This window comes from Chiloscyllium plagiosum, unplaced genomic scaffold (assembly GCF_037043375.1).
Source record: "Chiloscyllium plagiosum isolate Xiang-an unplaced genomic scaffold, Cpla_swu_hap1 HiC_scaffold_18, whole genome shotgun sequence".
NCBI classification, from domain to species: Eukaryota; Metazoa; Chordata; class Chondrichthyes; order Orectolobiformes; family Hemiscylliidae; genus Chiloscyllium; species Chiloscyllium plagiosum.
Window position 1 is genome coordinate 73774049 of NW_028270156.1, and position 72089 is coordinate 73846137.

General features: G+C 41.3%; 1 long non-coding RNA gene across 1 annotated transcript; it reads left to right on the top strand.

Annotated features, from left to right (window-relative positions):
- The first annotated feature begins 22846 nt into the window (after positions 1–22846).
- On the top strand, positions 22847–43550 carry LOC122558114 (uncharacterized). Its single transcript, XR_015760035.1, has 3 exons — positions 22847–22962; positions 33829–33950; positions 43346–43550. It is a non-coding gene; the product is annotated as an uncharacterized LOC122558114 (long non-coding RNA).
- The last annotated feature ends 28539 nt before the right edge of the window (positions 43551–72089 follow it).

The following is a 72089-nucleotide window of genomic DNA, read 5'->3' on the forward strand; positions in this document are numbered from 1 at the left end:
CAAGGATGCCCTGAGGCATGGTATATTGGTGAGATGCTGCAGGCAAGGATGCCCTGAGGCATGGTATATTGGTGAGACGCTGCAGGCAAGGATACTCTAAGGCATGGTATATTGGTGAGACGCTGCAGGCAAGGATACCCTGAGGCATGGTATATTGGTGAGACGCTGCAGGCAAGGATACTCTGAGGCATTGTATATTGGTGAGACACTGCAGGCAAGGATACTCTGAGGCATTGTATATTGGTGAGACACTGCAGGCAAGGATACTCTGAGGCATTGTATATTGGTGAGACGCTGCAGGCAAGGATACCCTGAGGCATGGTATATTGGTGAGACCAAACAGACGCTATGACAACAGATGAATGGGCACTACGCAACAATCACCAGACAGGGATGTTTTCTCCCAGTCAGAGAACACTTCAGTGGCGTTGGGGAAACATGAAACCTATAATTCTTAATCAATACTGATTTTCAGGTTTTTTCAGAACAAGATTCAGAGAGAACAGTGACGTGGATATATTTTCCAGGATTACAGAAATTAACCATTGGATTGGTAAGCATTAAAGGAGTACTTTGTTTTAAATTATGTGTGTAACTGACATGTAGCAACAAAAAAGAAATAAAAATTATAACATTAAGAAGTGTAAAATATTCTCCAAATTGGAAATGTGTATTAAAAAGTGAACTCTTTATTTGGATCCTTACTTTGTGCAGAATAAGCAGAATTTAGTTAATACGATGATGGCAGAGCAAAATAAACCACTCCACCAATAGATCAGCAGAGAAGTTGAATTGACTGTGCTTGAAAGTTATAAAAAAGAACGTGTATATGTTGGCCTAGATCTTCTTGTCACCAGTCCGAGGCACTTGCTATTGACCATAACTTAAACTCCATTTCACGTTTTTACACTAGAACTTTAGGAATTTCCTGTCCTGATTGCAGGATGCAGCAATCAGCGAAGGAAGTTACTGGCGAGATGCGGAAATGCTGATGCCACGTTCCTTTTGATCTTAGCACATAGAAGCGATTCATTCTTCTATGCAGCAGCCTTACAGGAGTTGCAGTAATTGGTTTTTTGGTTCTTAAGCTATTTTTCAACTATTTTTAATCTTCCAAAAACTACAACAAAGAAAAAGGCCCTTTGGCCCATTAAGTCTGCACCAATCAAAATCAATCACTGAAATATTCTATCCCAGGTCTATAGTCATTGTGTGCCTTGGCATCACGTGTACACCTAATTGCTGAGTAATTGTTATGAGGGTTTCTGCCTCTACCACCATTAAAGGCAGTAAGTGTCAGATTTTCACCACCCACTGAGTGATAAAACATTTTCTCACGTCTCCTTTAAATCTTCTGCCCCTTACCTTAAATCTATGCCCGCATCAAAGTCTGTGGAAACTTTAAGTTAATGAGGAAAAGTTCTGCAATGAATTTAAAAAGTACTTAAAATTAATTAAGTGGTAAATTACAACTTTATAATATTGTAATTGTAGCCAAGTAAGTAAAATAACTGTTTTTAAAACACTTCTAATATTTTTATATTATTACTTTAAACAGCTGGTGAGTATAGCAACTCTGAAGTCAAGTTGTTTATTTGGGGTGGGTGAAGGTTGGTGAGTGAGATGATAATTGTTTAGCATGTTTCCTTGCAAGTACATTTTGAGGCTTTTCCAATATAGCTTCTATGGTTAATTATTGACAATATTTCTAATTTTTCTGCCCTTGTCTTCTTTCCTCAAGACTTTACTTTCAGGGATACATTTCCATATTAGCTGTGCAGAGCCTTATCCAAGTAGCCATTGTTTGTGCACGTCTTGAAAGTTAATGTTGACAGGTAGAACTTCCCTATGTTTGCTAAAATTTGAAATAGCGTGGTATAAAGACACATTCAGAAATATATAGTTTTACATCCACAATTGCTTAGAGTCAAAATCCATCTTTCATTTTCTGGCCCTGGACATTTCTGTAACTGTGGAGTTTTTGACCAAGTTAAAATTTAAACACAATGTACCTGATTTTGGCCATAATCAAAAATACCTCCTAGAGTCATAGAAGAGTACAGCATGGAAACAAACCCTTTGGTCCAACTCGTCCATGCCGACCAGATATCCTAACCTAATCTCATCCCATTTGCCAGCGCTTGGCCTATCTCCCTCTAAACCCTTCCTATTCATATAGCCAGATGTCTTTGAAATGCTGTAATTGTACCAGCCTCCACCACTTCCTCTGGCAGCTCATTCTATACATACACCACCCTCTGTGTGAAAAAGTTGCCCCTTTTATATCTTTCCCCTCACATTCTTAACCTATGCCCTCTTGTTCTGGACTCCCCTACTCCAGGGAAAAGACCATGCCCCTATCCATGCCCCTCATGTTTTTATAAACCTCTATAGGGTCGTCCCTCAGCCTCTGACAGAAACACAGCCCCAGCCTATTCAGCCTCTCCCCATAGCTCAATCCTCCACCCCTGGCAACATCCTTGTAGATCTTCTTGGAACCCTTTCAAGTTTCACAACATGCTTCCAATAGGAAGGAGATCGGAATTTCACGCAATATTCCAAAAGTGGCCTAACCAATGTCCTGTATACCCACAATATGACCTCCCAACTCCTGTACTCAATGCTCTGACCAATAAGGGAAAGCATACTAAACATCTTCTTCGCTATCCTATCTACCTGCGACTCTACTTTCAATGATCTATGAACCTACACTCCAAGGTCTCTTTGTTCAGCCACACTCCTCTGCAATAAAATTGACAAAAAAAAGTTGGGTGGCCCCTGTCCAGGCCCTCACACATGACCCTCCAAACTTCCCACCACCCACCAACAACCAACACATCCTAAATCTGATGTTTCTCATTTTCAGTGGAGTTGCATGGTTCTTGGAGGCAGTTGGTCATTCACATGATTAATCTCCACTGAGATCCTCTGCTATCTGGAAGAGTGTGGAGATTAGATCATGAAAGAGCAAGTCTGTTGTCAGTGCATTTATTTTAGGTAGGCAGAATACTTTGTAGAACCCAGCTACACCTGCATATGATCTCAGGGCAGCTTGGGAGTGTAGTTAGGTGCACTTTGATGGTGAGGGAGGGGAGATTGTTCTGGTGTCCTTTTGGACTGTTAAATGTGGAGAAGATTATGTGTGACATGTGCAAATGCCCCATGAAACTGTCAAACCTCCCAAGATTTGTAACAAGCATCAATCAGTTATGAAGTGTCAAGAATGTCAACAGGAGACAAGGTCTATCAACAAGTGTAGAACTGTCAAAATACACCTTTATGTATGAGAGTGCTATTCTCAACAGCGAGTAGTCTGTGGATACTCATTGAGCAAATAAATATAAAATACTGCTCTGCTATCACAGAAGACGAACATTTACCAATAATAGATATTAAGTTAACTGGCTGAGGGTTGCCTTTTATTTCTCCTTCCCTTTTTAAGAAAAGGTGTTGCATTAACTATTTGTCTATCCTCTGGGACTTAGAAGACAACTAGCAGTCATCCATTATCTCTGTAGCTATATTTTTAATATCCTAGAATGCAATCTGTCAGGTTGAGAGGAATTGTTGGTATTAGTTTGCTAAGCATTATTTCTCCAGTCATAGTTATTATGTTTGTTTTCTCCACTTTTATGCTTTGATTATTTGGTATTTTTGGAATGCTGTTAGTGTCTTCTACTGTAAAGACTGTGCAAAATATTTGTACATCCCTCCTAAATGTGTCATAACAATATGCCATTGAACATTTATAAGGAACAAATCCCAGTAATAGCACAGCACTGAAGTTGCTAATGTATTATGGAGAAACCTTAGGCTGGGAGAAATGTCACTATGGAATCACCTAAGAATTACCTCTTAGAACTTGTGAACAAATGCAAGTTGCTTTTTCTTCTGTATATTTTCAGTTTCAAAGGAGATTTTGCAATATTTTCCTTCAATAAATTTAATGCTATTGAATCTCAATTTTGCATTTAAAAAAAAGACCAGAATGTTATTATTTGACCTTTGCCAAACTTACATGAAATGGGATGTGTTATGGTGCTTAGAGACATTAACCAAAATGTGATTATCTTTGCTTTGGATGGTGGATAAACTTAAATATATCATGTAATCTCAAGAAAATCCTATGGCTGCTTTAACATCTACTTGAATCTACATATTGCATATTTATATTTTACATTTTTAGCAGTTGGAACTTCTTTCTCACCTTAGGGGAAGACAACAAGAAGAATATTATATTTGGAGATATTGCAGCTGGAAGTTCCAAAAATGCCAAGAAATGTTTATTTGGTCCCAGGTCATGCCTGTGGCCTCGTTCAAGAGATGGGATTGTTTATATACCATATACAATTGACCAACGTTACAGTAAGCTAAACTACATTTTTTAATACTTGCTCCAGATTATAGATAAATATGTAATCATGTAATAATTATGAAGGTATGATACCCATACCTTCGATGTTGTGCTGACCTTTTATCCTATTCGAAGATCAGACTAACCTACTTACCCTTCATTTTAATATCATCCAAGTGTCGCTTAAGTAGCCCTAATTTATCTGAGTCTACCACTGTTGGCAGTGTATTTCACACACCCACCACTCTCTGCGTAAAGAACCTACCTCTGACATCTCCCCTAAACCTTCCTGCAATCACCTTAAAATTATGCCCCCTTGTGATAGCCATTTCGGCTCAGGGAAAAAGTCTCTGGCTATCCACTCTATCTATGTCAGTCATCATGTTGTACACCTCATAGAGTCATAGAGATGTACAGCATGGAAACAGACCCTTCGGTCCAACCTGTCCATGCCGACCAGATATCCCAACCCAATCTAGTCCCACCTGCCAGCACTCAGCCCATATCCGTACAAACCCTTCCTATTCATATCCCCATCCAGATGCCTTTTAAATATTGTAATTGTACCAGCCTCCACCACTTCCTTTGTCAGTTCATTCCATACACGCACCGCTCTGCGTGAAAATGTTACCCTTTAGATCTCTTTTATATCTTTCCCCTCTCACCCTAAACCTATGCCCTCTAGTTCTGGACTCCCTCACCCCAGGGAAAAGGCCATCTATTTACCCTATCCATGCCCTTCATGATTTTGTAAACCACTAGCTCAAATCCTCCAAACCGGGCACCATCTTTGTAAATCTTTTCTGAACCTTTTTAAGTTTCACAACATCTTTCCAATAGGAAGGAGACCAGAATTGCACGCAATATTCCAAAAGCGTCCTCACCACTGTAATTCCCAAGGTGGTCCCCATTCCCTTTCTTGAACTAGGGAATAACATTTGCCAGGCTCCAATCATCTGGTATTACTCCAGTGGACAGGGAGAATGGGAAGATCATCGCCAAAGGTGCAGCAATATCTTCCCTTGCTTCCCATTTAAACCTTGGGTATTTCCCATCTGGCTCTGGGGACTTCTCTATTCTCATGTTTTTCAATATTTTCAGCACATCCTCCTTCTTAACATTTGAGTGTATCAACCTGTTTCACACAGTCCTCATAAATGACAAGATCCCTCTCACTAGTGAATATTGAAGCAAAGTATTCATTAAGGACCTCCCTACCTCCTCTGACTCCAGGCGCAACTTCCCTCCATTATCTCTGATCGGCCCTACCCTCACTCTGGCTATCCTCTTGTTCCTCATGAAAGTGTAGAACGCCTTGGGGTTTTCCTTAACTCTGCTCATCAAGACTTTTTCATGCCCCCTCTAGCTCTTCTAAGTCCTCAGTTCCGTCCTGGCTACTTTGTAACCCTCTAGAGCCCTGTCTGATCATTGTTTGCTCAACCTTAAGTAAGCTTCCTTCTTCCTCTTGACTACATGTTCAACATCTCTTCTGGAAGGTTCTTTCACCCTACCGTTCCGTTTCCCCCCACCCCGCCCTGCCCGCCCGGCCTTGCGTCAGTTAGACAAACCTATTCAGCACTCGCAGCAAGTGCTCTCTAAACAACCTCCACATTTCTGCCGTGCATTTTCCTGAGGATATTGATCCCAATTTATGCTCCACACTTCCTGCCTAATACCATTGTAATTTTCCCTCCCCAATTAAAAAGTTTCCCTACCATCTGCTCCTATCCCTCTCCATGACTATAGTAAAGGTCAGGGATTGTGATCCCTATCAGTGAAATGCTCTCCCACTGAGAGATTTGACATCTGACTTGGTTTGTTGTCAAGCACCAAATCCAATATGGCCTCCCCTCTTGTCCGCCTATCTGCATCTTGAGTCAGGAATGCTTCCTGAGGACACCTGACAAAGTCTGCACAATCCAACCTATTTTCCCAAAGGAGTTTCTAATCCATATTAGGGAAGTTGAAGTCACCCATGACAACAACCCTGTTACTTCTTCACCTTTGCAAAATGTGTCTCCCAATCTGCTCCTCCGTGTTTTTGTTGCTATTGAGGAGTCGATAGAAAACTCCTGATAAAGGGACTACTCCTTTCCTGTTTCTGACTTCCGCCCATAATGACTCAGTAGACAAACCCTCCTCGACAAACTCCCTTTCCCCAGCTGTTATACTATTCCTGATTAGCAATGCCACTCCCCAACCTCTTTTACCTCCCCTACCATTCTTTTTGAAACATTTAAATCCCGGAACATCCAACAAACATTCTTGCCGGTGATATCCCAGTCTCTGTAATGGCCACAACATTGTAGCTCCAACTATTGATCCATGCTCTAAGTTCATCACCCTTTTTCCTGATACTTCTTGCGTTAGAATGGACACACTTCAAGCCATTGCACAGACTTCAACTTTGCCCGATCAACTGTCTATCCTCCCTCACAGACTCTCTGCACGCTCTATCTGCCTGTTCACCAGCTACCCCATCCTCTGATCCGTAGCTGTGGTTCCCATCTCCCTGCCAAACTAGTTTAAACCCTCCCAAAGAGCTTTCACAAACCTCCCACCCAGGATATTGTTACCCCTCCAGTTCAGGTGTAATCCATCCTCCATGTACAGGTCCCATCTTCCCCAGAAGGTATCCCAATGATGCACATACCTGAAGCCCTCCATCCTACACCAGCTCTGCAGCCACGTGTTCAGCTGCACTCGCTCTCTGTTCCTGGACTCACTAGCCCGTGGCACCGGTAGCCATCCTGAGGTTACTACTCTGCTCGTCCTGCCTTTTAGCTTCCATCCTAACTCCTGATATTCACTTTTAAGGTCCTCATCCCTTTTCCTAGCAATGTCATTGGTACCAAAGTGTACCATGACTTCTGGCTGCTCACCTTCACCATCCCCCTTGTTTCTTGTTTTTATACTCTGTGCCTTTACTTGTAAACCCATGGACCCTATAAGCATTTTTAACAACTATTTCAACTTGCCTGGCCACTTTCAGAAAAATTATGCATTTGAACCCCAAGGTTGCTGTGCTGCTGAACTCCTCCCAGAGTTGTACCATTGTTTCTCCATTCTTCATCTACCAAAATGCATTAATAGAATATAGAAGACAATAATAGAATTTATTCTATTTCACCTTTTGACCTCATAAAACAAATATTCCACACTGTTTTTCTTCTTTGGAAAGCTTATAGGTGTTACTGTGTTCAGTTCTTCCCAACTGCGGTGTCATGTCTTGCCAATGCCACAGATGTGAAAATACAACCATGAAACTCTATTTTGCCAGCTTTTGAAGTCCCCATCAACTTACAGAACTCTTGTGTTCAAAACCTACTTCCAGAAGGGTGGCTCAGTGATTAGAACTGCTGCCTCACTGCACCAGCGCTCTGTGTTTGATTCCAGCCTCAGGTGACTGTGTGGAGTTTGTGCATGCTCCCCATGTCTACATGGGTTTCCTCCAGGTCCTCTAGTTTCCTCACACAGTCCAGAGATGTGCAGGTTAAGTGGATTGGCCATATTAAGTTGTCCAAAATGCCCAGGGATGTGTAGGTTAGGTGGATTAGTCATGGGAAATGCAGGATTACAGGGAATAAGGCTATGGGGTATGGGTTCGGGTGGGGGCTCTTCGGATGGTCGGTGCAGACTCGATGGGCCAAATGGCCTGCTTCTGCACTGTAGGGATTGTATGATTCTATAAATATTAACAGTCTTTTTCAACAATGGAGGCTATTCTGGCAAATACATGGAATTTGGTGTCTGTAGCTAAACTGACCATTATGACATAATATGCTTTATGAAAAATGTTACTGATGTCTGCCGCTTACTGCAGATGTGCTGACAGTGCAGTGAAAGAAATGCCCCATCCCTTCCATCCCCCCAGAATGAGCAATAAAAGCGGAATGCCACCCAACATTTTTATTCTGGTTTCTTTTGTAAGATTATTGTATTATTGCATTATATTGCTTTATGACCAGTAAGTAATAGCAGTGCAAATTAATGTCATAAACTAATTAGTAAATTACATGTTCCTTATTATGTTTTCATAACTACAGGTAAATATCATCAAGGTATAATACAGCACTCTATGAAAGAGTTTGATTATCTAACATGCATTAAGTTTGTCTATAGACGATATGAAAGAAATTACATTAAAATTATTTCAAAAAATGGGTGAGTTGGAGAATATACCTCACGAGTTTGTGTTGTCATGTATCCATTTTACTTAATTTTTTTCTGAGAATATAGAGTTGGATATTCAGACCAAGTAATTTGGGTCTGAAACTGGTGTCTTAAACAATTATCTGGTAGTATAGAACTTTAGTTTTATCAAATGATTTGGCTTGCATCTATCACAACAATTCAGTAGAATACCAATAAAAAGAATATCAGTATATCTAACGCTGATTGGTTGGCAAGTGGACTCTAATTAGGAGAGATGTTGCCATGGAGAATGTATCAGTTAATGATGATTGGCACTTAACTGTCAGGCTTTGTTTAAAGTATGCAAACTGACTCTAATTGGTGAGAGCATTGCCCTGAGATATGAACCAGCAAACTACTGTCACCTGTTTCATTGAGTTGAAAGAGGTGCAGTGTGCATCTTAAACTTAAAAAGGAAATTATAAAACCAAAAGACACAGTTAGCAATGGTGAACTGAAAATAAACTACTAAAATGTAAGAGACAGGCATTTGAGGAAATTTAAATCTCAACAATTACATATCCTATTAAGATAGAAAGTCTTCCCAAATAAGATGCACCACCTGTGATTAACTGCTACATAAGTAAAGGATGGTTGAAAACAGAAACAAAGGATCAGTCATACAGAACAAGTAAAGAAGCCAGCAAAGAGTAACAAATAAAAAAGGAAGAAATTAAATACAAGAGCAGTCTGGCAGTAAATATAAAAACAGACAATAAGACCAAGTATTTAAAAGCAAAAGAATAGTTAAAGTAAAAATATTAGAGGATGAGTCTTGGAAATTAATAATGGATCAAGAATGGGAGCAATTTTTAACAGATATTTTGTCTCTCACTTCATGGATGAAAGTATCTCAAGCATGAGAAAAAAATGTCAAGAAGAGTAGAAAATCAAGAAAAGCAAAAAGGAAACTTAAAGCACCCATAATCACCTAAAGAATAAGTATTTGGTAACTATTTAGCTCCCACATGGGTGCACAGAGTGGAATAAATTCCAGGTTTCTCACACTCACTGAAGACACAAAAACCAATAACAATGGGCTATTTAATCTTGGTGGGATGAGTGCATAGAAACCAATGCTCCTCTATCCACCTCCTTGCCCCCCATAACGCTCCAAGATAATCTTATGTATTTATAACCACATTCCCAAAGGCACTTACAGCTCCTGTAGCAATTTAGTGCAGATTCATGCCAATCCATGACCCATCATCCTTTGTCCTTACATCCTCAATGCTACCTTTTTTTATTTATTTGTGAGACATGGGCATCACTGGGGCCAGCATTTATTTCCCAACCCTAGCTGTCCTGGAGAAGGTGAGATGCCTTCTTGAACCTCTGCAGTCCATGTAGGTAGACACACAGCGGGGAGTATCAGGATTTTGACCCAGCTGAAGGAATAGTGATATATTTCCATGTAAAAATGATAAGTGGCTTGGAGGGGAATTCGAGGTGGTGGTGTATGTAGAGGCTCATTAGATGACATCCAGGAGCAAGTGCCCACTTTCTTACTTTCCTAGGTATACTGAGGAAATTTTAAATGCCACTATTGTTCCCCAGGCATATTGTAACTAACTCAGCATAAAAAAGAAATTGTGTCTGTGGCCCAGAATGTATCGTTTGCTACCACACCATTTCACAGGTTTATTCATTGACCTATTGGTATATCCTACATAAATTAATTAAATTCCACGTTAATATTGGCAATTCTGGTATAAAAGATACCAACTAATATTAAATCTGATTTCTAGGATAGAAATATTAATTTAAAAGTTTAATTTGTTTCTTTTTAGCTGCTGGGCAAATGTGGGATATAATAAACGCATACAGTTTGTTTCATTGGATAGAAATGGCTGTATTCGACCTGGCATTATACAACATGAGTTACTCCACACAATTGGTTTTAATCATGAACAAAATAGAAGTGACCGTGACGACTATGTAACCATCATTTATAAAAATATTGTTAAAGGTAAGCATACTTAAGGTATTTCTGTCTCTAACTGATGTTAAAGAAAGCAATAACTGGAGATTAAGAAAAAACATTTGTGGACAATAAATGCTAAACGTACTAAATTAACATTTACCTTGGTTTTCACAGAAGATGTTTTGTAGGGTTTGAAAGGTTGATAGAGAAAGTAGTAGAATAATTATTTAGGACTGTATGAAAGTCAAAATGCACATAGTCATTTTAGAGGCTTTTAGTTTGGCCTAAAAATGCTCCCTGAATGAAACCAAGTCACATTTTCTCGTTCTTACGATTTCTGGAGCGGGCACCACCATGTAATCATTTCAATCTCATGAATAGCAATTAATGATGTACCCAGCAGTTACTGATAATTATGGAAGTATTTTCTGGTATATACTGTTGAACTCCACTTAACCTATCCAGGTGTTGAAAGTTCATGTTCACCAGCATAAAAGTTATATGGACTTCATTGAACTACTGCTGTTTGCTGTATCAAAATTTCTGGAGGAATTAGCAGGTGTAGTGTAAAGGGTTAACTATTGAGCATTTATAGGTAGCTAATGAGGATGTCATTGTCTCATATTTATTAGAGACTCTGAGAAGGGCAGCAACTTAAACCACTGAAAACTTAGGATGTATGTTGTCAATAGGATGTAAATAAAGAACTATATTTTAAAAATCTTTATAATCGAGCCAAACGTCTTTCATAGTGAAGTGTCCTGTAACAATGTCCTATAAGACATCACAAGATAATATGAGAAATGGAGTTCACTTTTTAAAATGTGTTGATGGGGTGCAAATTTTGCTGGCTTGACCAACATCTGTGCCCATTCCTCGTGCCCTGGGGAAGATAACAGTTACCAGGATCCAGAGGCCCCACAGGACTGTTGAGAAGAAAGTTTCAGGATTTTCACCAGCAACAGTGAAGGGATGGAGATAAAGTTTAAGTCTGGATGAGGTGTGGCTCAGAGGAAAACCTACATTTAGTGGTGTTCCCATAGTACAGGTACAAGATACTTTATCCGAACATCCAAAAACCGAAAAGCTCCAAAATCCGAAGGTTGTTTTGTGAAGTTTTTCTCTCATCAACAACGTTGTTTGGTGAGCAAACAGTTAACTCAAGTGGACACCCACTCGATATGTGTTCATCAGATGCGACATGGCGGGCGTGGCCAAGCACCGACAGGCCTGAGGTTTCTCTGTGAACGCCCCTAAGTTGACACCCATTTGATGTGTGTCACTCAGATGCGACATGGGTGGGGGGCGTGGCCAAGCATGTTCTTAGTTAGAAGTCTGTTTCTCCGGTAAGATTTTTAAAAATTTCACCATTAAACTGTCACATTCTGAAAACTGAAAAATTTTGAGTTCTGAAAAACAGCTGGTCCCGAGCATTTCGGATAAAGGATCTTGTACCTGTAGTGTGCCTTTGTTATATAACTCATAGTTTTGAAAGGTAATGTCAAAAGAGCCAGTAGTGCATCTCATGGTTGATATACATTCATGCCTTAGTGCATTGCTGGTGAAGGGAATGAATGTTGGATATGATGGTCACTCAAGTGGGCTGCTTTGTTCTTCATCAAACATCTGAAGTATTTTGAAGCTTCACTCATCCAGGCCAGTGGAGAGAAACCCATTATACTGCTGATTTATGCCTTGTAGATGCTGAACACACATCAGGTAAACAGGAGGTGGATTACTCACTGCTGAATTCCTCGCCTCTGACGTGATTTGATTTATTTATTGTCACATGTATTTTGTTAGTGTCACCACTCTCTGGTGCCATCTTAAAACATAGAAAAGTAAACCAAAACATAGAATATAAAGGTAAAAGAATAAATAAATAAAGAAGAAGTGTTCAACTTTACAGTCTTTCTTGTTAAGTGCACTGCCATGGGCCATGGTCCTGGTGGCTAGGCACAAGTCCCTTTGCTGCGCCACTCGAATGAAAGTCACCACTCTTCACGCCATCTCACCTCCACCAATGCAGATGCCCCTGATGCCACCGGGCACTGCAATGGACCAATTTGACTTCAGTGCCACCATGAACCTGCTTCAGGCCCACATCTCCGATGCAGCTGTTGCCAATTCTGCAGGGTGTCGGACTGGGCCCAAACTCAGCTCTGCTGCTACCTCCATGAATCTACCCTGGACGCAGACACCATCGAGAACCCAAACTCTGATCTTTTACCCTGATGCACTTGAATACGATGATCTGCCTGTAAAGCATGTAAGACAACATTTTTCACTGTACCTAGGTACATGTGACAGTAATAAATCAAATCAAATCAAACTCATCTCCACCGCAGCAGCCATGAATCAACGCTAGGACTGCCTTGTCGATGCAGAAGCTGCCAGGAACCCAAACTCTCTCTGACACTGCTGTCACGACTCCACACCAGGCCCACTTGACCATCGCCCATGAGTCTGCATTGGACTCACTCACCAACTGCCCACGAGTCCGCACTGGGCTCACTCACTGACCGCCACAATTCCACACTGGGCTTACTTAGCACCGCCGATGCTGTCGCCGTGACCAAGCTCCTCAACAAGATGCTAGTTAAATGAAAGAGAAAAAAAAGAAGACAAGAAACAAGAGGAAAAAAAATAGGAAAGAAAAGAAAAGTGGATATAGCAGATGAGCCCTGGGCTCAGAAACCCTGCTCTGGACCTGCTCTTGGAGCCACTGCATGTATTTGCCTGGTTCAGTTCAGTTTCTGGTCAATGGTAATCCCTAGAATGTTGATAATGGGGTGTTTCATTGATTGTAATATGTTTGAACATCAAGGCATGGTGGCTTGCTGCTCTTTTATTAGAGATAGTCATTGCTTAGCACTTATATGGCACAAATGTCAGTTGGCATTTATCAACTCAAATCTGGATACAGTTCACGTCTCTATGCAAAAAACACAGATATCTTCAGTGATTGAGGAGTTGCAAATGGTGCTGAACATTATGCAATCATCAGTATACATTCCAAATTCTGACCTTATGATGGAAGGAAATTCATTAATGAAGCAGTCAAAGACTGCCTAGGGCAGTACACTGAGAAGCTAGTAGTCCAAGATTGGGCAGGACACCAAGCAATGGAAAAGATAACTGTCCTCAACAGAGAACAATCTTACTGATCTGGGATTCCGTCTCATATTTATGACTCCTGTTGAAATTATCAGAGGTGTAGTTTGGTTAAAGCAAGAAGCAACTTCATCCCACCAAGTGATCCCTGATCAACAAGAGACCTCTCGAGGTCATTGTAGTGGATTTTTTCGATCCTTGACTCCGGTGATTGAGCAAATTCTCAAACTCACACCTGTCTTCACTAAGTTCAGGTAGGTCATTTCCAGCCCCTGATCAAAAGGCATCAACTATAGCCAGCATCTTAGTACATGATTTGTTGGTATGTTTCAGTAGTCCATGTTGAAATCACAGTAATCGAGGATGCAGCTTTAACAGCAAGATCCTTGAGGAGCTTTGCAAGTTCTGTGATATTGCTAAGAGCTACACCACCTCTTGCCATCCAGAGGGTAATGGACAGTGTGAACAATTAACCCATTTACCACATGAACGTCTGTATACCTTGCCTGCTGAGAGTAAACAAAAACCTTTTGCAGCTGGTTTATGTTGATGATAGAATGCCACACTTGTCCACAGGTTTTCTCCACACTGTTTCTTCTTTGGATGAGATGTAGCCCTTCTTCTGGACTATCTCCTTTGGCTTAATTGTTATACACTACTGGAGAAACCTAAAATTACTCTCTGTAACTAAACGAAAATTCTCTGTGATAACTTGCCTGAAGGTAAATAGAGTAAATAATGTTATGTAATTAATTTAATAAAATGAATATTAAATAGGCCAAAGTAAGAAGTTATTTCAGTTATTTGTGCATATATTATATTGCAGGAGCAGAATACAATTTTGTAAAAATGGATACCAATAACTTGGGGACAATGTACGATTATTCTTCAGTCATGCATTATGGGAGGTAAGTATAAGTTTTGCATTTTTCATTGCAACAATGAAGCTATGTAATGTGAGAAGATCGCATTTTAGACACAAAGTTAAAACTATTTTCTTAATTAAACACACCACTGGTATGTTTAGGTTTTATACTTCATCTTCTTTAATAAGCAGGTTAATGTCTTTCTTCACTTTCCTTCTCAAATACCTGGTTTATGTTATTTGTCGATCAATGTAAGATCCGATTGTCTGAAGAAAATAACAGGAGAAGGAGGAGCGACTTACACGAACCCCAAAAGGTTCCTCTCAGGAAACTCCAGAGATATCCAGTCCCTGAACTCCATCCCTGCCTGTGTGGTCAAAGCCTGCAGGGGTTCCAGCTGAGGAGTATGAGCCTGCAACTGGGCAGGACACTCTCAGCAAGCCTGGATGTACTAGGCCCAAGTACCCCTGTGATGACCAGCCAAGTCTTCTAGAACTACTGGGTCAGCTACAGGGCAACCTTCCTCCATCCCAGCTGCAGGCATTGAGACTGGACTTACATATAGTGGGAGGGAAAAAGAAGGATAAAACTTACTGAGGGTGGATAAGTGACATGGGTGATACTTTGTTGCAAATCATCTTACACTTTTGTAAGTATATATTCACTTACTCTCTTAAAATATCTGTTCTGGCGTCTTTGTCATTGTCAGACCCAATGAAGTCATGTGCGTTTGAAATATGAGCAATCTTTTCGACATCCAAAATGAAATAAGTTGTAATGTCCAAGCATTTGTCATCTTTCACAAGCAACTAACTCCTTGACTATAAATATCATCAAACATTAGGGATCCTTCAATTACTGTAATGTGGACAATTACTGTACTGAGACTACAAGCATTTTGCAGGGATAGTAGTATGGTTTGCCCATCTTGTGAGTGAGAACATAAAATCAGCAATAATTCCACACATCTCTGCAGGCAACATTTCACTCTGTCTTTCAGCCATCCAAGACTGAGAGGCATATATTCAGCACATCACATCTCCAGTTTACCCCACAGCTGAGTGACCCAGTGAGAAAAGTTGCTGCATTTTTCAGGTTAAACACTGTCCTACGTAATGCTAAAGCTCTTCAGAACAATTTAATATTCCATGTTGACTCTAAAATATTGAAGGCTAACCAATGATGGAATGATGAAAGGAGGTGCCTTAGGATTTTACCATCCTGCTGCCATCCATGAGGGACTGCACTGCTCAATACTCGGATTCCATATACCGGCTGAACCCTTAATAGTTTTACAACTCCTTTCACCCTTAACATGTTTAAAGGACTGCTCGTATTTTGAATGGGTGCAACTTCATCAGCCTTATAGTTACCTAACCTCAGCATCATGCCATTGTCCTATCTCAGTGCTTTCTTTGAAATGGTGATGAAGACCAGTAAAGTGCAGATACCTTAAGGTGAGATCAACCCAAGGTACCATGCATACAATAATATAGATCAAAAAAACATTTACACATCAACAGAAAAGTCATGGAGTGCATATATAAGCAAATCTATATGTACTATTGACTGACCAAGGGGTGCTTGCCATATAACAACGGAAAATAACAAAATGAAAGAAATCCAAACCCAACTCAATTCTGGCCTCTTATGCTCAATGGTACATAATTCTACAATGGTTTATTGGATGTTCTTCCTTGTCAATGTCCTGATCCTTATTCCCATCCTCAGAGGATTGCTGTCAATCCCCCATTTTGCCTGCACTCAAACATCCCTTGCTTAGTTGGCTCAAGCTGTGAAAACACAACATGCCACAATGACATGGAACACTCTTTCTGGGCTATTCTGCAAAGCCCCACCAGATTGGTCCAGGCCTCAAAAGATACCTGATTCACTTTGGCCCTGGTAGAGGTATGATCAGTGTTATAGTTCCATTCTGTGTCCGTCTGAGAGTTTTGCAAAGTTGTCATCAGCTACCCATGCAGGGATTATCCTTGTCTCCTGTTAGTTATGTCAATATGGAAAGATGCATGAACCTGTGAGCTCTTTAGTGTGAATGTTTCATGCCAGATCTCAGGATATCTGGCATTGCTGGTCACAGATGGATTGGGAATCTCTTCTGTTGACAAACCCTGTAGATTGGTGATAGCATGCTGTCAAAGCAATGTGGATATAATTGTATCCTGCCAACAATGCTGGAGAATCCCACTGTCAAGGCTGTTTGACCCTCCTCATGACAGACAGAATATATAAACTGGTGTAATCAGGAGAAAATGGCACCAGTGACAGTGGTGGGCTAAGGATTGGGAGATGCACACAGATACTCAGTTGCTCTTTGGAACAAGACTTTGGCATTAAAACGCAGGACAGATGTAATCTTTATGGACAGTGGGATGAGTTGGCCATCCAGTCCTTCCAAGCACATGCTAACTCCAGGAGGTTACACAGTTCCGAGCTGATGGCCCTGAACATTTTTAGTTTGTACCTGTAGATAATAACCGTGTGGCTCGTAGATTCAGGGTCTGGTCATTTTCATTCTTAATAAGCTCAAAATATAAATTTTATTATAAACGAAACCCATTCTTTAAACATTTTACAAAACTGGTTAACAACTTGGCTATAACCTGAAAATAACCAAATCCCTTTAATGCCAAACAGACACCTTCATGAGCCAAATAAGACATTAAACCTCTGAAGAGATTATGAGCAAACTAGTATAGGGGTCTGAGCAACATGGGCGAGGATGAGATTTGTGGCAGAAATAGATGAGAAAGTGTCTGTCAACATCAGAAGATCTCAGTCCATCTTTTAGATATTTTTGTTCAAACTGTTCGGACATGACACACTGCTGGAACAGATGAGCCTTCTGGCCAAGAGTTAGAGACAATACCACTGCACTACAAGAGACCCAACTACTCTGTCTTTTATACTTTTGACGAGTGATGAGATGAAGGGGATTATTGATTGTCATCATTTTGTTAATGACCAATTCACCTCATTAACATTCAACTTCTCATCTTATCAGACATGTTAAACAAGCTAGGTGTCCATGATATATGGACACTAGCCGCACACACATCTCATCCATGGATACCAGTCACACCCACACCTTATCATGGATATTTGCGTCTGGCTTCTATGAACCACTTTTGACCATCCTGGCCTCTTTCAGATACATTACAGGCAGCTCACAAAGCAGAGGACTGCATTACTGGATGCTTTGATAATTAGCATAGGAAGGCTGCAGCGGAGCTACTTTGTTTGCAAGGATAGGCACCCAGCTTACAGATTGAACCAGGCTTGCTTGCTCTCTTATCGCTGTCTCATTTAGCCGCTGTCTGCATTCTCGCATCATCCATTGCCCTGCCTTGCCTTGCCAATTAGTGCAGTCAAGCAACCAGGCAGCTTGCATTGGTATACACCAATGCGCCACATTGGTATCTTGGTATACACCAATGCGCCACATCAATCTCACACCTATACCATGTGTCATCAGTTAATGCAACAAACAGACTGTATATGCAGCAAGCAAGCACTGTATGTGAAACTCTTAGGCAAGTAGCCCTCAACAAAGTGCATGGAAGCACCCATCAGTCAGCAGCCCATTCCAGTCCAGATGATTGGCCACAGTCAGGCCTCCAGTTGGGGTCTTCTCGGTCAGGGGATTCGTGCCTTTGCAGTCCGGGGTGTGGATTATAGTCAGTCCTGTGGCAGCTTTGCAGCCAGTCCACAATATAGGACTAATGCCGTTGGAAAGATGTACAGGCATCTGTCAGGGGTCTGGGTATTTTTCATCTGGTGTTGTCTAGTTAGGTCATTGTAGAGGGTAAGCACCCTCTCCATCCATAGAAAGTGAGGTAAAAGAGTGGGGGGGCATGGTGGTGAAGAAAGGGCCTGCTGCCACAGTGGGACAATTGGGAACATATCCTACGGGACTGGGGGAAGGTGGGATGACATTTGTGAAGGTGGGAATGGGGTTATCCGTAGATGCAAAAAAGGGATATGGTAAAGCATGGTCAGGAGCTCCCTGGTTTCAAGGCAATGACTATCTACAGCCATTCCCGGCATTGCCCTGTCATAAGTCAGGAGCTGAGGAGAAAGGTGGGCAGTTGTAGCCTCATGGATTGAGCAGCAAGGTGTGAACCTTTTGGGATTTACTGGATGGGCTACCAGGCAAGTGATTTGGATATTGGAGATCACGGTTACAAAAAGCTGCAAGCCACTGGCTGAAGTCTGCTCACTGTTGCCTTCTATCGCTCTGGAAATCAAAAGTGCAAAGTTGGAAAAAAGTGTTTGCAGCACACTTGGGCGATGTAAATATCTTGTCCAGTGAGGCAATGGACAGCAAGACATGCTGATGAGAGCAAGGTTAAAAGGAAACAACACACGTCCTGGCATTGTACATCACATAGACCTACAGAACCTTAATCCCTGACTCTTCTCATATCACTGACCAGCTCATTGACAGTAATATCTTTGAGGAGAGGTAAGATTAACATACCTCAACACCAAAATCTCATTTGACCAACTGAGGGATCAAAGGGCCCGAGCAAATTGGGAAACAGTAGGAAACAATGGCAAGCTCTCTGATGGTTGGAGGCTTTGTGGCACATAGGAAGATGATTGTGGTTGTTGGGGTCAGTCATCTTAGCTCTAGGACATCTCTGCAGGAATTCCTCAGCGTAGTATCCTCACCCTAAACATCTTCAGCTGCTTTATCAATGGCCTTCCCTCCATCATAAGGTCAGAAGTGAGAATGTCTGCCATTGATAGCACAATGTTCAGCACCATTTGCGATTCCTCAGATACTGAAGCAGTCCATGTTCAAATGCAACAAGATCTGGAAATATCCAGACTTGGGCAAATACGTGGCAAGTAACATTCACATCACACAAATGCCAGTGAATGACTACTTCCAGTAAGAGACAATCTAACCACTGCCCCTTGACATTCAGTGGCTGTACCACCAATGAATCACCCATTATCGACATCCTGGAGGTTACTATTGACCAGAAACTCAACTGGACTCACCCATAAATACAATGGCTACAAGAGCAGATCAGAAGCTAGGTGTAACTTACCTCCTGACTGCCCAAAGCCTGTCCATCATCTATAAGGTACAAGTCAGGAGTGTGATGGAATACTCCCCAGTTGCTTCCTTGAGTGCAGCTCCAACAACACTGAAGAAGTTTGATACCATTCAGGACAATGCAGCTGCTTAATTGACAGCATATCCACAAACAAACTCTCCCTCTGCCACTGACACTCAGTAACAGCAGTGTGTACTATCTACAAGGTGCATTGCAGAAATTCACCAAAGATCCTTTGACAGCACCTTTCAAAAGCATGACCACTTCCATCTAGAAGGACAAGGGCAGCAGATACATGGGAACCACCACTTGCAAATTCCCCTCCAAGCCACTCCCTATCCTGACTTGGAAATATATCGACGTTCCTTCAGTATCATTCGATCAAAAATCCTGGAATTTCCTCCCTAAGGGCATTTGTTGAAAGTATCTTGAACGAGCCCCTAATGCTGTTCTTTAATACTTTCAGGGATCAGCTGTTCTTTCTATACTCCTGATGAGTTAAAGGAGTGGCCACTGAGTCCATATTTCTTTGGCGCTGCCATTACTTTTCAGAGCTCCTAGAGGTGTACACATCTCCAGCATGCACTGGCTTGTGTGTTGGACATGACAATCCAAAGACTCGCAGTCTGTCTCCATGTGTTCAATTGCACAGACACTGCTGCATTCATGATTTGGATGGACTTGGTGGAAACTCCACAAGGTGTTAACACTCCTCACACTGACACTTCAGCGGTCAGTCCATTTTACGAATTGAATTACAGGTATATATAAGATTAATTTTGACCCATTCATATATCAAATGGCAGGTGTACACATCATGACAGGAAATGGTGTAACTTGATATGATTGATTCTCTTCAGCTTTATAAAAGATGTGGACCAGTAAGCTGTGTTCTAAGAAAGCTCCTGTTTACATGCATCTGCAGACTCATTTTATGTTAGTCAAACGAGACTAAAATATTGTAGGAAAAAGCAGTTATGAAAAAGTATACTAAAAAGTTTCAAAATATCACAAGCCCCAATGAAGGATAAGCATGGCTGAGATGGCATTGGAGATTTTGTAGATATAATACTCTGTTGGGCCTCATGTGAAGATGAACAGGCAGATCAGCATATTGTTGTATGTGATGGGTGACTCCAATAGCCACTCAGCAAGTGAATGAAATCAGAGAAGCACAGAAAGCTAATTTGTAATGTGCTCAGATCAAAGAGTGCCTAAGCAGCTCACCAAGATATCCTCAAGACAATGGTAAAGCTGAAAGACGAGTGCCTACACAGAAAACATTGCTGAAGTGAACCATGCCATCCAACTTGTACTTCTGAGTCAACATTCAACTGAACAGCAAAATGGTTCAACATCATATAAGTTGCTGGACAGAGAGATGAAATAGACATGGACTTGTTGCTAAACTGAAAGAGTCTCCTGCATCATGGAAGCACGGTGGCTCAGCGGTTAGCCATGCTGCCTCACAGCGCCAGGGACCCAAGTTCAATTCCAGCCTCAGGTGACTGTCTTTGTGGAGTTTGCATGTTCTCGTCATGACTGCATAGGTTTCCTCTGAGTTTTCTGGTTCCTCCCACAGTCCAAAGATGTGCAGGTTAGGTGAATTGGCCATGCTAAATTGTCCATAGTGTTCAGGGATGTGTAGGTTAGATCCATTAGTCAGGGGTAAATGTAGAGTAATAGGGTAGGGGAATGGGTCTGAGTGGGATACTCTTTGGAGGGTCAGTGTGGACTTGTTGGGCCAAATGGCCTGTTTCTACACTGCAGGGATTCTATGATTCTAACTGGCCAGAGATGTTGCACTCATCTACCAAACCAGGTAATGATCTAGGTGGTGAACCTGAGCCACCTACCAATTCCCTTTCTGTCCAGCAAAGTTGGAGACATTACTTGCAGGACTCAAATACCCAATCTACTTGAGAGGAGAAACTATTCTGACAGGTTCGTGAAACATCAAAAAAAAGGACAAAAAGAACAGCAATAAAGAGTATAAAACAATATTAAGAAGTGCAAATATCAGAGTTTAAAGTTGTGGTAGGGTGGTTCTTCACAATATAGAAATGAGAATCAGAGATGAGCTGAGGTGGGCAATGGAATACACTGGTACAATTCTAACTTTAATATGCTAATCCAACATTATATATATATCATCACAGCCAAATGATGTACATCACATGATTGAGGCTCTTGTATAGCTTAATGTAAAATGTAGCCAAAGGTATGAGCCAACAAGATCCTGTTTTGTATACCTCTGCAGACTCAGTATGTAATCTGTTTTAGGCGAACAATGCCAAGAATATTATACTAATAACTTGAGCAGTATACTATGAGTCTGAAATTTATAAACTGTGACTTCCTACAGCTGACTGTAAATGACCTCATTTTAAGCCCCTCAATTTTAGTTTATTTCTTTCAATTCAAACCTTGATTTAAAAGTCAACTTCTGTCATGGCCAACAGCTGAACTGTGGCAATTTTTACAGCCAAATTAAAAGAAACTGAGTAAAAAGGGTTCAATGACATATTGAACATCAGATTAGACCTTTTATGTTACTAAATTTCATAGTCGAATAAGTCATTGGAGTTTGTTAATTTGTAAGTAATCATTGTTGGCCATCACTCATTAATCACACACATCCTTGGCCTTGAAATCACTGGAATTCTTTTCTCCAGTTCCTTTTCTGTACTTCCTCTTGCCAATGGTTGTTTACAAAGAATTGTGTCCTTTCATACAGAGTTTCCTGCAAGTTGGTTTCTTCTGAATAAGAGTCTCCCGCATCTTGACATCTATTCTGCATTTCTTGAGGAAATCCTTTAGGGAAATTTTGAAACACTTCTTTTGACCTCCTCTCATTTGAGTGTCTTACTTGAGCTGGGTGAAGAAGATTTGATTTAGCAGTTGAAACTCAGGTATCCTAAACATGTAGCCGGCCCGGCAGCATTGATTTTGGATGATCACGGCTTCGATGCTGGTGCTACAGGCTGCTTCAATGCTGCTGGTGTTAGTATGCCTTATCCTCTTAGCCGAGGCAGAGAATCCATCTCAAACAGCGTTGATTGTACTTCTCAAGAACCTTGAGGTGGCATTAATATGTAGTTCATATAGAAGAGTTGAAAGCATGGCTGCCTTGTACAGAAATTGATTTCTGTGGAGCTTTGTTTTTGCTTTTTGCAGGCAATAAGTTAAATGCCCTCTTGTTTCTAAAGTAAATACAGAATTTGGTAGTCCAATGTAAAATCTGAAAGTTGTATTCTGGGCAGAAGTTTAAATATTTATTTTCTCATTGCAGATATGCTTTTTCTAAAGATCGAAGAAGTGTTACCATTATCCCGAAACCAAATTCAAGGGTATATATTGGACAACGTTATGGAATGTCTCACCTTGATACTTTGAAGGTTAACAAGCTGTATAATTGCAGTAAGTGCGCTGTATGGACCCATTTATATGAAACTTCATCAATATGCTAAACACAGACAGAATGTTTCTGTCCATTCATAAAACAGAATAATTTAATCCCTGTACATAACAAATTTAGCAGTTGAGACACGTAGGAGTTCATGGGAATTAACAGTATATTGACTGCATTGTTAACGTTAAGGACTTACATTGTAGTATTTTTAGCACATATCAAGAGGAACTTCTTGGACTACATTATCTCTTCCAGAAATGAAATTTAAATGTATTTATAAATTAAACAGTTCATTTTTGGAGTGCCCCTTTGAGGAGTGGCCACTTGTTAATTTAGTTTAATTTGTATTAATGGTTTCAAAAGAGTATCAGAGACCCTTCTGAGAACTTGGATGTTGGTTAATGAGGAGGTAGGAAGATGCAATATTGTATTCAGTAAATAAATCAATTATAAAGTAAAAAGAATGCCATTGGTTTCCTACTTCACCATTTGACGTCAGAATGAATTAATGTGATCACAGAGAATGGTTATCCAAAGTTAAAGTTAGAAATTAAGAAAAATACTTAATTTTTCAAAGAGAAGTTTGTAATCTGAGATACCTTTGAAAAGATTGGTTGAAAGTGAACGTAAATTGTTAGGGTATGATTTAATCTGAACTTCAAGAACAGTGCAAAAATGAAATGGGTAAATAGACGAGGGTCGTAAAGAGTTTTTAGATATTGCATTGACCCTGCAGAAAACTTTGGACTAGCCTGGCAAGATCTGATATCATGGTGTACTCTGCCAAGTCCTTGGGGAAAGAAGATGACCTTTGCTGCACCACCCCATCCACCAGGACTTCCAGGTCCCTGTTTGCAAAGCGGAATGCCAATTTTCATTTATCAGACTGTCTGGGCAACTGACAGGAACTATGCAGGGTACTTCTGGCTTGAAAGCAATTAAGATCATAACGATAAAACCATAAGAAATAGGAACAGGATTTGACCCCTTGAGCCTGCTCTGCCATTCAGTAGGATCATGGCTGCTTAAACATTCCTCACACCCACTTTCCTGCATTTTCCCCAAGGTCCTTGATTCCCCACTGATCAAGAATCTATCCCAGCCTTAAAAGTACACAAGGACTCTGCCTGCACAGCTCTCTGTGGAAAGCTATTTTCAGTTTATTGGATATCCCAAAACAATTAATACCTGACAATGGACCGTAGTAATCTGGAATGCTGTTTCAGGACATATGTACCAAGTGGGGAGTGACCCATATCACATTGTCACACCAGCATCCATACTAAAACAGTCTAACAGAATGTATAATACGCGCTGATCACTAAGCACTAAGAAACAAGGCAAGATTGCGTCATCTGATTGCTGCATTTTTGTGCAACTTGGATGGTGAAGTGATAACCATCCCTTGCACAAAGTATACTCAGAAGGCAATTGTGGAAAACGTTACCTATCAACCAAATGTCTAACCATTCTGGGACAGAACATCTTTCTTCAAGAAAGAGGAGGATGAAAGAGATACACAATGATAGAAGCAGGTACAGAACTATCAAGATTGTTTCTGAGCAGCGAATATCAGTTAAAAATTCAAACACATAGATGCCAGCAAATGTTTCCAAAGTATGTAACCAGCCCAGATCATGCAAAGTCATTGTTAGTCATGGTACTACATTACAAAGGAACAGCAACCAGCTCATCACCTACACATCACCTTCCTCATTAGAGGCATTTGGATTATGATGGTTGTATGGTGATGTTGAGTTTGAGCAACCAGTGGCAAAACAAACAAGTGACACAGAGAATAGTGCACACCTTTCCAGATGGGAAACTGATCACTTCTAAAGCAATATAGTGATGTTTGAAATGTTACTCTTATGAACTCTTTTCTTATTTGTACATTTAATTATTAAATTAATGAGTTTCGAGAAGATTTGTAGCTCAGATTGAGGTTCTGGATGTAGGTTTGCTCACTGAGCTGGAAGGTTTGCTTTCAGACGTTTTGTCACTATAATACGTAACGTCATCAGTGAGCTTCCAGATGAAACGCTGGTGGCATGGCTCGCTTTCTATTTATATATGTAGGTTTGCTTGGGTTGATGATATCATTTCCTGTTATGGCAATATTTCCTGTGGTGATGTCATTTCCCATTCTTTTTCTTGGGGTGGTAAATGGGATTCAAGTCAATGTGTCTGTTGATAGAGTTCTGATTGGAATGCCTTGCCTTTAGGAATTCTCATGTGTGTCTCTGTTTGGCTTGTCCTAGAATGGATGTCTTATCCCAGTTGAAGTGGTGTCCTTCCTCATCTGTATGTAAGGATACTAGTGAGAGTATGTGGCTAGTTGATGTTCATGTATCCTGGTGGCTAGTTTTCTGCCTGTTTGTCCAGTTACAGTTGTTACAGTTCTTGCAAGGTATTTTGTAAATGACATTAGTTTGCATGTTGCCTGTATAGGATCTTTCAAGTTCATTAGCTGCTGTTTTAATGTGTTGGTGGGTTTGTGGACTACCAGGATGCCTGAGGTCTGAGTAGTCTTGCACTCATTTCCAAGATGTCTTTGATGTAGGGGAGAGTGGGTAGGGTTTCGGACGTGATTTGTCTGCTTGCTGGGGTTTGTTGCTGAGAAATCGGCGGACTGTGTTCATTGGGTACTCGCACTTTTTGAATACACGGTATAGTGATTTTCCTCTGCTCTTTGTAGTTCCTCTGTGCTGCAGTGTGTGGTGGCGCATTGGAATAATGTTCTATTTCAGTTTAGAAACATGGACATCAACTAGCCACAGAAAAACATGACCCACTCTCACTCGTAACCTTACATACAGATGAGGAAGGACTCCACTTCGACTGGGACAACACATCCATCTTAGGGCAAGCCAAGCAGAGACACACACATTAATCCCTGGAGGCATAACATTCCAACCAGAACTCTATCAACAGATCCCATTTGCCACCCCCTGAGAAAATGAACAGGAAATGACATCACCACAGAAAATGATGTCACCAAGGAAACCTACACACAGAAATAGAAAGTGGGCCATGCCACCAGTGCTTCATCCGGACGTTCACTGATGGTGTTACCGAGTATGGTGACAAAACATCTGAAAACAAACCTCCCAACTTAGCCAGCAAACCTACCTCCAGAATTATTGAATTGACAATGCAGGCATGTGTGCATCCCTGTAAAGATAAAGTTTCATAATCTCACAAGGTCATAAGGCTGCTCTCACATTAGAAAGAGATAACTGGTGGTGGTTTAACCTGAGGAGCAGCACACCTCAGGAGGTGGTAGAGATTGAGAAGGAGAATCCTTCATGGTAATCTCGGTTAGCACAAGAATTGAACTTGTGATGTTTCTATCACTTGACATTGCAAACCTGTCATCCACCCAACTGAACTCAACCAACTATGTATATATACTTGGGATAGAATCAGAGAAGAATCAGCATCATAGAATCCCTACACTGTGAAAGCAAGCCATTCAGTCCAATGACTCCACACCGACCCTCTGAAGAGCATCCCACCCAGACCCACCCCTGCAACTCTGCAGTTGCCATGGTCAATCCACCTAACCTGAACATCTTTGTGACTGTAGGAGGAAACCAGAGCATCCAGAGGAAACCCATGCAAACACAGGGAGAATGAATTTTAGCTCTGGAAAATGGAGTGTTGCAGTTAACATCCACATACATTTAAGAGACAAACCCATGATATCATCACTGTATCATAATGTGATCTGAAGATAAAACTGTCTGAGACAGTATCCTACTCTGGGATCACTTGAGCATTACTTGTTACTAGAAGCTTCCTGTTCAATTGTAATCAAATAGCTTAATGTTACCCTGGGTTTGTGAATACAATAGTTTTATGTAATAGTTGCTGTTATAGATGTCTGTTAGCTTCTCCAATGCTATGATATCCACAGGAGATAACATAATTATTTCTCAATCATATAAAATATCTGCTTGAGGCAAACTCACGTCAAGACCAGTGGCAGAGAGAACAGAAAGCAGCATAAGACAGTAAGATAAAGCAACAGTTGTGAGATGATAAAACATCATAACAGGGTGAGACAGAGTAGCAACAGGGACATTTTTAATCAGACTGAGGTTGACAAAAGAGCTACAGCAGACAGCAGAGAAAACAATACAGGAGGAGGAGAGAGGGCAGCAGAAGAGAAAGAGCTAAACAATAAAATGGGAGGAGAGTGAGCAACAGTGGAGGTACCATAAAAATGAATGAGGGGAAGAGTGAGCTTTCAGGGAGACCAGAAAGCAATGTGGAGGGAGAATAAAGTATCATGGAAACAAGTAAATAGTGTGAGGGAGGAAAAAAAGAAGCAGTGGAGAGGCAATAAAATACAATGACAGCAGGAGAGAAAGCAGCAATACAAAAACTATTAAAAAAATAGAAGGGGAGGAGTGAGTAGCAGCGGTCACATCATAAACGAGCAAGAGGAATGAGAGAGCAGAGGAGAAATAATAAAACAGAGAGTGGTGGAAAGACAATAAAAGTGTGCGAACATTGGTGAGGACATAAAACAGAATGAGGGGTGAGAGGAGCAATGATGGACAAACTATTAAACAGTCCAAGGGGAGGAGAGAGAACACTGATGGAGAACCAGTGAAACAGCAGAAGAGTAGTTGAGAGCAGTGTCAGAGGGGCCATGAAACAACATGAAGTGAGATGAGAGTGCAGCAGTGGAGAGACCTTAGCACAGTGAAAAGGGAGGTGAGGGTAATGGGGAAAGACCATTAAGCATTGCGATGTGCTGAGAGGGAGCAGCAGTATAGACAACAGCTAGGCTCTGTGGCTCCTGAGCAGATCTGAGGAAAATGAACATGTAATAACACAGGGCAATGGCTAAATCTCGTTCGGGGAACCTCCATGATACACAAGCAATTGTATGGTTTCACTGGTAGTGATATGGTTTACTAGCAGTAGTAAAGCTTATTAGAGGTCGTAGGATTTATTAATCATAAGTTAATTATCCCAGAATAAAGATTGCAGAGCAGATATCCTGTTGTGGCTGCAGAATGTTAATTCCGTTTAATGCCAGTGCAATTCACGGCAACTACATTTACACTAAATCTTTGCAGCTTGGGGAACATGAACTGAAAATAAATGAGCTGGAATCCAAGCTAAAATGAAATAAAAAGTACCGGTATACATTGTTCCAGAAGGTAGTTACATTGTGTTAGGGGACTCTCTAGTCCGAGGTACAGACAGACGTTTCTGTGGCCAGCAGCAAAAAAGCAGAATGGTGTGTTGTTTCCCTGGTGCCAGGATCAAGGATGTCTCAGAGAGGGTGCAGAATGTTCTCACGGGGGACAGGGGCCAGCAAGAGGTTATTGTCCACATTGGAACCAACGATATAGGAAGGGAAAACGTTGAGATTCTGAAGGGAGATTACAGAGAGTTAGGCAGAAATTTAAAAAGGAGTTTCTCGAGAGTAGTAATATCTGAATTACTCCCGATGCTACGAGCCAGGGAGGGCAGGAATAGGAGGATAGAGCAGATGAATGCATGGCTGAGGAGTTGGTGTATGGGAGAAGGATTCACATTTCTGGATCATTGGAATCTCTTTTGGTGTAGGAGTGACCTGTACAAGAAGGGTGGATTGCACCTAAATTAGAAGGAGACTAATACCCTGGCAGGGAGATTTGCGAGAGCTGCTCGGGAGGATTTAAACTAGTAAGGTGGGGCAGGGGTGAGGGGGTTGGGACCCAGGGAGATAGTGAGGAAAGAGATCGATCTGAGACTGGTACAGTTGAGAACAGATGCGAGTTAAACAGTCAGGGCAGGCAGGGACAAAGCAGAGAACAAGCGAGGACTGATAAACTAAACTGCATTTATTTCAATGCAAGAGGCCTAACAGGGAAGGCAGATGAACTCAGGGCATGGTTAGGAAAATGGGACTGGGATATCATAGCAATTACAGAAACATAGCTCAGGGATGGGCAGGACTGGAAGCTTAATGTTCCAGGATACAAATGCTACAGGAAGGACAGAAAGGGAGGCAAGAGAGGAGGAGGAGTGGCATTTTTGATAAGAAATAGCATTACAGCTGTGCTGAGGGAGGATATTCCCGGAAATACATCCAGGGAAGTTATTTGGATGGAAGTGAGAAATAAGAAAGGGATGATCACCTTATTGGGATTGTATTATAGACCCCCTAATAGTCAGAGGGAAATTGAGAAACAAATTTGTCAGGAAATCTCAGTTATCTGTAAGAATAATAGGGTGGTTATGGTAGGGGATTTTAACTTTCCAAACTTAGATTGGGACTGCCATAATGTTAAGGATTTAGATGGAGAGGAATTTGTTAAGTGTGTACAAGAAACATTTTTTGATTCAATACGTGGATGTACTGCTAGGGAGGGTGCAAAACTTGACCTAATCTTGGGAAATAAGGCAGGGCAGGTGACTGAGGTGTCAGTGAGGGAGCACTTTGGGGCCAGCGACCATAATTCTATTAGTTTTAAAATAGTGATGGAAGAGGACAGACCAAATCTAAAAGTTGGATTTCTAAATCGGAGAAAGGCCAATTTTGATGGTATTAGGCAAGAACTTTCAAAATTCTGGATTAGTGGAGCTGGAAGAGCTCAGCAGTTCAGGCAGCATCTGAGGAGCAGTAAAACTTTCAAAAGCTGATTGGGGGCAGATGTTCGCAGATAAAGGGACGGCTGGAAAATGGGAAGCCTTCAGAAATGAGAAAGCATGAGTCCAGAGTCAGTATATTCCTGTTAGGATGAAAGGAAAGGCTGGTAGATGTAGGGAATGCTGGATGATGAAAGAAATTGAAGGTTTGGTTCAGAAAAAGGACGAAGCATGTCAGGTGTAGACAGGATAGATCGAGTGAATCATTAGAATATAAAGGAAGGAGGAGTATACTTAAGAGGGAAATCAGGAGGGCAAAAAGGGGACATGAGATAGCTTTGGCAAATAGAGGTAAGAAGAATCGAAGGATCTTTGCAAATACATTAAGGACAAAAGGGTGATGAGGGAGAGAATAGGGCTCCTCAAAGATTAGCAAGGTGGCCTTTCTGTGGAGAAGCAGGAGATGGAGGAGATACTGAACGAGTATTTTGCATCAGTATTTACTGTGGAAAAGGACATGGAAGATATAGAATGTAAGGAAATAGATAGTAATATCTTGAAAAATGTCCATATTACAAAGGAGGAAGTGCTGGATGTCTTGAAATGCAGAAAAATGTTTAAATACCCAGGACCTGATTAGAACTCTATGGGAAGCTAAGGAAATGATTGGTGGGCCTCTTGCTGAGATATTTGTATAATTAATAGTCACAGGTGAGGTGCCGGAAGACTGGAGGTTGCCAAACATGGTGCCATGTTTAAGAAAGGTGGTAAGGACAAGCCAGGAAACTATAGACCAGTGAACCTGATGTCGGTGGTGGGCAAGTTGTTGGAGGGAATCCTGAGGGACAGGATGTATATATCTTTGGATGAAGAAGTAACAAAGAGGATTAATGGGGCAGGGTGGTAGATGTGATCTATATGGACTTCAGTAAGGCATTCGACAAGGTTCCCCATGGCAGACTGGTTAGCAAGGTTAGATCTCATGGAATACAGGGAGAACTAGCCATTTTATACAAAACTGGCTCAAAAGTAGAAGAGAGAGGGTGGTGGTGGAGGGTTGTTTTTCAGACTGGAGGCCTGTGACCAGTGGAGTGGCACAAGGATCGATGCTGGGTCCACTCTTTTTCATAATTTATTTGGGTGATTTGGATGTGCGCATAAGAGGTCCAGTTAGTAAGTTTGCAGATGACACCAAAATTGGAGGTGTAGTGGACAGCGAAGAGGGTTACCTCAGATTACAACAGGATCTGGACCAGATGGGCCAATGGGCTGAGAAGTGGCAGGTGGAGTTTAATTCAGATAAATGCGAGGTGCTGCATTTTGGGAAAGCAAATCTTAGCAGGACATATATACTTAATGGTAAGGTCCTAGGGAGTGTTGCTGAACAAAGAGACCTTGGAGTGCAGGTTCATAGCTCCTTGAAAGTGGAGACGCAGGCAGATAGGATAGTGAAGAACGTGTTTGGTATGCTTTCCTTTATTGGTCAGAGTATTGTGTACAGGAGTTGGAAGGTCATGTTGCAACTGCACAGGGCATTGGTTAGGCCACTGTTGGAATATTGCGTGCAATTCTGGTCTCCTTCCTATCGGAAAGATGTTGTGAAAATTGAAAGGGTTCAGAAAAGGTTTATAAGGATGTGGCCAGGGGTGGAGGATTTGAGCTACAGGGAGAGGCTGAACAGGCTGGGGCTATTTTTCCTGGAGCGTCAGAGGCTGAGGGGTTACCTTATAGAGATTTATAAAATTATGAGGGGCATGGATAGGGTAAATAGGCAAAGTCTTTTCCCAGGGATGGGGGAGTCCAGAACTAGTGGGCATAGGTTTACGGTGAGAGGGGAAGTATATAAAAGAGACCTAAGGCACAACTTTTTCATGCAGAGGGTGGTAAGTGTATGGAATAAGCTGCCAGAGGATGTGGTGGAGGCTAGTACAGTTGCAACATTTAAAAGGCTTCTGGATGGGTATATGAATAGGAAGGTTTGGAGGGATATGGGCCAGGTGCTGGCAGGTGGGACTTGATTGGGTTGGGATATCAGGTCGGCATGACGGGTCGGACCAAAGGGTCTGTTTCCGTGCTGTACATCTCTATGACTATGACTCTATGACAATCTGTAGGATAAAATCTTCTGATTTGATTTGTGGTCAGGGGCACGAGGTGGTTCTGCAAGTGTAACAGGCAATGAGACCGAGAATACAGAATTCAATTGTCCTTCCAATTATCCAATAGGTAGGAGTGGTGGCTATAAGGTGGAAAGGCAAACTGACCATGGAATTGTGGTGTAGAGAGCACCCAGTGGGGGAACCAAAAAAAAATGTTACAATATTGGGGACAGTCAGGATATATGACACAGTTCCCTGAAGCAGAGAACTTGAATTCAGAAAGCTGTATTGATTACCTAGTGTCAGGGTTCTGGATATTTACTCTGAACTGGAGAGAATGTGCTGTGGGAGGGGGAAGATCATTGTCCACTTGGGTACCAACAACATAAGTAAGATGAGGAAAGATTTGCTGCTGAGGAATTGTGAGTGGCTAGAGGATAAACTAAAAATCAGAACTTCAAATGTAGTAATGGAAAGATGTTGTGAAACTTGAAAGGGTTCAGAAAAGATTTACAAGGATGTTGCCAGGTTTGGAGGATTTGAGCTATAAGGAGAGGCTGAACAGGCTGGGGCTGTTTTCACTGGAGCGTCAGAGGCTGAGGGGTGACCTTATAGGGATTTAAAAAATTAAGAGGGGCATGGATAGAGTAAATAGGCGAAGTCTTTTCCCTGGGGTCAGGGAGTCCAGAACTAGAGGGCACAGGTTTAGGGTGAGAGGGGAAAGATATAAAAGAGACCTAAGGGGCAACTTTTTCACATAGAGGGTACGGGTATGGAATGAGCTGCCAGAGGAAGTGGTAGAGGCTGGTACAATTGCAACATTTAAGAGGTATTTGGATGGGTATATGAATAGGAAACGTTTGGAGGGATATGGGCCTGGTGCTGGCAGGTGGGACTAGATTGGGTTGGGATATCTGGTCAGCATGGACGGGTTGGACCGAAGTGTCTGTTTCCATGCTGTACATCTCTATGACTATGACTCTAATCTGTGGATTATTAGGTGATCCATAAGAACAGTAACAAAGGCTAAAGAAGATCAAGGAGGTAGATGCATGACTTAAAGACTGGTGTGGGAGAAATGTATTTTGAATTATTGACAGCTGGAATCAGTGTTACAGAAAGTAGGTGCTGTCCTACTGTGAATGGCCTTTACCTAAACCATGCTGCGGCAAGTGTTCTGGCAAGCATATGACTAAGATGGTAGAGAATACTTTAAACTAACTAACGTGAAGAAGTCTTCATCTGAGATGAGGTATGGTAAATAAATGGGAAACAATAGGTAAAGAGCAGAGTCATAATTTTGGTAATGATAACCAGAGTGTGGCAGAAAAGGAAAGTACAAACTTAATGGTGCACCTATAGGTAAAACCAGACTTTGTAAAAATGGCAAAAAGATGGAGTTAAAGGCTGTGTGTGTGAATACATGCATTATCATTGATTAAGAATCTTAAGTATGTGGCCAGTTGCTTGAGCCCTTCCACAACCAGTAGGAATGGCAGGAGATGGAAACAATTTTCAGTTTTCAACCGGGGAAATGAGTTTAATTTTATTTAAGTTTCTGTTGAACTTTTGGATTTGTTTACAGTGCCCCTTGGAGGAATAATTCTTGAGTTAATTAATTTATTTGTTTAATTAAGACCATCAGATATAGGAGCAGAATTAGGCTATTTGGCTTAGTCATGGCTCAGTGGTTCGCACTGCTGCCTCACAGCACTAGGAACTCAGGTTTGATTCCACCCTCAGGCAAATGTCTATTTAGAGTTTGCACATTTTCCATGTGTCTGCATGGGTTTTCTCTGGGTGCTCTGGTTACCGTCCAGTCCATAGATGTACAGATTAGATGGATTGACAATGCTAAATTGCCCATAGTGTCCAGAATGTACAGGATCAGTATGTTAGCCTGACGACCATCCCACCCTATAACTCTGCATTTCCATTTAACCATGGAAATGCAGAGTTATAGGGTGGGATGGTCTTCAGAGTGTCAGTATGGACTCAATGGACCAAATGTTCTGCTTCCACACTGTAGAGATTCTATGTTTCAACTGTTATTAATCTGATTCCTTAAAAATGTGTGATCAGAATCTGTCTAGCTCAGCTGTGAAATGCATATTGTAATACAGAACTATACCTTGCATGTTTGCAAATTATTATTTCAAACTATAACTTTTAAACTTTTAGAAATATGCGGAGGACTATACAGACATGAACCAGGAAAATTCACCTCTCCAAATTTCCCAAACTTATATCCGAACAATGCTCGTTGCACATGGATATTTAAAACATCTCATAATAGAAAACATGTAAGTAAGACCACATCAACATTATCAGGTTTGCTATCAAATATAATTAGGACTCTTGCAGCTATGACCAAGGGGGATATAACTAGAGTTCTTTGATGCCCGAAGTTTTTGTGACTTTTCTTCCCATCGTTAGGGTGGACATTCAGATCTAGAAAAAAACACTTTTATATTTTTCCAACTGTTTGTTACAAATCTGTGAATAATTTTACAATGAGCAGCATTGTGAACTGTTTTGCTGTCACCAGCCCCTTTCAGGCTAAGGATATACAAAGTCTCATGCCATACATAAAAGCTACTTGCTCGTACACTGAAAAGAAACTGTCTTTAAAAACTCTAGTTTTTTGCATGATAATGTTATGAGGAGATGTGATCCAAATCTTATGTTTTAAAAATTAGGTGGACCTACATAAATTTATCGTAAACTTTTAAACAAATTGGTCTTTGCTGAGGAAAAGGCACCAGGTACAACAGCAACATGTGACTTTATCAGAGCTCCCTGCAGGTGCATTCGGTCTGGAAAACCTTCAGAGAGAGGTCACGTATCACAGTTTTGAATTCTGTTCAAAGCAGAATTTGACCTGCCTGAAGAGCAACAGTCCATTGCTTCCTGTCTCTTCCTTTGGAATTCCTCTCCACAAAATGTTGAGCTGAAAACCCACCAAAAACTCTTCTTCACAACTCATGGAGTATTCCTGAAAAGACAGTGTGTCTGTCTGTGTACATTTATTTGCGTAGTTCAAACTGTCAATAATCTTTGCATCTTTGTTTGGAAGTGAACAACTTTATTTATTTGGCTGATTTGTTCTTAGTACTGAACTTGGCATTGTCTGACTGCTGCGTAGTTGGCCACATCATCAAACTGTTTGAACACCTTTAGAAAGACATATTCATTATTTGTGTAGTTTAATGCCAGACTGATTTGGAGTTTCTTACAGACCAAAGGTTAAGCTTGAATACATTTCTTGGCTTTGCCTTCTCCTTGACCAAAGAAATACTATTTATTATACATTAATATTTAATAATGCTATGCATGGTAATCATTGGTATATAAGGCTCTAACTTGTAGTTACATTAAGTAAGGAGTAATTCATCCTTTCCTGTCTTCATGTCCATATTGGAGTCTGATCTGATGTGTTCCAGACTATCTAAAGTTTTACCTCTACCCACTCTGTTCTTTATGTTACATGATGTCCAGACCCATGTCTTCATTACAAAGGGTGCTCTGGGGGCTGATGCCCTTGCACGACAATTCGAAATGGGGCATTAAGTTTTCTTTAAAGAGAACAGCAGGTCAGATTTCTTGTGAATAGACTGTATTGAACAAAATGTTTAGTTTCGAAACCAGTGTATTCTGCAGCAGAATGGGCTACATTGTAAGACAAGTGTAAGATAAAAGCCAAAAGAACTGCAGATGCTGTAAATCAGAAACAAAAACAGAAGTTGCTGGAAAAGCTCAGCAGGTCTGGCAGCATCTGTGAAGAGAAGTCAGAGTTAACGTTTCGGGTCCAGTGACCCTTTCTCAGAACTGGAGCTGAAACATTAACTCTGATTTCTCTTCACAGATGCTGCCAGACCTGCTGAACTGAAGGCTGATGTCCAGTAAAAACTTACAGCTAAAAAACTGATAGTGGCTCAGACAGTAATTAGTCAATTAACTTAATAACCAGACCCAACTTCACTGCTAAGTCGGCTGGAGAGGTGTTAATCAAAGAAAGAGGGGTAGTCACACATGCTGCAAAGATCACTTCAAAAATCACCCCAACAAAGACTCTGTCCTCAAATCAAAGCCACAGCATGCAATCAGCATCACTTTAGCACAACTCCACTGGTTGCAAAATAGAAAAGGCCATTCAACAGATGCCTACAGAACAAAGGCATCAGAAACAGATGGAATCCCTACTGATGCACTTCAGTCTGAAGGGAAAGCACTTTATTAGCATGATAACATTATCATTTCCCTTATCTGAACAGAGGGGAGTAGTAAGCAAGGAGGTCTCTTAATCATCACCATCCTCAAGAAAGGTGACAGATATCACATATTCCAGCCTCTAAAAAACTTGCATGGTATATTTCCAATTCACTCAGTACATTTGTAGTCCATCCATAGCTGCACTGGCAATTGCCGTTGTATGGTATAAACACAGAAGTTGCTGGAGACCTCATTCTCACCAGTCTGCCAGCTACAGATGCCTCTGTCCGTAACACTATCAGTAAGAGTGACTACTGCATCGTCTTTATGGATGTGAAGTTCCACCTTCATATTGAGAAAAACGTTAATTGTAATATATGGCGCTACCACTGCATGAAATGGGACAAACTTTGAACAGATCTAGCAACTCAAGATTGGTCATCTGTGAGGTGCTGTGGGCCATCAACAACCTCAGAATTGTACTCCAGTACAATCTGTAACCTCATAGCCTGGCATATCCCTCTCTCAATTATTACCATCAAGCCAGGGGATCAACCCTGGCTCACTCGAGAGTTCAGGGGGACGAGCCAGGAGTAGCACCAGGCATACCTGAAAATGTGTGTCAACCTGGTGCTGCTACCAAACAGCACTATTTGCATACCAAGCAGCATAAGCAGCAAGTGATAGACAGAACTAAGCGATCCCACAACTACCAATCGGATCTAAGGTCGGTAGTCCTGCCACATCCAGTCTTGAACAGTAGGCACAATTAAATGCCTCACTGAGGTGGAAGCTCCGCAAATATCCCCATCCTCAATGATGGAAGAGCCCCGCACAGCAGTGCAAAAGATAAGGCTGAAGCAATTGCAGCAGTCTTGAGCCAGAAGTGGTGAATGGTTGATCCATCTCGGCCTCCTCCAGTGGTCCCCAGCAATACAGATACCAGTCTTCAGCCAATTCCATTCACTCCAAGTGATATCAAGAAACAGTTGGAGATGTTGGATACTGCAAAGGTCATAAACCCTGACAACGTTCTGGCAATAGTACTAAAGACTAGGGCTCCACAACTAGCTGCTCCCCGAGCCAAGCTATTCCAGTACAATTACAACACTGGCACCTTCCCAACATTGTGGAAAATTGCCCAGATATATCCTGTACATGAAAAGGAGGACAAATCCAACCCTGCCAATTGCTTCCCCATCACTACACTCTCGATCATCAGTAAAGTGATGAAAGGTGTTATCGACAGTGCTATCAAACAGCATCTGCTCAACAATAACCTGCTCTGCAATGCCCAGTCTGGATTCTGCCAGGGCCACTCAGCCGCGACCTCATTCTCGCCTTGGTTCAAACATGGACAAAAGAGCTGAATTCCAGAGGTGAGGTGAAAGTGATAGCCCTTAACATCAAGGCCACATTTGACCAAGTGTGGCAATAAGGAGTCTTATCAAAACTATCCCAGTGGTGCCTCTCCATTGTTTTAGGGTGACACAGTTGCTCAGTGGCTAGCATTGCTGCCTCACAGCTCCAGGGACCTCGGTTCAATTCCCACCTCAGGTGACTATCTATGTGAAGTTTGCACATTCTCCCCATGTCAGTGTGGGTTTTCTCCGGGTGCTCCCATTTCCTTCCACTGTCCATAAATGTGCAGGTCAGGTGAATTGGCTGTGCTAAATTGCCCATCGTGTTAGGTGCGTTAGTCAGGGTATATATAGGGTAGGGGAATGGGTCTGGGTGGGTTACTCTTCAGAGGGTTGGTGTGGACTTTTTCCATACTGTAGAGAATCTAAAACTAAATCTAAACAGTAGAATTACTGGGTATCGGGGGCAAACTCAGCATTAGTTGGAGTCATACCTGATCATGGTTGTTGAAGGTTAGTCATCTCAGCTCTAGGGGCCTCTGCAGGAGTTCATCAGGGTATTGTCCTTGGCCCAACCATCTTCAGCTGCCTTCAATCAATGAGCTTCCATATTTATAAGGTCAGAAGTGGGGATGTTCACTGATGATTGCACAATGTTCATGACTCTTCAGACACTGAAATAGCCCATGTTCAAATGCAACAAGACAATATCCAGGCAAGTAAAATTCGTGCCACACAAATACCAGGTAATGACCATCTCCAATAAGATAAAAACAACGACTGCAGATGCTGGAAACCAGAGTCTAAATTAGAGTGGTGCTGGAAAAGCACAGCAGGTCAGGCAGCATCGGAGGAGCAGGAAAATCGACGTTTCGGGAAAAAGCCCTTCATCAGGAATAGAGGCAAGGTCCCTGCAGAGTGGAGAGATAAATGAGAGGGGGTGGGGAGAAAGTAGCATAGAGTACAATAGGTGAATGGGGGTGGGGATGGAAACGATAGGTCAGAGAGGAGGGTGGGGGAAGGTAGCAGAGAGGAGGATGGAGTGGATAGGTGGAAAGGAAGGTAGGCAGGTAGGACAGGTCATGAGAGTGATGTTGAGCTGGAAGTTTGAAGCTGGGGTGAGGTGGGGGAAGGGGAAATGAGAAAATTGGTGAAATCCACATTGATGCCATGGGGTTGAAGTGTTCCAAGGCAGAAGATGAGGCGTTCTTCCTCCAGGCTCGTGTGGTGAGGGAGCGGCAGTGGAGGAGGCCCAGGACCTGCATGTGGGAGGGGGAGTTGAAATGTTGGCACACAGGGCGGTGGGGTTGATTGGTGCGGGTGTACTGGAGATGTTCCCTAAAGCGCTCTGCTAGGAGGTGTCCAGTCTCCCCAATGTAGAGGAGACCGCATCGGGAGCAACGGATACAATAAATGATATTGGTGGATGAGCAGGTAAAACTTTGATGGATGTGGAAGGCTCCTGCAAGGTTTGTGAAGGTTTGTAGCTCAGGTTGAGGTTTAGGGTGTAGGTTTGCTCGCTGAGCTGTAGGTTTGATATCCAGACGTTTCATTACCTGGCTAGGTAACATCATCAGTGGCAACCTCTAAGTGAAGCGAAGCTGTTGTCTCCTACTTTCTATTTATATGTTTGTCCTGGATGGGGTTCCTGGGGTTTGTGGTGATGTCATTTCCTGTTCGTTTTCTGAGGGGTTGATAGATGGTATCTAGATCTATGTGTTTTTTTATAGCCTTGTGGTTGGAGTGCCAGGCCTCTAGAAAGCTTCAGCTAATGCTCTGGATATCTGGATTAAAATTCTGCCACAGCAGAATTAAGAATCTACTAATGACCATGAAACCATTGCTGATTGTCAGAAAACCCATCCGGTTCAATAATGCCCTTCAGGGAAGGAAATCCCACCTCACCTCGTCTGACCTACATATGTCTCTCGATCCACAGCAATGGCACAAACAGCCCTGCCAACTCTGTAAAGTCTTCCTTCTAAGTTTTTTTTTTGTTTTTATTCACTCGTAGTATGTGGGCATTGCTGGCTGGTGAACATTTATTGGCCATCCCTAGTTGTCCTTGCGATGGTGATGGTAAGCTGCCTTCTTTAAGTGCTATAGTCCTCATGCTGGATGTTGACCCACAATGCCATTAGGGAGGGAATTACAGGATTTTGATCCAGCGACAGAGAAGGAACCACGATCTATTTCCAAATCAGGATGGTGAGTGGCTTGGAGGGGAACTTGCAGGTGGTGGTGTTTTCACATATCTACCATCATTGCTAGTATATTACCCAAACTCATTCAGTCTAATTTTATTTACTCCCCTTGTCTGTGGGACTTTATTAAATGCTTTCTGAAAATCCAAATACACCTCATACACTGATTATCTATACTCCAGATAGCATCCTCACAAAAACTCCAAAACGTTTTGTCAAATTTCTCATAAATTCAGATTAGATGTGCTTAATTTCACCATTATTTTCTAAATGTCTAGTCATCACATCATTAATAGTAGATTTTTATATTTTTCCTCCCAGTCATATCAAACTAACAGGTCTATAATTCTCCATTTTCACTGTTCTTCCTGTTTGTAAATAGTGGGGCTTCATTTGCTAATTTCCAGTCTTAAAGAACCTATCCAAAATCTATGGAATTTTGAAAGATAATAACATCCATTTGTTTTATAACCATCTTCTTCAAATCTCTGGGATGTGGCTCATCTGGTCTAGGGATTTATTTGTCTTTTACAAATACTGATTCCTTCTAATCATTCAGTATCACAAGTCTCTTAATTAAATATTTCTGGGGGATTTGATGTATCTTTCTCTGCAAAGACAATTAGAAAATAGAATTGGATTTTCTCTTAACATATGTATAACCATTGTTTTATTTTGTAACTCTCATCATTCTTTGTCGTTAACATCCTACCATACTTTGTTCCAACGTCCTTCAGCTCTGTTCTGTTTAGCCTGCTTATATTTCTTGTAGATTCCTTCCTGTTCACTAGTTAATAGCTTTTGCCACCTTCCCATTTAGCATTTTCAACAGGAATCAGCACTATCCCAATTCAGGTGGAGCACATTTCACCAGACTGCTCAGTCCTGTCCCAGAATTGGTGCCCATGACCCTCGAAAAGGAATCCATAACCCACACTAGTGTGTTTGTCTTCCCTTAAATGTTCATTTCTGCTCAGTAGCTCAGTGGTTAGCATTGCTGTCGCACAGTGCCAGGGACCCGGGTTTTGATTCCAGCCTCCGGCAACTGTCTGTGTGGAGTTTGCACATTGTCCCCGTGTCTGCATGGGTTTTCTCAGGTGCTCCGGTTTCCTCCCACAATCCAAAGATGCGCGGGTCAGGTGAATTGGCCAAGCTAAATTGCCCATCGTGTTCAGGGATGTGTAGGGTAGGTCCAATAATTAAGGTTAAATGTAGAGTAATGGATTTGGGTGGGATACTCTTCGGAGGGTTGGTATGGACCTGTTGGGCTTAAGGGCCTATTTCCACACTGTAAGGATTCTCAAGTTCTTGCTTTTTAATTTAGAGCTTAACTGCGGATACTCTTCTATCTTGATCTCCTTCCCTCCTCCTTGTTGTTCCTACCCATTTGCTTTGTCAAAACATGTTCCATGACAAATGGATTAACCCAATTTGTTTTCCACTTTCGTTTTTTGCCACAGAGAGATAGCCTTTGCCCAGCAGGAGGTAGGCAACACCAACTTGGATTCTTTTTTATTGACTGCAGAGGGATGCTGTATATCTTTGATTAAGTAAAGTCTCTTGTTGCAACTATATTTCCATTCTGCTCTTCCTCTTCACTATCAGGCTTCATGGACACAGTATCTTGGTGTGCTTTGCAATCCTTTTTCTTGTTCTCACAAATAGCAAGAACATCATACCTATTCGAAAGGATCAGTGATTACAAGACTTACTTTCAGTTTCTCCTTAATCCCTGGTACCCTGTATCCCTGCTAAACAGTTCCTTGTCAGTAACACAAGCCTTTTGTAACCAGCATTTTATTCAGAGTTATGATTGTATTCTGGATTTGACTATCCAAAAAAATGTTGCCCTCCCTTATGGCCTGGAGTCTTAACTACTCGATGAATTTGAGCCGATGAGAGTTGAGATGGGGACGTTTTGTACAGATGTGTTTGCTCTGGGCAGCTCACCATTCACAAACCCGCTAATCCTGCACTCCAGAAATGCAATCAGCTCTGCCATATCCTCAACTAGCCTTATTATTTTTATCAGTTAAGGTCTTTATTCAAAGATTATTTGTAATTATATAAAGCACGTATGTAATTATGGTATAAATTTAAGGTATGACATCTTCTAGTTTTAGAGCATTAACTGTAGCCTACATATTCTCTTTCACTGGCCGTGGCCCTTTAACATTGATTTTCAGGCCAATCTCTACTGACATAAAAGCACACTTAACTCTTTTTCAACCTCATGATGTGATCATGGAGCCCTGTTTGGAATTCATCCAACACATAAAAACTGTATTCTTCTATTATGGTTGCAGTCAACACATTGATAAAATGGAACCCCTTGCAAAATCTTAGCCCTTGCAGATTGGAAGATTTTTGGAAACTAATTTACACAATGGCACTGCTATTTGTAAAAGCATAATGTCATGCATATTTATCATGAGATACCGTTGACTCTCTCCATCTATACCGAGCTATGCATAAGAATCAGACAAATCCAACATCATTATTATCTTGAATGCAACAAACTCTATATACAAATCCTAAAATGTTTGTGAATGCAACTGTGTGGTTGATTTATCATTACATTGCAATTTTGGTAAATCTTTGGACTGTGCATGAGAAGACAGATTTGGGTATGGTTTGGTGGATGAAAGAATCCAGTAAAACTTTCTGACCTATAAAATCTTATGCTTGAGCTTGCATATAATATTGCTTTCATGAAGAAGTGTTTGGAAAATACTTAAGTAGTTGGTGGCTACACATTTTTTCTGCTTATTCCAAATTTAAACCTTTCAGTTTTACTAGTAACCTAAGATTAAAACATTGCTTCAACTTATTTTGAATAGCACACCTTTTAAAAAAAAATGTTTTCTGTTCAAAACTCGCCTAATTCTGAATCTGAATCTCATTGTTTTCGCCTTTTCATGCATAATTAGCTCGAAAGAACATGTCCATTCTTTCAATGTAAGAACTGAATTGTTCTCAAAAGATCAACTGAATTGTTCTACCAAAGATTCCTAGACTTACAACATATCCTTGAGAACAGCCATTTTATCCCATTTTCAAATGTACCATTGACCCAGTTACTGTAACTCTGTCACACTTGCAGAAGCCGAGTCAGCCAAATTAGAACAAATTCACCAAAGCCAGTGAAATCAGTTGAAGAACCAAATGTACACTAGGAACTACACTAGCCTAATCAACTGTATACAGCTACGTGTTTTCAGAAACAATGAGAATCTGCACAATCTAGCTGAAAGTCTTCACCATCTAAGCTGATAGCTTTCCACGAGTTGACTCATTTTGCTCATTATGGTCTCTATCACCATGGACTATAAATAGTTTTACACTTTGATCATATCCCCAGCCAAAATCTGTTATAAGTTTGGAGAAACTTGTCAAAAGGGAAAGACTCCAAGATTACCATATTGTTTAATGACATCACGTACTGGACACTCTCATAACTTATTATGGCGCGTAACAAAGAAATGATTGTGTTACCATATACCTGCTAGAAATGAAAGCTTTTCCTTTGGTAGACACTGTTAAAAAAGCTCAAAGCACTGCAATCCTATCAACCTTGCATACTGTAATATTGAAGATACACATTTCAAATATAGGGTAGATCAAACCAACTGCTGCATCATGGGTGGTGTTGAATTTCATGAATATTGTTGAAGCTCCACTCACCTAAACAAATGAAGAGAACTGCACCAGTGCAAAAGCTAAAACTGCTGAACAAATTCAATTTCAAATCAGATTCTACCCTCAACCAATGAAATCTTAAAATTGTCTTCCAATCAGTTATCTTTTAGAAAAGCTCACTTCTTTATCACATTGCAAATTGTTTTGTCATTTATCATAGTAAATAACTGACTTACACCATTCTGGATAATCTGCCTGATTTGGTCGTTATCTTCTTTACAGGTTTTCATACAGTTTACAAAATTTCAAGTAGAAGAGTTTATAAATTGCTACAGTGACCGAGTTATAATTCATGACGGTGACGATGCACTTGCTCCAGTCCTGGAAGGGCCAACTTGTGGTGGAGAGAATCCAGCAGTGATATCAACTAGAAAATCATTATTTGTTCAATTTTACAGTGCCCAGTCATGGCAAGCATATGGCTTCAGTGCAAAATATGAATTTGGTAATATTGTCTTCAAATTATAAATTACATATTTAGTTGAATAGCTATTTAATATTAAACAGTATGCTTAGCGGTAAATCTCTTCCTTTTGTTTTATAGTTAGGTGTGGTTATACATTGAAAGGTGCAAAAGGAGCTATTGATTTTAGAACTTGGGACACCACTTTTCCTTGGGCAAAATGTTTTTGGGTCGTTCTAGTACGAAGATCATTTAAGGTATATAAAACAATTTTACTTTCTTTTAAATTTAGAGTAGAAACTTCTGATTAGTCATTCATAAAAACTCAAAAGTAAAATTAAATATTGTAACGGAAAGGTTATTTCATGTGAACTCAAAATCCTATGAGAAATTATATAACATCATTTTCCCAACTGTCAGAGGTAGACAGAGGAGCAGATATGTAGGCATATCGTAGAAAGGTGTGAAAAAAACCAGGGTTATACTTGTAGGGGACTTCAATTTTGATAACATTAACTGGGATCATCTTAGTATGAGAGGATTAGATGGGGTGGAAATTTTAAAGTGCATCCAAGAGAGCCTTTTGTTCCAGTATGTAGATCATCCAACTAGAGATGGGGCCTAATTGTAAGGAAATGAATCTGGTAAAGTGGTTGAAGTGTAAGTGGGTGAGGATTTTGGGGATTGTGATCATAAGTCTATAAATAGAAAGCAGGAGACAACAGCTTCGCTTCACTTGGAGGTTGCCACTGATGATGTTACCTAGCCAGGTAATGAAACGTCTGGATATCAAACCTACAGCTCAGCGAGCAAACCTACACCCCATAAGTCTATATGTTCCAGAGAAGTTAAGTGTCTAAATTGGGAGTTGGCCAATTTCAATACCATTAGACAGGATCCGTCAGACATGGACTGGGAGCAAGTATTTGCGGGCAAAATCAGAAGTTGCTGGAAAAACTCAGCAGGGTTGGCAGCATCTGTGGAGAGAAAGCAGAGTTAACTTTTCAGGTCCAGTGACCCTTATTAACAATTGATAGTAGCTAGGAAAAGCATATACAATATATATTCTGGAGAAGGTTGGGGTGAAGGGGATAGAGTAAACAATAGGTGGAAATGGAGCCCAGATAGTGAGAATAACCATTAGACACAAAAGGAATAGGTAAAGGTTAGGCTGGGAGAATGATACTGCTGACGAGAATCATTTGTGGCTTACGTGGGTAGTTTGTGGTAGAAGCTCATGACAAGGCTGGTGCGGGGTGAGGGTATCGGAGAAGACCCGAAAATTATTGAACTTGATATTGCTCCAGAAGGTTGTAGAGTTTCCAGATAGAAAATTAGGTATTCTACTTTCAACTGGGGTGAGCTTTCCTGGAGCACTGCAGCAAGCCCTAGAAAGAGATATTGGCCAGGGTACACAGTGGTGTCCTAGGCAACCAGGAGCTCAGGGTCTTTTTTGCAGACAGAAGTTTTCTGCAAAGTGGTCATCCAGTCTGTGCTTCATCTTCCCAATGTATCGAGGACCACAATGTGAGCAGTGAATCCAGTAGACTAGATTGAGTGAGTGCAAGTAAATCATTGCTTCACCTGGAAGATGTGTTTGGGCCTTGTATATTGAGGAGGAAGTAAATGGTGTTACACCTTCTGCAGTTGCAGGGGAAGGTGCCGTGGAGCTCTAAGGACATGTTGGGAATAGAGGAAGAATGGACTAGGGTGTGCTGGAGGAAGGCTGATGAGGGAGAGATGGTAGCATCGAACTGGAGGTGGTGGAAATGGCAGCTAATGATCCTTTGGATGTAGAAGGTGTCAGGATTGTAAGTGAGCACAAGGGGGATCTTATGATTGTTGTGGAAGGGAAGAGAAGGGTGAGAGCAGAAGAATGGAAGATGAGTCGGACATAGCTGAAGACCCTTTCAACCATGATGGTGCAGAATCTTTGGTTGAGGAAGAAAGTGGACATATTGGAGGCCTCCTTATCAAAATTGGCATCATTGGAACAGATGCGACAGAAAATCTGGGAGAATAGAATAGAGTCGTTATGGGAAGCAGGGTATTAGAATGTATAGTCGAGGTAACTGTGGGAGTCAGTGGGTTTGTGGTGGATAGCCTGTCTCCAAAAATGAAATTCCTTCTCTTGTGCAGAATTGGAAAAATTAATCAATTTTGTGGCAATTTGGATGACAATTTCATGGTCCCCCTGACCAAGACTATTGCAACTTAATGCCTGGCTGTGGCCCAAACCCTTGACAGGTATGAAAGGCTGCCCTTGACTTAGTGCATCAGAGACCCTAATCAAGGGCTGCTTTGGTGGACTTCATTGATAACTACACCTCTTTGAATTAGATACTGCCTGCTTGCTGCAAGTGCAACGTGTTTGCAATGTAGGCTATGGGCAGGTGGGCCAGGTACAAAATTGATGTGGCACACTGCCATGCAGCAAGATATGCACCTCCTAGACTGAGGACTGCTAAACAACAAGACATGCAATCTGTTTCTGTTACCACGTTAATTAGCACACCAAAGTAAGGCGTGGATGCTGTGAGCATACAGGTAGACGGTAAGTTAATGAATGGCTATAGAGCAAGTGAACAGCTCCGGGATAAAGCTTGGTCCAATCTGTGAGCTGGGTGCCTGTCTCTGTGCATAAAGTGTCCTGCTGCAACCTTTCAATGCAATTGCGGTCTGAAGTTTGTACTTATCAAACACGCTGCCAGTGCATAGCAGAAGTGCCAGATCTGTTCCAGTGGTAATTGAAAGTTCTTCTCTTGTGAAAGGGTAAATGTGGAGAAGAGGTTTGCAACTTGCAGCCTTCCCAGCCCTTCTGAATTGCCCAGCTTCCCCTCGATTCAGAATGTCTTTTTCCCTTGAGCAACTTGCAATACCTACAGAGACATAATTTGGAAATGCCGGTGTTGCTCAGGGATGTACAAAGTTAAAAATCACACAACACCAGGTTACAGTCCAACAGGTTTAACTGGAAGCACTAGCTTTCGGAGCGTCGCTCCTTCATCAGGTGGTAGTGGAAGATACAATTGTATGGCACAGAATTTATAGCAAGAATTTACAGTGTGATGTAACTGAGATTATACACTGAAAAATACCTTGATTGTTTGTTGAGTCTTTCACCTGTTCGAATACCAGGATAATTTCACTTCTTGTCAGGTTAACTGTAACAATTGGTGTTAGCCAGACAATCTCTACCCTGCAGGCACTCTGCCTCCATTCCTGATGAAGGGCATTTGCCCGAAACATCGATTTTCCTGCTCCTCAGATGCTGACTGACCTGATGTGCTTTTCCAGTACCACTCTAATCTAGACTTCGGTTTCCAGCATCTGCAGTCCTCACTTTTGCCTAATACGTTGAAGGTGTTAGCCCCCTGTGTTCTCTGTCTGTGCCATAATGTTTAGACTGATTCTAATCTAAAAAGTGAGATAACAAAGTTTCAGATTAATTCATATAGTTTTTGAGCAAAGTACAATGTAACTCTGCAAGTACAAATTCACCCCACAAACGTATATGTATGTATGTGGATGTGTGTGTATGTGTGCGTGTGTGTGTGTATCTGTCTGTCTGGGGTGGGGGTTGTGAGTGTGAGAGAGAGTATATATGTGTGTGTATGTGAGTGTAGAGTATCTAAGTCTGCATGTCCCCTCACATACATACACATATACACTCTCTCTCATTTTCAAAGTTTGTGCGAAGATTTGTAGCTCAGGTGCTCGTTGTTGTGGTTCTGTTCACCGAGCTGGGAATTTGTGTTGCAGACATTTCGTCCCCAGAAGCGCTTCACAGGAGCCTCCCAAGCACTGAGGATGTTACCTAGACAGGGAACGAAACGTCTGCAACACAAATTCCCAGCTTGGCGAACAGAACCACAACAACTCTTTCTCATACTCACAACCCCCCACCCCAGACACACACACAAAGACCCACATGCTCACATATACATATACGTTTGTGGGGTGAATTTGAAATTGCAGAGTTTGTACTTTGCTCAAAAACTGCATTAAATCATGTAAAACTGAGAATCAGTCTAAATATTATGGCACAGACAAAGAACACAGGGGGCTAACGCCTTCAACATATTGTCTGGCTAACACCAATTGTTACAGTTAACCTGAGAATTTAACTTTTAAAAAATAGTTTTGTGATTTACACATGAAAGAAGTGAAACTATCATGGTATTCGAACAGATGAAATTGTGTCCTCCACAACCACCTGATGGAAGAGCAGCGCTCCGAAAGCTAGTGCTTCCAATTAAACCTGTTGGACTATAACCTGGTGTTGTGTGATTTTTAACTTTGCAGAGACATAAGTTATAGTGTTGCTGGCCAGTCAGATTGACCTTCCATTGAGTGATAGAAGTTTCACTCTTAGCTTGATAAGACCACACACTGTATGCTATTAATGAAGGATGGCTTAATTTAAAGTCTATGTAATGGAGAGGATGTGGTCAAGCAATATAAACCCCTGGAAAGTTTACCCATTAAGAAGGCTGGGAATGGAGTTGCTTACAGCATGAGCACTAACATGCATTTTCTGGGCTAAATGACCTGTTTTTATGATGTAAAGCTATGTGATGCTATGGAGTACTCTTAGTGAAGTCCAGTTAAAGAACACCACAACAAATATGTCTCCTGAACTCATTGGCTGACCTTTTCTGCTATTTCTTTCAAATGTCCACCAACACAGCTCTGCATCCATAATACATGAAATTCACAAAATCGATCTACATTTACACAAGGCATTCAGAAAGAATTTAAGAATTAAAGCTTCACCTATACATTGAACTTGCAATATTTTGTGGAAAAGGAGAATGATTTTATGCAAGTATCAATGTTTGTCAGCTCAGTAATAATTACCTTTGCAGCACAAGGAGACATTAACTTGCTAAAGTTTTCTAGGTCCTTAACTTCTCGTCTGTTGATGTTTTTCCACTTAACATGTTTCAGGTAAGCTATCATTGAAAAACTTGAAACCTAGTATTTGTTTTGCAATCTGACTTTGTTTTAATAATTGTTCATTCTAAATTCTAAGTTTTCATTGAAAACAATAATTAGCATATTTCTATGTGTTTATTATTGAACAGGTTGTTTTAGAAATTTCTAAGTTGTACATAAATATAAGTGAAAGTTGTGCAAAATCTTACTTGGCCATCCACGATGCTGCTCCAAGTCCTCCAGTTCTCCAGGCAAAATTCTGTGGAAGAGTAAGACTGCCAGTTACTTTAACATCCACTGGCCGGACTGTCATTATAGAGTTTGCTCATTCATTGTTAACCAGTGGATGGGGATTTTCAGCTGACTACAGATCTATTGTGAGTAAGTAGTAAAGAGACATGCACATTACACAGATCTTTATTCTCACAGCAACCTTAAGAAACCTCAAACAAAACTTTTGAGAACAAAACTTTGAATTGAACCGAATTGAATTGAATTGAATTTATTGTCATGTGTTTTGCGAGCAATACAGGCAGATTACATAGTTAAGTAACATAGATAAGTAAATAATAGGTAAACAGTGGCAAAAACAAAAGCACAGGTACAGGCGAATGTTAAGAGTTTGTAAGTCCATTCAGTATTCTAACAACAGCAGGTAGAAACTGTTGCAAAACCAGCTGGTGCGTGTGTTCTGGCTTCTGTACTTTCTCCCTGATGGTAGAGATTGTAGAAAAACATTGCCAGGGTGGGATGGATCTTTAAGAATGCTGGTGGCCTTTCCTTGACAGCGGACCTGGTAGATAGAGTCTATAGATGGGAGGTTGGCCTTTATGATTGTCCGGGCCGAGTTCACTACTCTCTGTAACCATCTCTGATCTTGACTGGTACAGTTGCCATACCAGGTAGTGATACATCAGACAGAATACTCTCGATGGTGCACCGATAAAAGTTGGCAAGGGTATTTGCCGTCATGCCAAATTTCCTCAGCTGTCTGAGGAAGAAAAGACGTTGTTGGGCCTTAGTAACCAGTGAGTCCACATGAAGAGTCCAAGAAAGCTTGTTGTGGATGACCATTCCCAGGAGCTTGATACTCTCCACTCGTTCCACCTCTGTGCTGTTAATGTGTAGGGGGGACATGAGTAACATCCCACCAAAAGTCAATAATGAGTTCCTTGGTTTTGTTGGCATTGAGAGCTAGGTTGTTCTCAGTGCAGCATTTTTCCAGGTCTTCCACCTCCTCTCTATAGTCTGTTTGTCACCAGCTGAAATTCGACTGACTTTGGTGGTGTCATCAGTAAACGTGGCATTAATAAATTGCATTAGTCTGGTATTTGGCGACGCAGTCATGGGTATACATTGAGTACAGTAGTGGACTGAGTACGCACCCTGGGGGGGGCTCCAGTGTCGAGTGTTAGTGACGATGAAATATTGACCCCAATCTTCACTGATTATGACCTGTGGGTAAGGAAACTGAGGATTCAGTTGCAGAGAGTGGGGTTTAGTCCAAGATCACTAAGCTTAGTAATCAGTCTCGAGAGGATAATAGTGTCAAAGACTGAACTGTAGTCAATGAGCAGGATTCTTATGTAGCTGTTCTTTGTGTCAAGATGTTCTAGGGAGAAGTGAAGGGCAAGTGATATGGCAGCTAATGTGGACCTGTTGGTCCGATAGGCAAATTGGAGTGGGTTAAGAGTAGTGGGGAGGCTGGAGTTGATTAATGCCATGATCAGCCTTTCAAAGCACTTCATGACCACTGAAGTTAGGGCCACTGGGCAGTAGTCATTGGGACAGGCTGCATGAGCCTTCTTAGGCACAGGGATGATGTGGGCCTCTTGAAACAGGCAGGGACAGTGGCCTGCTGCAGGGAGAGGTCGAAGATGTCCGAGAAGACCTCTGCCAGTTGATCTGCACATGCCCTGATAGCGCGGCCTGGTACTCCGTCTGGTCCCATTGCTTTCCTTGGATTCACACAAAGGAAAACTGGTCTGACCTCTGATGCAGTGACTGTTGGAATAGGTTCGTAAGGACTTGTCAGAATAGGTGTTACCTCTCTGCCGAAATTCTGCTCAAAGCCAACATAGAAGGCATTGAGACGATCTGGGAGGGATATGTCATCGCCTGCTATCTTGCACTGTCTCTTTTAAGAATCTGTTAAGTCACTCAGTCCTTGCCATAGTCACCGGCGCCTGTCTGGGTCTCTAGTTTGGATCTGTATTAGTCCTTGGCTGTCTTAATGGCTCTGCGAGGAGTCTCTGAGTGGGACTCCTGATCTGAAGGCCTCACGCCTGGTATTTAGCAGGTTCTGTGTGTCCTGATTCATCCAGGGTTTCCTGTTGGAGAACACCCAGATTGACTTCCTCGGTATGCAGTCCTTCACACATCTGCTAATAAAGCCTGTGACGGTGGTGGCGTACTTGTCCAAGGTATCTGCAGATTGTTTGAACATGGCCTAATCAGCCGATTCCAGACAGCACCAGAGTTGGTCCTCTGCCTCTGGTGGAGTACAGCACATCCAGAGCTTCCTCAACCTTTGTTTGGAGCAGTATGTACACAGCAGTTAATATAGCAGCGGTTAAATTCCCGTGGTAGATAGAAGAGGTGGCATTTGATGGTGAGGAATTCAAGGTTTGGGGAGCAATGGCTGCCCAGGGTTGCAATGTCCATGCACCACAAGTGGCTAATACACCAGTGGCTAACTTTCATTGTTTTTACTTAATTGTGTATGTGCAAGGGCGTGATAGCAAGAAGGCGAGGGGGAGAGAGAAGGTGAGGGCGAGAGAGCACAGAAGAGAGGGTAAGGGGAAGAGAATGATGGTGAGAGAGGGAGAGGGCAGGCAAGACAGCAGGAGACAAAAGTTGAGAGAAAGGAAGTGAGAGAAAGAAAAGGTGAGAGGGCAAGAAAGAGATGTGAGAGAGTGAGGCCAAGAGAGAAAGAGGATGCAAGTGAAAGAGAGAAGGCGAGAGACAGAAGGTGAAAGAGGGAAGGTGAACACAAGAGAGCAGGAGAAAGAGAGAATAAAGAAAAAGGGTGAGCAGGCAGTGTAGAGAGAGAGTGTGTAATAGAGAGAGAGTGGGAGTAACTGAGAAAGTGGGAGAAGGCAAGAGAGAAAGAGAGCAAACAGATGTGACAGAGACAGCAAAGATGCAAAAAAGGGAGAGAGAGAGAGCAAGCAGGAGGGATAGAGGGCAAGAGATGGCGAGGGCAAGACAATGGTGGTGAGAGCCAGAGACAAAGAGGGTGTTAACAAGAAAGAGTCTGGGAGGGCACTGGCAAGATAGAGGCAGAGCCAAGGAGGGTGATGGTGTGTGAGACAGAGAGAGAGAGAGAGAGAGAGCAGGACAGAGGCAGAGCATTGCTGAGGTAGAGGCAGAGGCAGACAATAAGAGAGAGAGAGAGAGAGAGAGACAGAAGGAAGCAGCGAGAGAGAGCAGTGAGAAAGATAGAGCAACAGTGAGAGAGACAAAGTGATGGTGAACCAGAGAGGGAACGTCCAAGAGAACGACAGGGAGGGTGACAGTGATTGAGAGATGGTGAGAACAATGGCAAGAGAAACAAGGAGGGTGATGGTGACAGAGAGAGAGACAGGATCTGAGGACAATGGCCAGATAAAGACAGACAACAGTAAGAGATAAAGGTAGAAAGGACAATGGCAAGACAGAGACAGACAAACAAGGTGGTAGCAGGAGAGTGTCAGAGAAACAGAGAGGGCAGAAGTGAGAGCAACACAGACAGAAAGGGTTATGTTGAGAGACAGAGGGCAATGGCAAGACAGAAACAGATAGTGTAGGCTTAAGAGAGAAAGACAGAATGGTAGCTAGAGAGAGAGAGAGAGAGACACACACACAGGTTTATAGTGAGAGAGAGACAGGAACAAAGAGGACAAGAGAGGAAGAGATGTTGACGATGAGGGAGAGGCAGAGAGAGTGACAGTAAGGCAGAAATAAAAAGCATGCATATGAGAGAGAAAGTCTGCGAGGGTGATGGCAAGATAGATAGAGCAACAGCAAGAGAGACAGACGGTGACGACAAGAAAAAGAGAGACAGAAATAGAGAGGATGATTGCAAGTGATGGAGACAGAGAGGCTGTTAGTGAGAGACAGGGATAGAGAGTGTGACAGCAAGAGAGACAGAATCAGAGAGGGAAACTGAGAAAAACAGACAGGGAGACAGTAGGAGAGACAGACACAGAGAGGGTGATGGCAAGTTAGAAACAGAGAACGACAATGAGACAGAGGGAGATAGCAAGATAGGGACAGAGAGAACTATGAAAACAGAGGCAGCAAAAGAGAGGGTTAATGAATGTTTGTGAATGGAGCAGAGGTTGGGGGGAATTAATAATTGAAGTGTATTAATGAATGGGAGAGAGACCATAAGATATAAGAGCAGAAATTAGGCCATTCAGCCCATCAAGTCTACTCTGCCATTCAATCATAGCTGATAAGTTTCTCAACCCCATTCTCCCCCTGTCTCCCCATAACCCTTGATCCCCTTTACAGTCAAGAACCTATCTATCTCAGTCTTAAATATACTCAATGACCTGGCCTCCGCAGCCTTCTGTGGCAATGAATTGTACAGATTCATCATTCTCTGGCTGAAGAAGTTTCTCCTTATCTCCATTTTAAAAGGTCTTCCCTTTACTCTAAGACTGTGTCCTCAGGTCCTAGTCTCTCCTACCAATGGAAACATCTTCCCAACATCCACTCTGTCCAGGCCATTCAGTATTCTGTAAGTTTCTATTAGATCCCCTCCATCCTTCTAAACTCGATTGAATATTGACCCAGAGTCCACAAATATTCCTCATGTGTTAAGCTTTTCATTCCTGAGACCATTCTCGTGAACCTCCTCTGAACACTCCAAGGCCAGTACATCCTTCCTGAGATATGGGGCCCAAAACTGCACACAATACTCCAAATGTGGTTTGACCAGAGCCTTACAGAGCCTCAGAAGTACATTCCTGCTTTTATATTCGAGTCCTCTCAAAATAAATGCTATCATTGCATTTGCCTTCCTAACTACTGACTCAACCTGCAAGTTTATGTTGAGTGAATCCTGGACTAGAGCTCCCAAGTTTCTTGCACTTCAGACTTGTGAATTTTCTCTCCATTTAGAAATAGTCCATGGCTCTATTCTTGCTACCAAAGTGCATGACCTCACACTTTCGCACATTGTACACCAGCTGCCACTTCTTTGCCCACTCTTGTAACCTGTCCAAATCCTTCTGCAGCTTCCCCACCTTCTCAATGCTACCTATCTTTGTATCAAGTGCAAACCTAGCCAGAATGCCCTCTGTTCATTCATCTTGGTCGTTAATGTATAAAGTGAAAAGTTGTGGTCCCAACACTGAGTCGAGAGTGTGGTGCTGGAAAAGCAGAGCAGGTCAGGCAGCATCCAGGGAACAGGAGAATCAATGTTTTGGGCATAAGCCCTTCATCAGGAATGTGGCTTGTGGGTTCCCCTGTTCCTCGATGCTGCTGGACCTGCTGTGCTTTTCCAGCACCACACTCTCAACTCTATCTCCAGCATCTGCAATCCTCACTTTCTACTGGTTCTAATACTGAGCCTTGCGGGACACTACTTGTCACTGGCTGCCATCCTAAGAAGGAGTCTTTTATCCCCACTCTCTGCTTTCTGCCAGACAGTAAAGCCTCTATCCATGTTCGCACCTTGCCTCTAACACCATGGACCCTTATCTTACTCAGTAGCATCCTGTGCGGCACCTTGTCAAAGGCTTTCTTGATGTCCAGATAAATAATATCCATTGGTTCTCCATGGTCTAACCAGCTTGTTACTTCCTCAAAGAATTCTAGAAGATTTATCAGGCATGACTTCCCTTTGATGAAACCGTGCTGACTTTGCCCTATTTTACTATACATTTCCAAGTATTCAGAAATCTCATTCTTCACAATGGATTCCAGGATCTTACCCACAACCGAGGTTAGGCAAATTGGTCCATAATTTTCCATCTTTTGCTTTACTCTCTTTTTAAATAGGGGTGTCACATTAGCAATTTTTCGATCCTCTGGGATCCTTCCTGATTCTACTGATTCCTGAAAGATCACCACTAACACTCTTCAGCTATCTCCCTTAGAGGTCTGCGGTGTAGTAAAGAGGTTGTACAGAATTGATGAATGAGCTTGATGAATGAGGGAGAGTTGGGGGAAATTGATGAATGAGGAGTGTGGATGAAGGGGGAGAGGCCAAGGGAGTTGATGGGAGGGGAAAGTTGGTGGAATTGGTGAAGGGAAGAGGAGAATGGGGGAGTTGAAGAAGGGTGAGATGTGGGTTTGTTGTCAAATGGAGGGTAAGCATGTTAAGGAGGATGTGAAGAAAGCAGGGATTGGTAAAGGGAGGGGGAGTTGGCAAAGTAAGGATGGGATTTGTGGGAGAGGGGGAGGGTTGAGGAAGGCATGGAGAAGATTTGGGGCAACTGCACAAGTGAGGTTTGGGTGGAAGGGTGGTCATGTTGCTGAAGGCAGGGACAAGTTAGAGGGAAACTAAAGGGATGGGGGAGGTTAGGGAGAGCTGATGGGAAGGGAAGATGGGAATTAGTTTGTGAAGAGATTGTGAGATTGAAGTTAGTTAGCAAAGGTAGGGTGAGATGGGGGGGTTAGTTGGTGACAGGAAGGGGAGTTGGGGCATTAGTTGTTGAAGAGAGGAGAGCAGAGGATGGGGTTGGCATTGGGGGCTTAATTAGTGAAAGTAGGAGGAGAAAGGAATCACACTCAATTCATTTCATATGCATGGCTAAAACTGAAGCGCAGCCACCCCTCACTCTGCTTCACGATGGAACATGCCCTTCTACATTCAACAACTCTTAAACCTTCCCAGATTTTCACTGGGGAGGGAGGTAGCACAAGAAAAAAGTTTGGAAAGCACTGATCTAAGGTAAGTGCAGCCTTGTTTTTGACCTCTGATCCATACTTTTAACCTGATACCACTTTTGCTTTCTCTTGTAGTTTGGAGTTATACAGTTCTTCGGTTTATCTTGTTGATTCTTTTCCATGTTTCTTCCTCACTCACTGATGTAATACTCGGTTACAGATTCTGCTGCAATAAAAATATCTGTGTTCTCAACATTTGACAAATAAGAAAGTTGGACAGTGAGAAACCATTACTTAAGGGTATCCCTCTTTAATTCTGCAAGACTGAATCCCAGTCACTATTTTTAGACATTACTGTTTAGACGGTTTTCTCTGCATCTCAGCTTTTCCATTTCCCTTGGGCAAAGACAAGTAATGTGGTTGATTCTACATCCTTCTGCAAATTTTTGAAATATTCCTTCATGAACTGTGTAGCTTTGTCTGAGACAATTTCATCTGGAAAGCCACGAGTTGAAAAAATATTCTTCATGATAACTGTTTTAACTTTTGCAGTGTGCATTCTAATCGTTTCGAACCACCTCTAGGGAATAATCTACTGCAACCGGATCTTCTAAAGTGGAAGAGTCCCAACATTTAGAAAGCACTGAGTGATAAACTACATGATAATAGTTAAAAATCACATAACACCAGGTTATAGTCCAACAGGTTTATTTGGAAGTACTAGCTTTTGGAGTGTTGCTCCTTCATCAGGTAGCTGTGAAGCAGGTTCATAAGACACAGAATTTATAGTAACAGATCACAGGATTATGCATGCAACTGATACAATATATTTGTTCAATATATCATATCAATTGCAGGCATGACAATGATATTACTTAAGAAATTCTAGGCCATCAAACACATTGTTGTACAAGGATTCTAGAAATCACCTCTCCAGTGTGACCACCAATGATTCTTCCAGAATGGTGGATGCACTGATTATAATCTTCCAAGAATCTAGATTCTAGAAGAGAATCAGGTGGTTGGAAAACGGTCAATATAACACTCTTATTCAAAAAGCATGGGAGACAAATAGCAGTTAATGTTAGCTTAACATCTGTCATGGGAAAGTGTCAGAATATTATAAAGATTATATATTATAATATTTATTATAATCTTTTATCTAATCTGTTTTAATCTACTATAACAAACATTCTAGAACTCACTGGTTCCAGCAGATTGGGACAGTGATAATGTGGTGTTTCTGTTCAAAAAGGAAGGGTGACAGAAAGCAAGAAACTAAAGGGTGGTTAGCCTAACATCTGTCATTGGAAAATGCAAGATCCAATATTAAAGAAGAAACATCAGGGAATTTGAAGCATAACACAATCAAACAGAGTCAAAGGGGAAAGGGGCACCATGTTTGACAATGTACTCAAGTCCTTGAAAAATATAATAAACAGAGTTGAGAAAGGGAACCTGGGAGGTGTAGTGTATTTGGATTGCCAGGAGACATTCAAAAAGGTGCCATGTGAAAGCTTATTGCACAAAATATGAGCCTATAATATTGGGGATAATATATGAGCATGGATTAAGGATTGTTGACACTCAAAGACTGAGAGTCAAGGATTAGTGTGTCTTCTTCATGTTGGAGTGATATAACCAGTGGAGTGCTGATGGGATCAGTCTTAGGGTGTCAATTATTTCATTAATGACTTGGAGGAGGGCCACAGTGTAATGCATGTAAATTTGCTGATGAAACAAAAATAGGAGGGAGGGCGTGTTGTGATGAGGACATAAGGAATCTGCAAGGAGATATACATTCAAACAGAGAATGCTGGAGAAACTCAGCTGATCTGGCAGCATCTGCGAGTAGAGAAACAGAGTTAATGTTTTGAATTCGACAATACTCTTCTTCAGAATTGTTCAAACTGTTCTTTTAATGTCTTTTCAGGAGATTTGTAGTTAGGTTTCTTTACCCATGAATGCCTACAACTCCTTTGCAAAATTCCTTTCTCAATCTCTGGTACTCCCCCTCTCTTCTCAGTTTAGCACAAGATAACACTTCTACATCACCTTAGACATCACTTATTCATTACCCAAATTTTTTAATTGTCTCTGGTCTCAGGGGAGATGTAAGAGGACTGGAGGACAGCTAATGTGGTTGCACTTTATAAGAAGGGCGGTAGCGATAGACCAGGGAACTACGGACCAATAGGTTGACAGTTATAAATAGAGTCATAGAGCGGGCTATAGAAGCTAGGTCATTAATTACATTCCAGGTTGACTGTTTAATCAGCAAGGGGATGGAAGGTTGTTGGGATAGAGGTAGGAAAGTGTAGTTGAGGATTTTCAGATTGGCCTTGATTTCATTGAATGGTGGAGCACATCTGATGATCTGAACAGCATTATTCTGCTCCTGTGTCATATGATCTTTAATATCCTGGTGTTCGTTCCCATTTTCTCTCATCTGTTTGGTTCACTCTGGACATTACTAGCACAAGGTAGCTCTAACGATGGAATATACCCAATATTCTTAAGAAAACTGCAAAAGTCCTAAAATACAATACCTACAACCACAAGTGGACGTTTTACATGGACTTGTGTGAAGATCAGACAAGAACATGTGATTGGCCTATGCTGAACATAGAACAAGACAGTGCAGTACAGGCCCTTTCGCCCTCGATGTTGTGCTGATCTGTAAAACCAATCTGACACCCATCTAATCTAAACTATTCTATTATCATCAATATACTTATCCAATGACCATTTAAATGCCTTAAAGTTGATGTGTCTACTACTGTTATAGGCAGGGAATTCCACACCCTTACTACTCTTTAAGTAAAGAACCTACTTCTGACATCTGTCCTATATCTATCACCCCTCAATTTAAAGCTATGTCCCCTTGTGTCACCATCTGAGGAAAAAGGGTCTCACTGTCCACCCTATCTAACCCTCTGATCACCTTGTATGCCTCTATTAAGTTACCTCTTAACCTCTTCTCTCTAACAAAAATGGCCTCAAGTTCTTCAGCCTTACTTCATAACACTGTCCCAACTTCTAGCTGTTGGTCAGACATTGATTTTCTACAAGCTTTAGCTGCATCTGAGCCAGTCACATAGTTGTTGGCAGGCAGGAAGTTTTTGTCATCAACAACTAGACATCATTCCATAGACCAATCAGTTACCTGTAGATCCTGATGATCCATCCTATCCATGCTTCTCATTATTTTATGTACTTCTATCAGCTTGGCCTGTCAGCCTCTGATGCTCTAGAAAAGACAATCCAAGTTTGTCCAAACTCTCCTTACAGCTAATACACTCCAATCCTGACAGCATTTTTTGCATTCTCTCCAAAGCCTCCAATTTCTTCCGATAGAGTGGCGACCAGAGCTGCACACAGTACTTCAAATGTAGCCTAACTAAAATTTTTTTCAGCTGCAACATGACTTGCCAACTTAAATACTGAATGCTCTGACTGATGAAGACAAACATGCCATATGCCTTTGTTACCACCTTATCCACTCATGTTGTCACTTTCAGGAAGCCTGTGTATATGAATGCTTCTAAGGGTCCTGACATTTACTATATACTTTCTGTCTGCATTTGAACCTCCCAAAATGCATCACCTCACACTTGTCTGGATTAACTCCATATGCCATTTCTCTGCCCAAATTTCCAACTGACGTAAATCCTACTGCCTCCTTTGAGAACCTTCCTCACTGTCCATAACTCCACCAATTTTTGTTATCTGCAAATTTAATAATCAGACCACTAGATTTTCATCAAAATAATTTTTAAAACAACAAAGAAATAACAGAGGTCCCAGCACTGTTTCTTGTGGAACACCACTAGTCACAGATCTCCAGTCAGAAAAACACCCCTCCATAACTACCCTCTGTCTTCTATGACCAATGCAAGTTTGTATCCAACTTACCAACTGACCCTGGATCCCATGTGACTTCATATTTTGAACTAGCCTACAATCAGAGACTTTGTTGAATGCTTTAGTAAAGTCCACATGGACAACATCCATTGCCCTGCCCTTATCAATTATCTTTGTCACTTCCTCAAAAAACTAAATCAAATTTGTGAGACAAGACATTTTCTGCACAAAGCCATGCCTACTATCCCTAACATACACATTCTTTTCCAAATCCAAATGCCTTGTTTGCAAATGATATGTAGTTGACATTGTGTTTTACACCTAAAGAATTAATAATCTCTTCGAAACTTTGGACATAAAACTAGAAACATATCAGATTGTATCTCAATTAATAGTCTATAATTAGTTAAGAAAAGTTGATTTAACTTTTCCACTGCTACTCTTTGAAGGTATAGCTTCTGGGAATTGGGTTGTCATGGTGCTGGTTTTTTAACACTTTAAGGTTGCATATGATATGTTTTAGGGAGCTGCACTTTGTCCTTATGTGTCTTAGCCATTTAAAATACTTGTTTATTGATGCCTGCATTTTACAAATTGCTATATGCCCTGCCGTAGGCACTTGGGGTATTATTCACAATATCTACTTATGATATCTAGGATGGTACCACTGTCTGATGGACTATAATCCATTCAATGTCTGCAGGTCTGTGAGGAAGTCTTCACTTCCTCATCAGAACTCCAGTTTGAATAGCATTCTGGAACTCCTTCAGCCTCAGCTTCAATATGAGCAGTCTGTGCAGACTTAATTAATAAAGATATACCAAACACACCTTTTGAATTACGTTAATTCTTTGAGTATAGTTTCACTATCCTAACATTTGTTTGCAGTACTACTATGAGCTCTCATTTTCGCTATTGCTCTGCTCACTATACAAAATGTAAAGATACACAGAACCTGTTCTCGCAACCATTCTGGTTCTTTAGTCTCAACTGGACTTTCTATGCTTGTAGATAAGTTATAACTTTCAATCCTGTTAAATCATTCCCCAGAAGTAGATTAACTCCATCCACAGGTAATTTCTTAACATACTCCACATACTATTTCACTTACCAAAGTTTTGGCTTTCACTGAACTCTCTGGAGAGAAAACTGTATGTTTCTACAGCAGAAGTATCTGAAAAGCTCATGTGTCCCTTTTGTATAGTTTAGGCTTGGATGTATCAGTTGAAGAAAAACAGGTTATCTTCCTCTTAGACAAAAACCCTCCATACCTCTCACCGACCCTATGTACTACTTCTGCAGTAATAGCAGTGTCTACGTCCAGTCTCTTAGTCATAATTAGATCTGTAATTTGATCCATGGCCTTTTCCTTTCAAGTTTCCTTTTTGGACTCAATTTTACAATCTCTGATAAGTGCCATGAGTTTCCCTCACATCATCCAGCATTCTGAATGAATGTATCCCCCTTGTAACACCTCAGCTTCCAATTTTTACCTTTACTTCCAGTACTTCATCTTCTGGTCTGATGATGGCACTTTGAGATATTCCAGCAATACAATTCTTATCCTGGTTCCTGGACTTCCTTTCAGTCTCCAATTTTCAATCTATTTATCAGGGTGATGGAAAAAAAGAGTTTTATACATCAGCTCATAAAGATCAGCCATTATTGCCACCTGTTTATCAGTTTTGTTCTCAATATAGGTTGTTATTATTGAAAGCAGTGAGCTTTTACATTTCTGTAAGAGAACAATTTCTTGGTCATGCATGGTTATGGCTTCTAATACTCCAACTGTCAAAGTGGCTTTGCTTAACCCTTTCAAGTTCAATATCGCTTTGTCCAGACTGTTTTCTTAAATTCTAGAAACTTTGCATATATGCCTCAGGCACAACTCATATGCAGCCATAATCCCAAGAAACGTCTTCTAACACAAAGCATATATTTCTTATGCTGTACCTGTTAATTAGTCTGCATGAAACAGTGTCCTGTCTTCTTTTGCCCAATCCATTTGTCTTTCTGTTTTCTCAAATGATGTAAAGAATGCTTCCACATCTTTTCCCTCAAATTTTAGTACAGCCTGTGGATGTATGAACATTTCCTTACTAGACTTCGAATTATTACCAATATTTTCCTCAACATGTTTGTCTACATCAGCATCTGCCATCTTCTGTTTCAACTACATAATTTTAAGCTTATACTCATGTATTCTTGCTTCCTCTTTGCAATTCTAATTCTAACTTTCTCAAGTCCATACTTTTCAATCTATTCCCTATCTTCTTAATTCCAAATTCGTCTTTTTTCTATCATCTTTAGTTTCTTCTTTTACTCCCTATTCAGTTACAGTGCAAACAGCTTGACCATATGACTTGATTTTGATGATTCATTACCCAGAGTATTTAGTCAGTCTTGTACTTTCACCAAACCCAAATTGTTGGCCAGTTCCTCAATTATATAAACCTTTCTAGCTCTGTCAGGCAATTCAACGTTCAGTTTACCTGCAAGTTCAGTTCAATGAACCAGGATTTACAACTTCCCTTAAGACTGTCAGGGATAACTGTGCCATTTGCAGGAAATGCTTTGCCATTTCCAGTGCTATTCCTCAAATACAAACCTAACGGTTTCTCTCACCACCTTTTATTTACTAATACCATTCCTAAATCTTAGTTGTCTGTGTTCCAAAATCAATCCTGACAAGAGTTCCCAAACTTTGTCACTCTTCACTGTGGTAGCACACTGAAAATCTAGCTCTGCTATTCCTGGATTTGTCATAAAACTTAAAGATTTTAGCAAAATATTCAAAATTCTGCAATTTACCTGTCATACTAGACCCAGGTTAACAGAAAGCATAGACCAAGTTTCTGTACTTAACAAGAATAGATTCTAGGTACATGTAAACAACAAGGAACTGTCAACATGTAACCCTAATGGTAACCCCCTTATAAACATCTCCTACACACATACAGATAGACGAGGACAGTCAAAAAAAGAAATTAGTGTTATGGTTGGAAAAAAAAACTGGGAAGGCAATACGATGGCCCCATTCACAGGTTTTGCTAAAATGGTCCTTTTGCTTGTCATTCTTGCTGTTCATTGATTTTTCTTCTCAAAGTCCTTTCACATCCTTGCAGCAGGCACAGAGCAACACAAGGGCCCTATAAATCACCAGGCCCCTAGCTACTGTGGTTAAAAGCCACATCTTACAGCAATTGGTGAGGGAAAATAAATCAGCTTTCTTCAAGCTTTAAATATTTTTAACTGCAGAAAGAAGAGACCAACTTCTCTTCAGGAAGTTCAAAGGCTACCTCGGAGCCAATCACACATATTTCTAATCAAACTGCCCAGTGATATTATTACACACACCTCTAGAGCAGGTGGGACTTGAACCTATGCCTTCTGGCTCAAAGGTAGGACATTACCGCTACACCACAAGAGACTTAGGTTAATACATATTTTTAATCAACCCGTTCAGAGAGATTGACACATTTCAGGAGCAGGGACTTAAACTCAGGTCTTCTCACTGTGAGATAGGATTACTACCACTGTACTACAAGACCCATAACAGGAGCCAGTCATATAATTGTTGGCAGCAAAAGGCCTTTGGCATCAACAACTGGTCACCATTCCACAGACCAATCAGCTGCTTTTGCTGGATGACACACCCAAACTGGTCTACAGTAACCTTCACCCACTGCTTGAACAAGCAGCAGTATAAATAACACTGACAATGAGTGTTTGGTAATTTGCTTTGAACAGTAATCCCTTCCAAAGTCTTTGTTTTGTTTTAAACCATACTTTTACCATTTTAATTTATAATTCAAATACAAAAATGAAAAGACCGAGTATTTATGCTGTATTTTCCGTAATGAAAGAAGCTAATTATTTTCCCGTGACACATGTTAAGTCAATTGACTTGTAGTTTCATGCTTTTTGTGTTCTCTCTTTTTTGAATATAGAGTCACATTAACAATTTTCCAATCTGATGGGACTTTTCAGAAACTAGGAAATTTTGTAAAATTAAAGCCAGTACATTTGCCATTTCAGCAGCTACTTCTTTTAAACCCTAGAATAAAGTTAATCAGAACCTGGAAAGTTGTCAGGTTTTAAATTCTAATAATGTTCTTAGTATCCTTTCCTGGGTGATAGTTGTTTTGAAGTTCCTTGCTGCTTTTACCTTCAGACTCAAATCATTTCTGATATGTTATTTGTACCCTCCATAAACCAGCAGTCAGACATCAAATATCCAAGTATTGAATCTGTGTTCTAGTTCCATCTGAGGACAACCCTTCTAGAAACTTGACTATAGGAAATCTCACAGCTTTCTTTGAACTTTCACTTTATAAGACACTTGAAGTTATCAAAACCATTTGAGAACAACATATGTGCCATCTGTGAGACTGAAGACCATAAACCAGACACTATATTAACTGTAATCTTTGCAAGTAACTATTTTTACGTGTCAAATAATTGTGTGTATGTGAGTATGTGGATGAGAACAAGTGTGTACGACATTATGTTTATTTCGTGGGAAATGTTTGAGAATAAATAACTTTCTTTATGTGAATATTCACAAAACCTGCCACTAAATTATTTAATTGGGTCCACACTCCAGTATAAAAAAAGACTTACCTCTTTCCATGCAAAATACACTGATTGCAGGCAGTAACACAACATATATGTTAAGTCCATGGTACTATTCTTGTAACACAATTCTTCCCTCTGATCTTTATTACAAATTCTAACTATTTACTCTTAGAACAACCGATTTGTGTAAATGTAGGGCATGTTGATAGATAACTAAAAGAGAATATATCCTTTCTCAGTTTCTGACCACTGTCTATTTTTTTCGGCAATTGTGTTTTTGTTTCAGATTTTAGATATTCACTTTTCATTTTATTGGTATTTGGAAGTTTTAGATAATTTGTTTTTTTTATACAGATAAAAATCCTCCTAAGGTTCCTGTATTCCGAAGTGTGGGGAGTTATTGCAATTGCAATGCATTTGTTTCATACATCATCCTAATAGTATGGACAATCTCTCTAGGACTTCATTGCTGATGTTTCTGTGCTCTGGAATGTAGAAGAACTAAATCCATGTGTTTTGCATATTAAGCAACAAAAAATATACAGATGTTCTAAAGCATTGATGAAGATCAACTGAGAATTACTGTTGCTGGAGGAAATGAGCACGCATTTGTATATTCTCTGTTCTATTTCAGCAGAGTAATTAACCCATTTCATCAGGAGGGCAAGAATGCCCAATTAGCCTGAAAATATAGATATTGAGCAGTAAACCTGATGCCTAGATCTTTTTAACTATGGAGACAAAAATATTTTGCAGCTGTTTGGCATTTTCATTCATTCATATAAACTTTAATTGTATTTGAAGATGCAAGACAATTTTATTTTAAATATAAAGGCCTATTAATTTGACAATGCAGCAGCATTTTTTGGATGGCAGCTGGTTTCCTATTTCCCCACTATGCCAGACAGGAGCTTATTACTCTCCCTGAGCTTTGTCTCTCAATTTTATCACTATTTCCAGTCATGTTCAATCTCAGGATGAAGTGCCTGAGTGGCACCCATTAAGCCCAGTCTCTTAGCTGGAAGGCTGTCACATCTTGATGTTCATCTTGCTGGTTCCATTAAAATGAACCATGATGTCCAACCAATATCAGGACACCTCAAGGTTCACCAGATACCTGCCCCTCCTTGTGTTCAAGAACAGCGCAACTTAATTTATTACATTTTTTTAATGTTATGCACTTTTTATTTAGTAACTATTGAGGTATTTTTTCTGAATGACTTTTGCTCTGAATTGAACATGATGATGGCTCTAATGTTTCTGTGTTTTTAAACCAAATCACAAGTTCTTAGTTTACAGCAGCCAAATTACTGGCTCCGTTGTTTATTTATTGTGCCACAGATAAACATTTTGTGATATTTATTTTGAAATTATTTGTTAATAAAATGTTACTTTAATATTGATATGTTCAACAATGTTTTAGCTTTTAAGATACAATGAAAGAAAATATGCAATAAAAAATTAATGTGGCCCACTTTGCAGTTAATGTTCCGTGCATTCAGTCTCATGGAGGAACACTGTAAGAAAGCAAGCTACTTAACAAAAATATTTCTGCAATCTTTAACATTAATCAAGGCAAGTTCCAGCATATGAAATCCACACACAATTTAAAGCTCTTACTAATTGCAGTTTACCTGAAGATCATCAATCAATCTAATCTGAGGAATATTCATTTGAAGACTCATGCCTATCATAATAACTTTCTGCCCTCTGCATAAACAAATGCATAATTTGAATATGTTGTAGCTGGTACTGTTTGGATCAGGCAGGCTGTTTGGCACATGTAAATAACTGCTTGTTCCTTCTTTCACTTATCTCAATGCCCAGGTCATCTTCACATCTCAAAATCCTCGCCTCTATGACTCTAAGATGGATCATATAATATTCATTGCAAGGCAGCTTGTCACCCTCACACAAGTTGAACAAATGTTTCTGCAGTTTGCTTTTGAGCAAGGCTGTGTGATTATATTTCGTGGAAGGATAATAAAATAAGAGACTTTGGGAAAGCTCAATGCAGCAGGCAATTGTAAAGAACTTTGAAAAAGATTTCCGTCATAGAGATCTAGAACATTGAAACAGACCCTTCAGTCCAACCTGTCCATGCCGACCAGATATCCCAACCCCATCTAGTCCCACCTGCCAGCACCCAGCCCATATCCCTCCAAACTCTTCCTACTCATATACCCAATACAAATGCCTTTTAAATGTTGCAATTGTACCAGCCTCCACCACTTCCTCTGGCAACTCATTCCATACATGTACCACCCTCTGCGTGAAAAGGTTGCCCCTTAGGTCCTTATATTTTTCCCCTCTCACCATAAACCTATGCCCTCTAGTTCTGGACTCATCCACCCCAGGGAAAATACTTTGTCTATTTATCCTATCCATGCCCCTTACAGAGGTTTACAAAATAATGAGGGGCATGGATAGGATAAATAGACAAAGTCTTTTCCCTGGGGTGGGGGAATCCAGAACTAGGCGTAGGTTTAGGGTGAGAGGGGAAAGATATAAAAGGGACATAAGGGGCAACTTTTTCACGCAGAGGGTGGTACGTGTACGGAATGAGCTGCCAAACGAAGTGGTGGAGACTACTACAATTGCAACAAAGTACTACAGACACTTAAGATCTGAAATCAAAAAACAAAGTGCTGGAGAAATGTGGAGACAGAAACAAAGTGCTGTATGACTCATCTCCAGAACCAAACAATGTAAACTTTGTTAACCTCTCCACCGCTGCTGTCGGATCTGCTGATCTCCAGCAGTTTCTGCTCATATGGAGAATACCTTGCGTGGCAAGATCAATCCCTCCACCATGAATGCTAGACATACCAAGAATAGCTATTGGTTTCAGCATCCTAAGTGGCTCAATTAGCTCAGGAATTATGTGAACACAAAGGTCACAGGTCTCAGATTGAAATTCAACATCACCAACATAGATGGTGCTGAATGGAATAAGGACAAACTCTTACCAAAGGCAGAAGGGATAGTAATGAAACAACACAGATTTAAAATAATTGGTATAAGAATGGGTGACATGGAGAATCCATTTTTTTTAGACAGTGACTTATTTTGTTCTGGAATATACTGTTTGGAAGTGTTGTAAAACAACACTCAACATTAACTCTCCGAGGGGATTTAGTGAGTGTAGAGGCATAGTAGGATGTGAAAGGGAGGAAAATAAGAGGAATAGGGCTGTGAAGCATGGTGGAAAGGGGATTTAAATGGATGGGGGTGAGAAAAGGGGAGAGAAGGGTGAGGTGCAGTGATAAGTAAAGGTGGACATCGGGGGAAGGAGTCTATGACGATGAGTGAAGAGGATGGGGAGGGAGACAGTGTGATAAGAGGCTGAGCAGAAAAGAGGGACTGGTAGAAGTCAGGTTGGCAGAGTGTGTGAGCAAGAAAGTGGACAAGGAGATAAAATGAGCTTAAGTGGAGGGTACAGGACGTGAGTTGTGGAAAAGGAGCGGGAGAGGAGCGTGTGTGCGAGTGCCACGGTGCTGGGGAGCAGACGGGGAGAACTTGGCAAGGCGGGGGGTGAAGACATGACAATGTTGATGTGCAGAGGTGACATGCAGACTGTCCTGTTCGCCGAGGAGGGAGGTCAGCTGAGGTCAGCGCGCGCGGTTGTGGGGGGCGCGCGGCAGGAGCACGAGCGAGCCTGTAACTAACGGACATTTCAGAGCCCCCTCAGGGAACGGGGTTAATCTGAAATTTAAGACAAGGCGGCATGGGGGAGGGGTTCATTTGGCGGTACATGAGCAGCGGCATGGGTTTGAGGCAAGTTTTGTCCTCTTAAAGATTTGGGAAACTGTCTGAGATAAATTGTGATTTTTCTGTGGTCTCAGAGTGAGGGAGAGACACAGAGAGAGAGGAGAGGGTAATGTAGGAGAGATAGATACACATCTGTACATAGATCCAGGTAGATAGAGAGACACACACAAACACACACACAGAGAAGGAGAGAGGGTAATGTAGGAGAGATAGATACACATCTGTACATAGATCCAGGTAGATAGAGAGACACACACACACACAGAGAAGGAGAGAGGGCAATGTAGGAGAGATAGATACACATCTGTACATAGATCCAGGTAGATAGAGAGACACACACAAACACACACACAGAGAAGGAGAGAGGGTAATGTAGGAGAGATAGATACACATCTGTACATAGATCCAGGTAGATAGAGAGACACACACACACACAGAGAAGGAGAGAGGGTAATGTAGGAGAGATAGATACACATCTATGCATAGATCCAGGTAGATAGAGAGACACACACACACACAGAGAAGGAGAGAGGGCATTGTAGGAGAGATAGATACACATCTATACATAGATCCAGGTAGATAGAGAGACACACAGACACAGAGAAGGAGGGAGGGCAATGTACGAGAGATAGATACACATCTATACATAGATCCAGGTAGATAGAGAGACACACACAAACACACAGAGAAGGAGAGAGGGCAATATAAGAGAGAAAGATACACATCTAAACATAGATCCTGGTAGATAGAGAGAGACACATACACACACACATAGAAGGAGACAGGGCAATGTAGGAGAGATAGATACAAATCTATACGTAGATCCAGGTAGATAGAGAGACACACACACACACAGAGAAGGAGAGAGGGTAATGTAGGAGAGATAGATACACATCTAAACATAGATCCAGGTAGATAGAGAGACACACACACAGAGAAGGAGAGAGGGCAATGTAGGAGAGATAGATACACATCTATACATAGATCCAGGTAGATAGAGAGACACACACACAGAGAAGGAGAGAGGGCAATGTAGGAGAGATAGATACACATCTATACATAGATCCAGGTAGATAGAGAGACACACACACACACAGAGAAGGAGAGAGGGTAATGTAGGAGAGATAGATACACATCTAAACATAGATCCAGGTAGATAGAGAGACACACACACACACAGAGAGAAGGAGAGAGGGCAATGTAGGAGAGATAGATACACATCTATACGTAGATCCAGGTAGATAGAGAGACACACACACACACACAGAGAAGGAGAGAGGATAATGTAGGAGTGATAGATACACATCTATACATAGATCCAGGTAGATAGAGAGACACACACACAGAAGGAGAGAGGATAACGTAGGAGTGATAGATACACATCTATACATAGATCCAGGTAGATAGAGAGAGACACACACACACAGAGAAAAAGAGAGAGGGCAATGTAGGAGAGATAGATACACATCTAGACAAAGATCCAGGCTGATAGAGACACACACACACAGAAGGAGAGTGGGCAATGTAGGAGAGATAGATACACATCTATATATAGATCCAGGTAGATAGAGAGACACACACACACACACACACAGAAGGCGAGAGGGCAATGTAGGAGAGATAGATACACATCTATACACAGATCCAGGTAGATATAGAGACACACAGACACACACAGAGAAGGAGAGAGGGCAATGTAGGAGAGATAGATACACATCTATGCATAGATCCAGGTAGATAGAGAGAGACACACACACACACACAGAGAAGGAGAGAGGGCATTGTAGGAGAGATAGATACACATCTATACATAGATCCAGGTAGATAGAGAGAGACACACACAGAGAAGGAGAGAGGGTAATGTAGGAGAGATAGATACACATCTATACATAGATCCAAGTAGATAGAGAGACACACACACACCCACAGAGAAGGAGAGAGGGCAATGTAGGAGAGATAGATACACTTCTATGCATAGATCCAGGTAGATAGAGAGACACACACAGAGAAGGAGAGAGGGTAATGTAGGAGAGATAGATACACATCTATACATAGATCCAGGTAGATAGAGACACACACACACAGAGAAGGAGAGAGGGCAATGTAGGAGAGATAGATACACATCTATACTTAGATCCAGGTAGATAGAGACACACACACACAGAGAAGGAGGGAGGGCAATGTACGAGAGATAGATACACATCTATACATAGATCCAGGTAGATAGAGAGAGACACACACAAACACACACACAGAGAAGGAGAGAGGGCAATTGAAGAGAGATAGATACACATCTATACATAGATCCAGGTAGATAGAGAGACACACACACACAGCGAAGGAGGGAGGGCAATATACGAGAGATAGATAACACATCTATACATAGATCCAGGTAGATAGACACACACACACACAGAGAAGGAGAGAGGGCAATGTAGGAGAGATAGATACACATCTATACATAGATCCAGGTAGATAGAGAGACACACACACACAGAGAAGGAGAGAGGGTAATGTAGGAGAGATAGATACACATCTAAACATAGATCCAGGTAGATAGAGAGACACACACACACACAGAGAAGGAGAGAGGGCAATGTAGGAGAGATAGATACACATCTATACGTAGATCCAGGTAGATAGAGAGACACACACACACACAGAGAAGGAGAGAGGATAATGTAGGAGTGATAGATACACATCTATACATAGATCCAGGTAGATAGAGAGACACACACACACAGAAGGAGAGAGGATAATGTAGGAGTGATAGATACACATCTATACGTAGATCCAGGTAGATAGAGAGACACACACACACAGAAGGAGAGAGGGCAATGTAGGAGAGATAGATACACATCTATACATAGATCCAGGTAGATAGAGAGAGACACACACACACAGAGAAAAAGAGAGAGGGCAATGTAGGAGAGATAGATACACATCTAGACAAAGATCCAGGCTGATAGAGACACACACACACAGAAGGAGAGTGGGCAATGTAGGAGAGATAGATACACATCTATATATAGATCCAGGTAGATAGAGAGACACACACACACACACACAGAAGGCGAGAGGGCAATGTAGGAGAGATAAATACACATCTATACATAGATCCAGGTAGATATAGAGACACACAGACACACACAGAGAAGGAGAGAGGGCAATGTAGGAGAGATAGATACACATCTATACATAGATCCAGGTAGATATAGAGACACACACACACCCACAGAGAAGGAGAGAGGGCAATGTAGGAGAGATAGATACACTTCTATGCATAGATCCAGGTAGATAGAGAGACACACACAGAGAAGGAGAGAGGGTAATGTAGGAGAGATAGATACACATCTATACATAGATCCAGGTAGATAGAGAGACACACACACACCCACAGAGAAGGAGAGAGGGCAATGTAGGAGAGATAGATACACATCTAAACATAGATCCAGGTAGATAGAGAGAGACACACACACACACAGAGAAGGAGAGAGGGTAATGTAGGAGAGATAGATACACATCTATACATAGATCCAGGTAGATAGAGACACACACACAGAGAAGGAGAGAGGGCAATGTAGGAAAGATAGATACACATCTATACATAGATCCAGGTAGATAGAGAGACACACACACAGAAGGAGAGAGGGTAATGTAGGAGAGATAGATACACATCTATACATAGATCCAGGTAGATAGAGACACACACACACAGAGAAGGAGAGAGGGCAATGTAGGAGAGATAGATACACATCTATACGTAGATCCAGGTAGATAGAGAGACACACACACACAGAGAAGGAGAGAGGGCAATGTAGGAGAGATAGATACACATCTATACATAGATCCAGGTAGATAGAGAGACACACACACACAGAGAAGGAGAGAGGGCAATGTAGGAGAGATAGATACACATCTATACATAGATCTAGGTAGATAGAGAGACACACAGAGAAGGAGACAGGGCAATGTAGGAGAGATAGATACACATCTATACATAGATCCAGGTAGATAGAGACACACACACACAGAGAAGGAGATAGGGCAATGTAGGAGAGATAGATACACATCTATACATAGATCCAGGTAGATAGAGAGACACACACACACAGAGAAGGAGAGCGGGTAATGTAGGAGAGATAGATACACATCTAAACATAGATCCAGGTAGATAGAGAGACACACACACACACAGAGAAGGAGAGAGGGCAATGTAGGAGAGATAGATACACATCTATACGTAGATCCAGGTAGATAGAGAGACACACACACACACAGAGAAGGAGAGAGGATAATGTAGGAGTGATAGATACACATCTATACATAGATCCAGGTAGATAGAGAGACACACACACAGAAGGAGAGAGGATAATGTAGGAGTGGTAGATACACATCTATACGTAGATCCAGGTAGATAGAGAGACACACACACACAGAAGGAGAGAGGGCAATGTAGGAGAGATAGATACACATCTATACATAGATCCAGGTAGATAGAGAGAGACACACACACACAGAGAAAAACAGAGAGGGCAATGTAGGAGAGATAGATACACATCTAGTCAAAGATCCAGGTGATAGAGACAC